Source organism: Mytilus trossulus, chromosome 9 (genome assembly GCF_036588685.1).
Source record: "Mytilus trossulus isolate FHL-02 chromosome 9, PNRI_Mtr1.1.1.hap1, whole genome shotgun sequence".
NCBI lineage: Eukaryota > Metazoa > Mollusca > Bivalvia > Mytilida > Mytilidae > Mytilus > Mytilus trossulus.
The window spans coordinates 55,150,686-55,222,774 of record NC_086381.1 but is presented as its reverse complement, the minus strand read 5'-3'; the positions used below and the strand labels follow the sequence as shown (position 1 = coordinate 55,222,774).

Below are 72,089 nucleotides of genomic sequence, written 5' to 3'. Positions count from 1 at the left end.
GCTTACCTGAACCATCGCCGTCAAACTTGTCGTCTTCAACCGAATTCAACCAAGCATATAACAAGTATTTAATCGTATGACATGTAAATCTACATCAAAATACTGTGGATATTTGTTTCATAAGTCATGACCCTGATGTGCACCTTTGAACTATAATCTATAACGAAAAAAAAACCTATTCGATGTCATAAGTCCAACAAAAAAATCACTGTTGATCCATTCAAATGCAACCACATAACAAAATTAAGATCATAATGGGGTTCTCTTCTCTTTGTTTATCCAGATTCGCGAGAAATGAATCAAGACAGCGCGACAATGTAGTGATTCTTGGACACCGATTGACCGGCAGTTTCGTTCAAGAGTACTCAATCTCTATTTAGGAAATTATCAACCTGCATTAGCAACACAAGACTTTATCACTGTGTCTAAACCACACCGGCAAAATTTGTTCGGACTCGATGGTATCTAACATCCGGCACAATGACGGAACATTAATAGACAGAAGAAAGCTAGGTTTCTCCTTATTTTCTTATTTTTTTATGATATCGAAGAATATAAATACACATACAACTATTTTCTATTGTGATATGCAATATTTTCTACAACCGTTCTATATTAATGGAGAAATAAGTAAAAATGCACGTCAAAATGACGAATTGAGTGAACCTTGCCTCGAAATTGTTTAATTTCTCGTTAAATTGTTCACATTGTACGGAAAGAAAGGTACGGGAAGATAGATATTGACACGGAGATTGCAAATTTAGTTATTATGAGCATCTCAATAATTGTAACTCTGTGTATGGAACGAAAGAAATGGGTCATGACAAAATGGAACTGGCCGGTTTCGTCAATGTATACAACCCGGTTTCGTCATAGATTTCAAAATGCATAACCCGGTTTGGTCAAATAAAAAAAATCCTAATCGCATTACATTATCATTGATTATTTAACTTCAGCGTTCAAAAGGAGTTTTGTGGGTCGTTCGAAAACAAGTTCGTTCACCGGACAGCGGCTTATTATTTATATGAGTCTCAGATTCAAATAAATAATAAGCAAATTCCTACTCTTATAAAACACAAATATTTTAATTTTACTTTTCATTCCGAACTTTTTTAACAGCATATTGATATTAAAGCTCTCTAAATATGCGTTTTCTATATGAGTTATGGGAAAATATGTTGAACATGTTTAAACTTGAAATTAAAGTTTACGGTCTTAAAAATCGAAACACACAGTTGATATGTGATTTTCTCGCACAAAAGAATGGACACCTTTATAAGTAATCTAATCATTCCATGTATGTAATCTTTTCTACCGTCGTTAAAAATAAATCTTCTTAAGGATAAACGTTGATAATAAGACAAATGTATATGCATGCATAATCGACATAGAAAATGAATGTAGGATTACAACTACCATGCATTAAAATAAAATTTATTTATCACTAATTGTAACTATACTGCTATGTACAAATTAGTATAATAGTCCATCAGCTAGTTCTCAAAAGCGCTCTAGTTAAGGAGTTTGTGTTACACCCCAGGGTACCGCGATTTTTTTTGATAGAATTCAACTTCATTATCTTATTGATAAAATACAAGGTGTTAGACTAAAAAAAAAGTGTCCAAAAGAGGTTTAAAAACGTCCCTTTTCAATAGTCCCCTCATTTAGCAATCACGACTAAGTAATTTTTAATTAAATTTTTTGATATAAAGCGACTAAAAAAAAATAAAGTATAGGTGTAAACAACTAAAACAGATACAAAACTATCATATTTAATGTAAGTCTGAAGTTTTTTTGTTTTAAAAAAAAAGTTTTTTTACATTACAAACAATCCGATTTTTTGGGTTAAAACTAAGGCATATTTTTTCCTTCCATAAAGAAATTCGTTATAAATTTACCCGTTTTAGTTTAATTAAACTTTAGAATTAATCATTATACAATGTTTCAACCATTTGCAGTATTTATATATCGTCTAAAATATGAAATATTTGATAAAATATATGTACGTGCAAATACTAGTTAAAGGGTGTTTTTTTTCTCGTTCAGAAAAGGTGCACTCTATCGAACTCAATAAAAGTGTGCTTGATTACATTTGTGTTTTGGCTATGTAGTGATTGACTTAAGATTATTAAGTCATTCAATCGACAAACATCGCTTTGAATGAACGTCAAAAAGTCAGTTATGAGAATTGGCCATACTTTTTACGTTCTTAGGTTTCTATGAGAAACAAAAAAAATTGGCTGTGTTGTTTTCAGTTTAAATAAAGATTCTGTTAAGCGTTGATTGTTAAATGTACATGAAATTGTAATCAAAGGTACCAACATTATAATTTAGTATGCCAGACGCGCGTTTAGTCTACATAAGACTCATCAGTGACGCTCATATAAAAATATTTGTAAAGCCAAACAAGTCCAAAGTTGAAGAGCATTGAGAATCCAAAATTCCAAAAAGTTGTGCCAAATACGGCTAAGGTAGTCTTTGTCTGAGATAAGAACATCCTTAGTTTTTCGAACAAATCAAAGTTTTATAAACAGGAAATTTATATAAATGACCACATTATTGAAACTCTTGTCAAAACAGATTGTTGACTACTGGGCTGGTGATACCCTCGGGGACGAAACGTCCACCAGCAGTGGAAAGAGCTTCAATATCCTTAAAATTCGAGATTTGTTAGGAATGGGTAAACCTGAAACATCCGCACAAAAAGAACTATAAAAAACTCGAATGAAGCGAGACAAAACTGATGTTATGAAATTGTTTCAGACACTGCAAAGCTGACCAAATCCATTTGAAACATCTGATCAGTTATATGGCTTGTTCTCGGGTTCTGTTGCTTCTTCGGAATTAATGTGCAACCTTCTAAACGCGTATGAAAAGGGAAAGTTTGCTTCAAAAATTTTCATTAATGAACGGCTTATACAAAAGTCAACCGATATCTTCAAAACAATTAAAAGATTATCATTGCTTACATTTTTAAAAAAGGAAATAAAAGACAAGCAGTTAATGGCTGATAAGAACAACAAAACATTGAGAGCAGATAAAAAAAAATGTCGCCTGCTTGTCATAGCCCAGACAAGATAGTTGGTTGTGCAAAAGGCTCTCCAGTTTGAATAAGGTCCTCTTCCAATGTATCTTGCAAACGTTGATGGTACACATGTAATGAAAATTAAAATCTGTCCTGGATGGTCTTTAATAAAATTGTCATTCTTAAGGAAAGCATGTGGATATTTGATGACATGGCAGTTATTCAACCCATTACTAGGATACCAAGCACTTTTTTTTATTTGGCAATTGTTATATTTAAAACCATCCTTTTAGTTTCGAAAAGAGGTCCCGCATTGATTTTGTCACTGATTAGTATCCCACAATATCCATAAAAAAATTAAAACAGCAGGTCCTTGGGAGGGCAAATCATTTCAATAAGTTTTAGAACATCACAATCGTGTTCTTAGGAAAGGAAGAAATGTTTGTTAGTTGGGGAAAGCAAAGTTGCTCTTGTTGAATTCTTTGTTTCGGAAAAGAGTAAATAATCCTATAGATTCACACTTAAGGTCAAGATACAGTAAATGGGCTATATCACAGATTTCAGTAAAATTTGGTATACAACTCTGGCTTGATGATTATTATGGTCATTTTTATAAATTTTCTGTTTACAAAACTTTGAATTTTCGAAAAACTTAAGGATTTTCTTACTCCAGGAGTAGATTACCTTAGACGTATTTGGCACAACTTTTTGGAATTTTGGGTCCTCAATGCTCTTCAACTTTGTATTTGTTTGGCTTTTTAACTATTTTGATCTGAGCGTCACTGATGAGTCTTATGTAGACGAAACGCGCGTCTGGCGTATAAAATTATAATCCTGGTTCTTTTGATAACTATTGATGAATTTCAACTGAAAATCGAAAAAATAATGCATTTATCTCAATTATCATTTGAAATATTACTGATTGAATTCTTACAAAATGGGTGAACATTTGTATAGAAAGCACATAAAATCGGCGAAAACCCTTCTAAAATTTGTCTTAAAATCGCCAAATTTCTAATTCTACTCCATAGACTTTTCTTAAAAAACTATATGTTTTTGATACATAAATTTCCGTTAAAAAGATGCAAAATAAAGATAGGGTCACCGACTTCGTTTTTATGGTATACATCATTCGAGGTTGCGTTCTTTGTTAAAAAATCCAACAAAACGTCGAAATAATCGTAGCGTTATCGCGTTGCAGGCCGTAAAACGTTGTTAGACAAAAAACGAAGTCGGTGACCCTATGATTATTTTATATCATTAAAACAGAAATTTATGTGTCAACAATATATAGTTTTTTAAGAAAAATCTATGGAGTAGAATTAGAGATTTGGCGATTATAAGACAAATTTTAGATGTTTTTTCTCCGATTTTATGTGCTTTCTATACAAATATTCCCCCATATTAAAAGAAATCAATCTGCAATTTTTCAGATAATAAAAGAGATAAATGTATTATTTTTTCGATTTTCAGTTGTAGTTCAACGAGCCAAGGTTGTATGGAAATTTTTAGCAAATCTACGACGTAGTCCATTTGCTGTTCCTTGACCATAAATGTATTGTTATATTTGTATCACATGGAAGTATGTGCCACAAAATAAATGTTGGAAATGAAATAGCGTAGAATGGTTTTATCTTATAATCAAACAGGAAGAAGCCGATTACAAAATGTTTCTTAATGCAAAAATATGCAGCTGACAAAAGTTACGACTCCATTGTTACAAAACCTTCTGACATTGATGTGGGAGTATTAGCTTACTATTTTCCCAGTTGCATGTCAATTCTAACATTGTTAGATTGGTGAAAATATTTGTAGAAAACTGCCAGGATTTCACAGCAGTACAGGTTGTGATTCAGTAAGTGTTTTGTCTGGTAAAGGAAAAAAAACAAAGTATTCGACTTTTTGACACGTTATGTGTTTTCGGAAGGTCTATTCCATCGTGGTGAAACCTTTGAAGAGGTTGACGAAGAGTTGGCAAAACACTCGAGAGGTTTTCGTGTTCTATATATGGCTACGAAATTAAAAATATCGATGAATAAAGATCAGAACGTTTTGAAATGCAACCAAAAAAGAAATCATTGTCATCTACTGTCCCCAACAAAAGATGCAATGTTAAAGCACATTAAACCATCCAACTTTCAGACGAAGATTTGGAAATCTGCTCTTAAACACAACACTGGTCTGTTGCTAAACAACTACATTTGGATTGTTTAGAACGATTTGATCAGTATCAATTGGCTAGACCAACCACCAGCGTTAGATGCTTTAATAATTCTGAAGTGCTGTTCATTTAAAGCTGGTTGTGCCAACAACAGATGTTAATGTGTTCAACAAGGTTTATCCTGAACAGATACCTGTATGTAAATGCTCGAAAGCTTGTAGATATAAGGATTATCAAAACGTTGATATTGCTAACGATGACGACGAATATGATGGAAATGATTATAATGATAATTCGGTAGATGCAGGTGACCAAACTGATGATGATTCTATGGATTGACCTTCTGCGTGACCTTAAAATGTAGTGATTCGGTTGTTAAAAAAAATAAAAATATAGAGATCTAGAAACCCTGACAGTTTTGTGTGTTTTAATATGTAAGTTAGTTCATGAATATGATGTAAAAATTTATGACAGAATCGTGCATTTCTAGTTGCCTATGTTTGTGTCTGTCGTTGATTCTATGTTTTTGTTTCTTACCTTTAAATGTTTTTTTCAACAGCCTTTACATTGTAGTTACATTATGCGCTATGTTTCAATATAAAAAATATACCATTTTATCAAGAAAATTAGTACTTTTGCTTCTTTTCATTCAAAATCATGAATTTTGGAAATTACCCTCCCCCTTTTCCTTGGTCCTCTACGATTTAAAAAATTAAATCGTAAAGGAATTGTAAATTAGCCTGCGTTTTAATAAGATATGATTTGTTCCATTTAATAAAAAGAATAGTACTTGATTATTGGTTATTTTTACATTTTTCTGTAAATATGTGCAAAACAAAATTTTTGATATACCCTTAAATAAGTCCCCTTTTAACCCCTTTTGGACACTTTTTCAAAAGTCTAACACCTCTTAAAGTATTCTTCATATAATACTCTTTAAATTTATACCAAAAAATTGCGGTACCCTGGGGTGTAACACAGAATTGAAATTTTGCCCTACCAGCTGATGGACTATAATAGTCTCAGGTCATCGATAAAATGCAATAACAATTATTTTGTTAACATTATTAAAAAACCTAGTCTGTACTGTCGCCATTGTGTTATGATGATCGTATACACTGACGTTGGTCAATATATTTTGACAATATATACGGACAGACGGATTCAGTTTATTTCAAAGTTGGCGTATTTCGAACAACTTTTACATACCGCCGAGAGTAGCGAGTCGAACAATATTTTGATTATTTTTTGCTTTACAAAATCGTTAAATACAGGAATCAATATAGTTTTGGCAACCGAAGGTGGGGTCCGGGCGGGGCGTGCAACCTATACGTCGTCTAGATTCGCCACTTATCTTATAAAGTGTATACCGAATTAAAATATTGTAAGAAATTAGAAAACAGGGACACCCGGGAAATCGGATAATGTAAGTTGGATTATGTTTTTTATAATAAATGCCGAATATCAAGTTCTTATTATCGATTTCTATACATTTTTCTCAAATATATATAAAAGTTATATAGGACAATGATAAGGCAGACAAATATACAAATAAATCGACTTGGTCGAAAGCCTAATAAAACTTATTGACCTTTAATTACGATTTTTTTTTCCATTTCTTTGCGTTTTTACACGCCTGTCCCAATTTTGACAGGACGTATTATTGTATACACCCGTCTGTCCGTCCGTCCTTCCATCCGTCCGTTCCTCCATCTATCAGTAATTCGGTCCGTCCGTCCGTCCGTCTAGCTATCCGTCTATCTTTCTGTCCAGCGTAAACATGTCGCACCGTAACTTGAGAACAGCTTATCTTGTTTTCATGAAACTTAACAAAGTTATTTCTTGAAATGGTCAAACGATTTGTAAAACTTTTAGTGAAAATCAAATTAAATCTTTTTGAGTTACAGAACTTTGTAGGTAAAACAGGAGTGTGTTTTTTTTTAACATGTCGCGCCATATCTCAAAATGATTTATCATTCTTGCATCAAACTTTACACACTTCTTAGTAATATAAATCTTAACTTCTGCATACTTTAAGGTGATGTTTTAAATTTTGTTTTTTAAGCGTTAATTAGGTTTTCTTTGTAAAAAAAAAGGGGGGGTCACATACTGCGATGTATCTCAAAACCTATATAAAAAAATATCATAATGTTAATGTTAAAAAAATAATTAGATATCAGTGTTTGCTATTGAGTATTTATATTCCATTTAAAATTAGTTTGAAGATCAGTGAAATAACGGATACGACTTTCATTAGGAAAATGTGTAGTACTATAATTACCTATGTAAATAAATGTAAACACGCAAAGTTTACTTTATAATACATATATATTTAAATTCTTTCGAAAGACAATGTTCAGATCCGTGTTAACGTTGCTTTTCATAAATTGTTGGTTTTAAAAAAAAAAAAAAAACCGGGTGATATATATATAGACGAAACCGGGTGTTGTGTAGTAAACAACAATGACGAAACCGGTGTATTTTTATTTGACATGACCCATTTCTTTCGTTCCATACACATAAATACAAGTATTGGGATGCTCATAATGACTAGTTTTGCAATCTCTGTGTCAGTATCTATCTTCCCGTACCTTTCTTTCCGTACAATGTGAACAATTTAAAGAGAAATTAAACAATTTCGAGGCAAGGTTCACTCAATTCGTCATTTTGACATGCATTTTGACTTATTTCTCCGTTAATATAGAACGGTTGTAGAAAATATTGCATCTCACAATAGAAAATAGTTGTATATGTATATATATTCTTCGATATCATTAAAAAAAATAAGAAAATAAGGAGAAATCTATCTTTCTTCTGTCTATTGATGTTCCGTCATTGTGCCGGATGTTAGATACCATCGAGTCCGATCAAATTCTGCCGGTGTGGTTTAGACACAGTGTTTATGTTCCCTTTGTATTCATTCATAAACATATTCATATTGGATATACAAATACAACAATTCTTCACGTACTATTTTTGTCTCCATATTTTAGCAATTCCTATACACAGTGTAGATACTATTCTGTACGCTATCCGGAAGTCGCGATTTTCGAAGCGAGGATTTCAAACTGGCTAACAGAACGGTTTTGTTTTGGTGCATTTTCTCATCATTTGTTTACTCCTATATCTATAAAGTGCTTTGCACATCTTAAATGTATGTATAGAATCATAACTATGAGTAACTGTAACAAAAACATGCAGTAGAATATGAAATATACGTGTGCATCACACCAACTTCATAGAAAAAAGTGAAATCGATGGACAATTTTGCTCCCGTAGTACAAAGCAAATGATCTTTTATTGCAAATATTTGCATCAGTTTACAGTTAAATATATACTGTTTCAATATTCTTACCGTATATAAGTAGAATGTTCGTATTTCAAATAAAAAATATGCTTTCCGTGAGGATCCCAAAATAAATTACTGTACGATCAGTCTAAAAGTGACTGTATTCTAGTAGCGATTTCAGATTTTTTGTCTGTATGACCAGTCGTGATTTTGAAGAGAAAAAACCAACGGCAATTTGAAGGTATATACGTGTCTATGTGATATTATGATTGTGTCCATGGAATTATAACGTGTAATTTCTTTCATCAGACAATACAAAAATATTTCTGATAATTTTTGTAGACGGCAAAATAATTATATTTTTTATTCCGTAAGTCTTATTCAAAATCAAATACCTAAAAGCAATACATGATTCGCTTGTGGACTTTGTATTGTTACGGGACTGGGGTGTCCCATAAGTAAAAGTTATTTATATCGGTTAACACTGATTACTATATTCTTGGTAAATTCTAATATAGAGCTGTCAACTGTGGTGCCGAGTTACAAATTAATTTCTACTGGTAGCGTAGCTGGCAAAACGGTTAAGGTACTGATCTAAACATGGTAGCACAGAAACTCATTTACATTGACTTACTATAATTACATGTACAACAGACAACAAGATTAATTAAGCTTCACAATTTATTATATACAAACAATCAATACTATTACAAGCATTACTCCTATGAAAAACAACCAGAGCACTTAATAAAATATACAGAGACCCTCCTTTTTGGTACGTTAATCGTTTGTCAACAACGTAGTAAGCGTAGTAAAACATCTAGGTCAATCATGGTTTGGTCCATTTATCCAACGGGGATGTAAAGGTACATGCATTGCATCGACTGCGGCACTTTTGGTTTGCTTTGCCTTTGGTAAGTTTCCTTGGTATCAGGAGTGACTGTCCTGGTAGCGGGACGCAGTCTATCTGAAGACTGTTGTGCACTTGCTTTTATATCTCTGTCCCACCAACGTCTCGTACCCCTATGGAGATGGTGGGCAAATTACGTTATGCTGATTGGATGCTGATCTCAGGTCATTCGGTCACCGACGTCAATAATCATAGTGATGCAAATGGCGGCGATCGGAATGTTGACATTCTGTCGAGTCGGGAAATGGACAAACGGGACTTATCTAAGCTTACTCTTAGCATGTATGGGCCCCGGTTACAATATTCATGCCTTACGCTAATAAAATAACAAGGTAATAAAGCGGGAACATGTGAAATAAGGATAAACAGAAGGTGGGAACCGTCGTTCAGTCAGGGGACCCCCATGGTCAAACATTGAAGACGAACTCTTTTATTATTCCCAGATACCTTACTAACAATTTTTACATACAATAACAATATATAAGTATACACAATGTTCATCAAATGTCTTTGCATACGCGTTAGCTAACAGTAAACGACGAACGCGAAAATAGAATAGAGTGTTTACTGAGTAGCCTGAAACAGTCGTATGTACAAACCCCTAACGTTACAGCTTATACCATAAACCGTAACAGTATTAGTGTGTCGTTGTAGTTATCTGTTTAACTATTACATTTTAAAGACTATTTACACCGTCTGCCGTTCACCAATTGGTGATAACATACATCAAGCTTTTCTCTTTTAAAATGACAAAAAATAGAAAGAGAACGCTTTGTTTAAAAACTTTAGGTATTGAGCAAAGAATTAACGAAATTATACCCCGCCACTTCTATAGACCATGTTTTGGAAAAAAAAATAGACCACCAAAAAAACTAAATTATAGGTGCACAGGGGCATCATTCAATAACGAATATGTGGAAGTTTTATTAATATATGGTAAGTTTTTGAAAGTTGCGTATAGTAAATTGGTATCACCCAATAAGGTAGTGGAAAAGTCCATATCATGGAACTAGAAAACTGCTGAATTTTTCGAAAAATAAAAAAGAGAGGTGCACAATTTAATTAAATGATAAGGACTCTGAAAAAGATTCATTAAGTTATGACAAGTGTCTGAAGGAAGTTGTGGATATAAAATAGGTACGCCCAATATAAGGTTATGACAAAGTCCGTATTTTAGATATAGAAACATCAAAAATATTTTAACCAAAAATTCGAAATAGAAGGTCCATAATACATTAATTGATTAAAAATGGAGCAATTTTAGAAAAGTTTAACAATTGGTTTTGGAGGTAACGGTTGGAAATACCTGATGGGTGCCCCCATATAATGCAAAGTTCAAGTCCGTATCTTATACAAAGAAACCCCATAAAAGATTTTTAATAAAATTCGAAATACATTCCTTTTTTTATATAAATAAGGCCGTTAATTTTCTCGTTTGAATTGTTTAACATTGTCATTTCGGGGTCTTTTATTGACAATTGGGATCCGGCGGTTGGAAACTCTTTTTTAACTTTCAATGCATTTGTATGGGAACATATATTTGTAATCCTCTTTTCTCCTGGATTGGACCCCCTCTCCATTTAAAATGTCTGGAAACCCCAATGTATATTAAGTGGTTTATGAGGAGATGCGCTTACAAAACCGCGAAACATGTTGTACTAAAGAATCTTGGTCCAACGGACGAACGGAAAGACGGACTTCATTATCACTTTAAACCACCGTTTTACAAAGTGGTGTACAATTGCGTGTAAAAGAGACAGATCTACACCCAAAACAAAGTGAAGGAACTGTGATCAATTATAGGCTACAGTACGGCCTCGAATGTCGGTTTGTATAACAATTAAATCTGTGTGTTTGTATAATTTTAAGTATAATGGAGGACATTTCTGAAACTTATATAAACAAACAAAACTTCCTCTTATTTCAGCAACATTCAAACATCCTTATACTTAATGAAGTAAGTCGAGTACACCCTATCAAGCTTAAACATGATTCATAAGTTTTCAGGATGTGAATTTATTGAAATATGTTTGTGTTATTTATAAAAATTGCCCCCTTCTAATGTATCGTAAATAATTTTGAAATCACTACTAGAATACAGTGAAATAAAGACTGATCATACAGTTTTAAAATATACAAGCGAGACTGATCGTACAGTGAGAAATTCAAACAAGTGTAATTTTCTTATTTCTGGCTTCAAAGATCTGGCTGAAACTTTTACCACAACTTAAAATATACTTTATTTAGTTTATTAAGTCTGGGTTTTACGTTAATTTGTACAGTAAGGGTGCAAAAAGATTGTTTTTATGTTCACCGACTGATTTTCCTTAGTGATGCACTTGAAAATCTCTTGATTAAGGCAAATATACGAATAATGAATGTGCTTAATTGAACTATAAACCATTTGTGAATATCGATGTCAGCTGAATTAATCATTAAGCAATGTACAGATGAACATCTTACCGTTTAATATAGTATATCCAACAAATTTAGAATGTGATCCAAAAAGTTCTCGCTTCGAAAATCTCGACTTCCGGATAGCGTACAGAATAGTATCTACACTGCTATACATGATTAACACTGAATCGAGAAAAAACAGGTATACACGTTTATTAAGTCTGAATTGTAAGACTTATCATTTGCATGGCTCGTAGATGGTTGTTCTTAGCTAAGGGAGCAACCATTTGATTTTTTTTAGCGGGAACTAGGTTTAAAATTTTGTCCTGCATTTTCTTTAGTTATAATATCTGTCCTGACTTTTTTATTTTTCACACTATACGCTCCTGCGGTTTTTTTGTTACTTTATCCTGACTTGTGTCTTTACATAAATTGCCATCCTGCCTTTTTTACTCAAAAGTTCTGTCCTGCCTTTTTTTAGGTTGCTCCCTAAACACGAAGCGGATATGCTTCTGATAATATCACTCCTACAATATGTAACATTGCAGACCAGTCATGCACCTGTAGTCGTTCGGATCTCAAACACAAACACGGGAAATTCCCATTTGTAATGTACTTTCTTCGTTTATTTCTATTTTTTGAAAATATGCTAGTAGTATTAATTTTATTCAACATAATTTGATGACTTTAATGGGTACATCTAATTTAAATGTTTATTAAACTTTGAATTTTGCGGAATATACTACAGATTTTTGTTCACCTCAAAAATACATGTAGATTACCTTTTGTATTTGGCAATGCTTACAATTTCTCCTTTTAAACTTTTTTAATTCGACGTTCGAATTCACGGATGAGCCTTTTATAGAAGAAAGGCGCGTCTGGTGTTTCAAAATTTAATGGTTGAATATGTATATATGATGAATTTAATATATATAATTATTTAATTGCTACATAATTGTACCAAGGAAGACAACCTCAGTTATGCCACGATTTATATGTAACTGTCATTTTACTGTTACAAAATGGAATTGGATACCCTGCATATTCACATGGTTCGTGCTTTTTATCACAGGCACTTAACTGAGAATTTGTTTTCCTATATACCTTATTATATATTAAGGTATATATGATTTCTTTCTGAGATAAGTACCTGTGCTTTTCATGCATAAAACTGTCCATATATTGAACCAGCTCTGATAGACTATTTGATAATTTTATATAATTTGTCCCCAAAGCAGTACACTTCAAGTGTGAACATTTGTTTGAGATAGAGAAATTGAGATTTTTTTTTAAAAGTGCGTTTATTGACCTTATTTTTTTTTATAAAAAATAACTGTGTTCTCTGGTCAATTATAATGGCCTGTTTGACGGATTTGATCAAAATAATAATGGTCTTCTTAAAATCTGTAAAAGTTTTTATTTAAATCGAAACTATCACCATAATCACTGGGAGCATGAATTCCAATGCTGGCGGACAGTAGTAGGTGCTTCACCACTGACATGGAGCTATTCTTTTAGTATGAAAAAAGCAAATGTTGTAAGATTGCACATGAGACAACGCTGCACCAAAGACCACACAACGTATAAGTGACTTGTGGTCCAATTTAGCTATTCAATGTTCTTACACATCCCTCGCGTTTAAAGTTTTGGATTTTGATATTCCTGAATAAGGGCAATTTAGAATAGCATTTCGCACGCACCTAGTTTAAAGTCATGCGGTATGTTTCAAGTTCTAGCACTGAGTCGATACCCTATTGGTTGAATGCTAGAAGTTCGATGATATATTTAACCTAAGGTTGTCTGGTTGCTTTGCCAAACTTCATTTATAAAGGTACATGTTTAAAAAATTTCCCGTTTAAAAAATTACACTATTCATTATGCCATGTTCTGAACAACAGTATTTGGCAGATGAGGTTTGAGTGATACATCCTTGCATGTACTGTGACTAATTAAAATAGGCTTCAAAATCCATCTCGCAAAATTGATCTTATATACCGATGATTCTTAATTTCCTTTCAGTCTTACAGCTCGTAAAAGTACTTATACATCTTAGACTTTCAAATTTTAAATTCGAGCGTTTCTTAAAAAGGTAGATCTAGAGAAGCGTTTCGAAAGCACAACATTTATATTGATATATTCATTTTATAGCACGTGGCCGACACCACTTTCGATGGCCTGACTGTTATTCCGTACCACCAGCCATGTTATGAGTATCAGTACAAACCGCTAAATACTTACACGGTGAAGCAATAGTTTCTCGAAAACACGATGAAGCAATAGTCGACGGTAGTACTCTTCGTCTGTGTATCTTGTTTCACGTGGAATAAAAAAACTGAGGAAACTATAATAATAAATACTCTCTCTCTCTCACGACGAAGCAATAGTTTTTCGAAAACACGTGCACGATGAAGCAATAGTCTATAATCTTCCGAAGACAAGTCCGTATACCTTATTTTTCGTGGAATAAAAAACTGAGGAAACTATAATGAAAATCACCACAAAATACGTAAATACCCTCTCTCTCAAACACGATAAAGCAATAGTCTCTCGAAAACACGAAGAAGCAATAGTCTACGGTAGTACTCTTCGTCCGTATACATTTAGTCACGTGGAATAAAAAAAAAATGAAGAAACTATAATGAAAGTCACCACAAAATGCTTAAATACTCTCTCTCTCACGATTAAGCAAAAGTCTCTCGAAAACACAATGAAGCAAAAGTCTTTACTCTTCGTCCGTATGCCTTGATTCACGTGGAATAAAAATTGAAAGAAAAAAAATGAAAATAAACATGATAATTTATCTAGCTGCAAACAATTATATCATACACAATTTAAGATAAGACAAGGTCATTTACGTCTCACCCAAACTTTAAAACATAATCATAGAATTTACAGATTCAATAATTTTTTATTTGAGTCTCACAACTTGTAAGACATATAATACAATCATCATAATATATACATTGAATAAAACAATAATTTTATAAATTAAAATACATGTGCCATTCTATAAAGAATTATGAGAGACTATAGACATCAATATAAATTATAGTAATATATTTATCATGTCTATAAAAAACATTTTTGTTATGTAAAACCATACAACTACAATTATCATGTCTATAAAATATTTCAAGTTTATAAAAACATAACCATCAATTAAGCATATAAAAAACTATTTCTTCTACTTAAAATGTTTAAGCAGGTCTTGGCAACCACATCAAAACAATCAGTATTTTTAAAAAGATATATAAACTTATCATTTATAGCGACCTGTTTCTATTCGCAAGGGGGCAACGCCACACCTAAATTTAGCAAATGCACTTCTGTATCGTATTGAAATGTTCTACCTCAAATACATCTCTGTTTCAAAAACATCTTTAAACAATTTATAAGTGCGTAATTTTTTCCAACATTTTGTGACAATATTCCATTATGCCAATTTATCTTATAATTTTCAAATAAAAAAATCTTCTAACTGTGTAATAACATTTTTATGCAACACATTATCTCAATAAGAGTATAAATCTACATTACATTCTCTAAATTTTGTCATACATGCAATTCTATAACACCAGTTTTTCTTTTTATTAATGGCATTTCTAAATGCCCATTGAAACACTTTATAATTCACCCTATCTGTTGACATAACATTAAATCTAGCCCAATGTCTAAAACCACAACTCCACTGCTTCACACATGGAGGTTTAGGGTTAGGGTTAGGGTTAGGGTTAATGGCATCACTAGGTGTATATTTACCAAGACCCATAAAAAACTGACTAGCTCTGTGCTGGACAGCATTAATACAAGAAAAATCTCTGGTGCCCCCATATGGCTGCACCATAACTTATGACTGAACAGACTAAGCTATCAAAAAGTTTGATATATGTATTAAAGTGGAAACCTCCATGTGCTTTACTCTTTACAATCAGTAAACTTAATGCTCTCCCTGCTGACCTGGCTCGGATTTTGCCATTTCATTATAATCAAGATATTCAGTCAATAATAAGCCAAGATATTGATATTTTGATACAATACACAATTGTTTTTCGCCAAGTAAAAATATTACGTTTTGTTGGTTGTACAGTTAACATTCAATAATTTATCTTTACACCATATATTAAGAATATCTAGCATTAATTGTACATCATTTTCATTTTCAGCAATTAATACAATGTCGTCGGCATATAATGAAAAACCAGTTTTTTCACCATCGATATCAATACCGATGCCAAGACCTTTTATATCTGTGACTAAACTGTTTATAAAGATATTGAACAATATAGGTGATAAAACACACCCTTGTTTTAAGCCTGAGTTAACACTGAACCACTCAGTTAAGATTCCATTCAATTTAATTGCACATTCAACCTGAGAGTAAATCGTTGTCATAATTTTGAACTAATTCCAAGATCATTTAAATCTTTAAACAATAAACTCCTGTTCACTGTAGCATAAGCTTACTTAAGTACAGCTATTTGTAAGATCCAGGCAGGGGGTGATTCATGTCATGTCTCAGAACTGCTTTATTCTTTTATATAATAGTCAGCTAAGATTGAAATAAAGTTTGCAAGCTTTTTTTTTAAATTTTGTTGAACGGTTGCTATGGAAACATGCAGCCATTTTTTTGAGGAATTTCTAATGAAATCAGACATGAAAATTGGAAAATGTCTAATTTTTGGTTGCAGCAATTTTTTGATAATGACAATTTCAAGAAGAAAAAAATTTCAACATATTATTAGGCATTATTTGAAGTTTATATTTTGATGTTGAAGTTGTGAAATTTTTTTTGGATATATGGCTAAAATGGTATTTAAAAAGGTGCAAAAATCCGTATTTTGACATTTTCTGAAAATAGCTTAAATATCATATATTAAATTAAGAAAAATTGACATTGAGCAGACAAGTTCATTATAAACTATGACTTCATCTTAAAGTTGATACATTGAATAATAAAAAACAGGAAAAAAACATCTGGGTTTTTTTTAATTTTTTTGTTACCATGGCAACAAAAATTGGTAAAATTCATAAAAATGACAAAACACAATACTGGTTCATTATCAAAATGTTTGCTATTTTTATTATATTAATGTAATCTAACAGACAATAAAACTTATGATTTGTTTGAAAATGATAAAAAATTATATAAGCTTTAATTTAAGTGGCTGAAAGACAATAGCAACAAAAAAAAGCCCTAGCAACCGGTCTGAAATTGCTGAATTAATTCAGAATCAGCATCAAATACATGGTTTTCTAGGTATTAGATACATATAAATAATGGAGTTTGAATTTTATACTCAACAGTTAAATAGTTAATTTACAATTGATCTGCTTTTGGTTACCATGGGAACAAAAAAGTTCAGATTTGATACAAACTATTTTGTACTTTATAATATCTGTTTTGCAGCCCTGTAAATGGACTTCTTTCAACAAGCAATCATATTTCTCTATATTTTCAACTCATATCTCTTGATTTCATGAAAGGGTCATTTGGTTATTGTAATAACTCAGTATGGCATAGACATTTTAGATGGAGAGACAGTTAATAATGTAGGACTGCTGAATTTGGTGCATGGTTTCCTTTAAAAATTTGTATTCCTGGATTTTTCTTAATATCTCAAAATTCAAATTTTATTTTGGTCTAGAATCGTAAAAGTAAATGGTACGTCTAAACACTGCTAAGGACTCATTAGTGCACTAAAGACCTATATAATGCCACTAAAGACTAGAAGGAGTGCTGCTATATATTTTATTTTTACATATTATGGTAAAGATAGATATTTAATGCAAAAAAATCGAATTTTATAGAAAAAAATAATCATAAATAAATAAGATATTCAACATTATTTAGACGGTTCATTCTTCCTATTCCCGCTTTTTTATAAATCTGGTAAGAAAATTTAAAATTTCATGTGGGAATAGGGGGAAAACATATGCAAACAAAGGATTATCCTTAATCAACTTTTAATTGGCCAATGTTTTTTGGGATAGGAAATAGGTCATTTTGTATATGTTTGAATTTTGTATTTTTAATTCAAATAAAAATGAAAGAAATGGAAGAAAATTGAGAATGGAAATTATGAATAAGTGAAAGAGATAGAAACGTGACCATATACATGTAGCATAAACAATCGAAATAAAGAAATGTAGCAAATTATCTTATATTTCTTTTATAACACAAATTCAAAAGTAAAGTCACACAAGCATTATAATATGAAACAAACAATACTAATATTGTAGCACACACATCAGAAGTTCACCGTATATTAGTCTATTAAAGTTTTTTAATCTATCGCTGGCTTATTGTTCGCTAGCTTGAGTAGTTCTATTCAACGTGAATAAGGTAAGTGGCTGCATCGCCAAACTCTACTGTTGTTACTTCTTGGTGGAGTATTAATGCTGCATAGTGAATAATGGTTGAGGCCTAGATTCCTCATGTTTCAGTAGTTTTATTTGTTTAAAATGTTTGGTCGCGGGTGCTGGAATGTTTCGTCGACTTGCTTTGCCATCCCTTTAGATGATGTGTAGTCTCAGTAAACCCAGTTTGTAAATGAACAGTGTATCAAACTTCGTTTAGGTGAATTTTAAATTAAACTTGATTGTTATAAAAACAATTTATAAATAATCAAAACATTTATTGAAGAAATCGTGATTTTTAAAAAGTGTGAATAGGAGGAAGACACCATTAAGACATGTGCCTGTTTTTCTTTGATATGCGGAAAAAAATCAATGAACTGATTGACAGATGCCAAATAACATAACAACAGTTACTGATTAAAAAATCATGATCTTTTATTTTAAGGAATTTGTTTTTCAACTAGTTTGATATCTGTTTACAAAGCCTTCATATGGTACTATGTGGTATGTGCTTTACTTACTGTTGAAGGTCGTAGGGTGACACATGGTTATTTATTTCTGTTTCAATTCGTTTCTTGTGAAGATTTGTCTCATATCATAAGTTTCACCCATGTCCGTCAGTACTTTAGTCGTCAGGAAGTTTGTTTCTATTTTCTTATTTTAGTTTGCCTCAACCAAATTTTATGAAACATTATATACACAATGCTTATTACCACAAAACAGAGATCAAGTTTGAATTTAGTTGATGTCAATTTAACTGTTCCCGAGTTATGCCCGTTTTGCGTGACTTTTCTTTGTATGATACTTTAAAAATTGTTAAAACCGAGAACCAGATCAGTTTCATAGACGGATCCTGGGGAGCCCCCCCCCCCCCCTTTTGTGGGAAAAATTTGGTTGATTATATAGGGAATCACTGAAGTGTGACTGGAGCAGCCCCCCTTTATGTCAGTGTCAGCCCTTACAAAAAGTTCTGGATCTGCCACTGAGTTTAGAACTGTATATATAGTTTACCTTAAATGACATGGTTAAGTGAAGAAAGGAGTAGGTTCAGTAAGACCCCTTTTTGGCCCAAAAATATAGCAGTTTTAGGAAATTGTGAAAATTTAATCCTTAAGCTATATTTTGGAAAGAAAAATGCCTTTTCTAAATAAATATGAGCTGTTTTTAAAAATACAATGCACAAATATCGCGATCTAGCATCATAACGTTATGCTAAATTACTGAAATCTTCAAAATTTTAGCATTTTGGTTAATCTATAGACGGTTTCCGTCTAAAATAAAAGTGGCCGTATTCGTGTTCATTCATAATATTGAAATGTAAGTTGTATTTGATGATAATACATAACATATATAAAGGTTGAGGATGAATACGTTTTTTGGTATATTTGATAGATTTTTCATATTTAAGCTTGAATCAGAGCGTTTTTAATGAATAAATCAGTTAAAATCTTTCACTTAAACTAATCGAATCAATTGAAATAGACTCTTGAGTGTTTAAAAAGTGTCCAAAAACTTTCGTTTGATGAACCTGAAATTTGAGGCCAAAATCGGCCCTTACCGCACCTACTCCTTTTTAAAAGGGACCATCTGACCTTTAAGGAAAACGTTTCTGGAGCCCTTTTTTTCTGTCATACATGCCATATAATATTTTTCGACTTTCATGTATTTATTTTTGATAATTTCTGTTAATATAAAAAAGAAGATGTGGTATAATTGCCAAATTGAAACAACTCTTCACATACAAGAGACCAAAATGAAACAATAACTATAGGTTATTATACAGCCTTCAATATTGAACAAAGCCCATGCCGCATAGTCAGCTATGAAAGGTCCCGAAATGACAATGTAAATCACTTCAAACAAGAAAACATATTTATTTACAAAAAGTGAACGAAAAACAAATATGTAACACATAAGCAGACGACAACCACTAAATTATATGCTCCTGACTTAGGACAGGCACATTCATAGAGAATGTGGCAGGGTTAATTTTAACCCCGCCACATTCTCTATGTATGTGCCTGGCCCAATTTAGCTTAAATATTTTAGCCTGTGCAATTTAACTTAAATATGTTAGCAGGATCCCAACTATATATTAATTAATCCTCAAGAAAATCTTTATATAGATAAATTAGTAATGATTTAGAATTTGACATATTGTGTAGACACCTATAACTACTAGTACTGTTGAAATCTAAATGTTGCCTAAATAACCAAAAACAGTAAAATTTCATTAAAATTACCAATTTAGGGTCAGCAACCCAACAACGGGTTGTCCGATTCATTTCAGGGCAGATAGATCTTGACCTGATAAACAATTTTACCCCAGTCAGATTTGATGTAAATGCTTTGGTTTTTGAGTTATAAGCCAAAAATTGCATTCTACCCCTATGTTCTATTTTTAGCCACGGCGGCTATCTTGGTTGGTTGGCCGGATCACCGGACAAATTATTCAATTTAGATACCCCAATAATGATTGTGGCCAAGTTTGGTTTAATTTGACCCGATAGTTTCAGAGGAGAAGATTTTTTCCGACCACGCCGGAGGCAAAGTGATGGGAAAAGCTCACTTGGCCCAGGTGAGCTAAAAAGGTGGAATATTCCAGTTTTCAGACAATGCGTTGAGCAGTTACGAACTTTGGTGACGGGTTTATATCTTTTAACTTATAAACCCCCCTTTAGTTTTTTTTTATGAATTTGTAATATGACATTGAGAAGTTATTAAAATTTAATTATTCTTTGCAAATCGACAAGCGTAACATGACGCATCTGTTTTTATTTTTATTTTATGGAATTGCACCCCTTTCAAAGTCTAGGATCAGTTAAGAGTACATTTGAACTTTGCAGTATATCTGAGGTAGTTAATGTACACCTTAGCTGTGCATGATCCTGATCTAGTTTAGAGCTTATATATGCTCCAATGCAGGTCTTTTTATAATGGTTTGGAACAATTGAGAACATTGAATTCCCAATACTGCAGAATTCAACAAATAATAACAAATAATAACTCCAAGGAGAAAATACGTTAACATGGTGATATAATTCAAGAGAGCCCCACGCAATGTTTTGTTTATTTTGGTCATGTAGTATTCAAACTTTGTTACTACAATGCTAGCTATGATTTACATATTTTCAATTTTCGGAAAAAACACACGAGGAAATTTGATAATTTAACAAAACTTTATGATTCCGGAAAAAATGAATGTGTTTTAGTATTTTTTAACAAAATCTAAAATTCTGGGTTGAACGGCAATACCAACTAAGCTCTGAAGCTAAAACCAAGTTATATCGATGTTATACACGTCTATGAAATTTCTGAAAATGAAATTGATTCTATTCATAATCAGGCTCTCTGACCAAACGTCATCTTTTCAAGAATCTACATGTATGATTTTTTTTGATTTTTTAAATAAATCTACCCCCCCTTTTTTTCCTAACCTTTGGTTCTTATCCCAATGTTTCATTATATATGACATTTGTTAAACCTTCTGAAAAGAACAGACAAGACCGTGAGTGAAGCAAAGCATGCAGTCATATTCGAATTTGAATATTAACACCATCTATATTTGTTATATATGTATTTTTACCTAAATTTCTAAATTTGATACATTTTAAATAGATGTTGCTATGGTTAATATGTATTTCCATGGTAACTATTGAAGTCAGCAACTATTAACGATGGTAATTAAGAGTAAGGTCAGGCTGAAATGTAATTTTGTTATCAGTTATGAAACAATTTTGTACATTTAAGCTCTAAAACTGCAATATTCTGCAAATAATAACTCCGTTTCTAAGGAAAAAATCGGTTGCTATGGTGATAAAACTAAAGAAAGTCCCAAGCTTTTTTCTATTTTATTTGGTAAAGTAGTATCCAAACTTCGTAACTTAAGTGCTAACTATGCTATACACAGTTGCTCTTTTCTGAAAAACACCATAGAAAATTTGATAATATCGCAAAAATCTCAAATTCAGAAAAGTTGAAAATATGCAGTTTTTGGCAAAAAAATTCAAAAAATCTACAAATTTGGTTTACATGCAATCTTAACTAAAATGATGCTAAAACCTAGTTGAATCAATGTTACATATGAAAATTAATGAAAAATGCTTGATTCTTTTCCTAATCAGGCTCCGAATTGTAGTGATTTAGCTGATTTTAGAAAGATTTTACTATGCTTCACAACCAAAAAATAGAGTGTCCGTTACCATGGCAACCACTCATATTTTCCCACTCATATTTATTTTTTGAGCAGTATTCAGTTAATGCTTCCTCTAGACCATTTATAGAAAAAATCTGAAACCCTCATAAATCACATGTATATGGTACCCTGCCTGGTTCTTACAAAGAGCTGTACTTAAAATCTACAAAGACAGCAAAAGTTGACACTATTTTACATTTCCTTCACGTAATTGTGCTTAAATGATCAATTATAGTACTTCTACTTTTACGGAACCAATTTTGTTCATCATGTAAACTATCTCTATGATCTAACCAATTTACCAATCTATTGTTTAAAATACTACAATATAATTTATAGGCACAAGGTGCCAAAGTTATTCCCCGATAAGAAAAAGGATCCCTGGGATCCGATGTAGAACACTTTTGGATAGGTATGATAATCCCTTTACACCATACAGACGGAATTTTACCAAATTTAAAACATATATAAAATAATTTATGCAAAACATGAGGCACTGTAAAAAGGGTTATGAGAGACTATATAAAATGCTTATACATACAATCCAATCCATTAAAAATCATCAACAAAAACCTGGGGTGGTGTTCTCGAAGGTATCCTAAGATTCGTCCTAAGTCATAGATAAGACCGATTTTAGGATGGACTTAGGATCGACTTAGGACACTCTTAAGTTGTGTCTCGAAGCTCTCTCAGACGAATCTTGTGTTAGGAAGTCCTAAAAATTTCCTAAGTCGAAATTTTAAATATTTAAAGTAATTTTGTGATAAAACATTTATTAATGACGAAATTATTTAACAAAATTGTTTACAAATTTTATAATAATGTGTACAGAATTAAATGCATAATTACCAATGTAATTATATCGAAAAGGATTGTTATTTAAACTTGAAAACAATTTGTTTTGAAATGAGAATTAAATTTGTAGTGTAATCGTATCGTGAAACACGAAGTTCAAAGTTTAAAATCATGCACAATTTCTTTATATACGAGTTCATAACCGATGGTGCGTTTCATTTTATGTTAATTTTTACGTAAAATAATGAGCAAAAAGCGAAATCCGAACATAAATACACTAGAATGAAGATAGGATGCTCTTAAGACACCTTATTGGGTGTCCTAAAGTTAGGACGAAAAATGAGATATATCATAAGTTAAGAGAGCTTCGAGAACACGACTTAGGACAAAGACTTGTCATAAGATAGACTTAGGACACGTCCTAATCCTAAGATAGCTTCGAGAACACCACCCCTGGTGTAAAGGGATTATCATACCTATCCAAAAGTGTTCTACATCGGATCCCAGGGATCCTTTTTCTTATCGGGGAATAACTTTGGCACCTTGTGCCTATAAATTATATTGTAGTATTTTAAACAATAGATTGGTAAATTGGTTAGATCATAGAGATATTTTACATGATGAACAAAATTGGTTCCGTAAAAGTAGCATCATCAATGATATTTATGTATGCGAAATCTAATTAAAAAATCAATTCAGTAACTACAGACTGAGCGGATTATTACTTATTGATTACTCCGAAAGTATACTTTGTAATTACTCATTAAGTATAGTTTTTTAATTACTCATGAAGTACTGCTAATTGTAATCCTCAAGAAGTGCTCTATGTACAAAGAAAACAAATTCGTTTGATATAAATGTTTCCAGAATGTCTGTAAAGTATCATACCAGGTTTAATCTAAACATTCCAACAATATTTATAACAAGAAACCAAGGCAGTTCAAGATTAATATAATAAATATTTATTTATTTTATTATACCTCCTGAAGGTAAGAAGGATTTTAAAATTAAAAAAAAGTATTTTATCAATTTTATTTTACAACAATATATTAAATGATAAATCTATATGTAAAAGATGTAAATATTTACTAGATAAACGTCAAAATGAATTTTTTTTTTTTACATATTTGAAAGAAGCTATCACTTAAGTACAGATATTTATTTTATGATATGTATCTATATTCAGTCTATTTAAAAATACCTTTCCAGATTTAAACGAATTTCATTAAATCAATGATTGAAATTTAATTTCCTTTTTGAAACTGGTAAACTTATTTAAAAATATTACCTGTATTACACGTACATATTATCCATGTGCATATTAAAACATTATTTATTGAAACTGATCGGCATGCATGATTTATGAAAATACTCCCTTTTTTAATTACAGCCCCAAATATTTCTCAGTCAAAATCATATTTGAGGAAATTTAAACTTGAATATTAGAAATAAACTGCAATTTAAATTATCCAAAATGTTCTATAATTATTGTTAACTTTTATGTCTTTTGAAATTTTAAAAGGGAGAATCGCCCCATGAGGCAATCATTATATTTTCTTATTTTTATATATTTTCCCATTTTAGTCACAGTTACAAGGATGTATCACTCAAACATAACCTCATCTGCCAAATACCAGACAACAGTTGGTCAGAAAATTGGTAAAATGAATATTGTGTCAAACCCATTGGCTATTCTACCAAAACCGAGATTGATGAAGTCTTACACTGTCGCTGTACCCGACTTGATAGCCGCCACACCACAAACTACCTCAAAATATATGAAGAAAACAGACACACGCATCAATCTATCTGTGAACCAAGGAACAGTTGGGAACGTTGGTGTTCCTTTCGTTGTACCAAGTTTTGAGCGAAGCAAAGTAAATTTACCAGTCGTCGATTTCAGATATTTCACCAATAAACCAGTTTACCAAGGAACTGTAAGTTGATTTTATATTTAGATGGAATCCATTAAATATACTTTATTTCTTTAGGATTTACACCTAATCGTTTATGTACATGCTATCATAGTTAAATTTGCAATAAACATAGAGAGCGTTTTTATATTTTTTAAATACTGTCCCTATCTTTAAAACTCAGGATAATAAATTGAAAAAATATATCAACTGTTTCACGTTTTTGAGAGTGCGTAACAATATCAGTTTGAATTCGATCGCTCTGTCTATACCATTACTTTTGTTTTATAAATGTTACCCGCAATTATCTATATGCCGAGCATACAAGAACGAACTGTTACTCGTTCACAATTATGCGGCCATCTTGTATTTTCACTATTTATATCAAAATTAGAAGAGGAAAAATACAGAAATATCAAAAGAAAAAATAACTTTGTTCGTGGACTGGTATCTGCACTTTAATGGCGCATCTCTTATAAAATAAAACAGAATGTAATGCAACCCTGGATTTGTTAGGCTTGTTCAACGAAAATCTGAATGTGGTGCATTTCGATACTATCCTGATTTTTTTCTTCAGTTTGATTTGTTGTTCTTTAGCATAATTCGTTGCCCTTGAACACCTTACTCTTAACGTATGACTAAATATCTTTAAAATGAATTTAATTTTAATTTCAGACTTTACCATTGTCAACGGTTACCAGGCAATACAAAGAACTTACATTATTCAACGGATTCATATTTTCATTGATAATCATCATTGGGACTATACTTGGAGCATTTGCTGGTTACGGAATGTACAAAATGTTTCAGTGAAAATTTCGTCTGCTGTTAGACGTCCGGAAGGAATCTCGCAAGATTCGGAGCGCACTCAACAGCCAACTGTACAGACGGTGAAATATTTATTTCAATCGTTGCGGCTTTAACAGGGATGCACAAAATCAAACAAAGAGTTTAATTACCAGAGCCTATTGCAAACAGACTCATCTTGTGTTACATACACTACAGAGCCTTTCGTAAAAATCGTAACCCGAAAAGGGCGCAACTCACGCGATGTATGTACAATGTACAGATTGAGACTATTTTGTGCAAGTTGTGAGCAATTGTAAAAACTATATTGCATTATAATACTATATTAATATTGTATATACTATAATATATTGTAAATATTGTTACATATTTATTTAATTATTTATTTTTATAATCTGTCAATACCAATAAACAATTTACACAGACACAACTTCTTGGTTTTTTAATTCTTTCAGTTCACATTGAAATATGAAGTTTGAAGAGGTTTTTGTCTTCATAAATTATTTTATTCCGAGTGACAGGAAAAAAGCCCGACTATTCTTTTAGTTTAAACAATATTTTATTCAAAAAGTGCATGAAATATAATTATACAATATAAATACAAGGATTCGGAAACAAGAAAAACTTATATAAATCCGTCTCCCTTTAAAAAAAATGACATTAAGAACATAGTATATAAGAAACTCGTATAATCTAATTTTCAATTCACATTTAACATGTTTATTCTGTGGTTTGCCTGTTACTCAGAAGTCAGTTTGATCGAAAAATGTGATCAACTCATTTTTTTATAATTATGGTTCATGTATCTGAAAAATATGTAAATGTTTTGAAAAAAAGGTAACATTAAATCAAAGTTTCAATATCTAAATCGACATCGACATAAAGAAAGTTGTTATGAACCAAATCTCCCTGTTTCTAAAATAAATCTTTGTACAACTTTAAATGGTTTGTGTCCTGATGAGTCTTTAATTATGACATTCTAGCAGATAGTGTTTGCTGCTCTCAACTTGCCCACATTTACAGAGGCTGGAAAGAACAATATTTTTCTGGAAAATGTATTCATTTAAGCCACTGAAGTTCAACCGGAGTCTGGCGTGAAGTATTTGGCCTTTTCTACAACCAGTATTATGATATGTAGGAACTATCTTAGTATCTCGATTTATGTAATTTTTCAGTGTAAATTTTGATGGATTACATCTAACATCTTGTAGAAACCTGTTCCATTCACGAATAACAGATGGTAGGAAAGAACTTTGATAAAAGGTAGTTCTACAGTTCATATTTTGAACATTAAATGCCCTTCTTGTATTATAGTTATAGACTTGTACAACTAAAGTTGTTGAGGTACGAGACTACAAAGATAATTAGGAGCTTGGTCATGAAACATTTCGTGAAATTTAATAACTTTATGTCTAGATCTTCTCTCACTCAGAGATACCAAACTATTCTTTTGTTGAATTGATTTCCATAAAAGATAATAAAACAAACATACAAGAGGTCACGTTTATCTAAACGAGGGACTTTTATGCACATGTTATTAAATACAAAGAGTAGCAAAATTCTAGATTTCGTTATCTTCTTGGGAGAAATCAATGGATCCGCATCCGCAATGCAAATCAACTCGCTAAATTGAACCCACCATCACCATCTCTCTAAATTCATGTGGATTATCTCCCTTTCAGCATATTTCTAACTACAACGAATAGTTGGATGCAAACATGCTTACATGACTTGTGAAACTGCATTGGTTTTTTTCCCATCAGAACAAACATTTTTTCGACTTTTCTTTAAACTGTTTCGACTTTATTTCTTTAAAACAGACTAATTTTCACTATAGCTTGTTGTTCGGTGTGAGCCAAGGCTCCGTGTTGAAGGCCGTACTTTAATCTATAATGGTTTAATTTTTAAATTGTTATTTGGATGGAGAGTTGTCTCATTGGCACTCACACCACATCTTCCTATATCTAGGAACGAATATTCATTTCTGAATCTCAATTATTAAGAATTATTCTTTTCTTTATTTTTCAATGAAAACAAACTATTTTTACCTTCTCTTTGAAAAAATCATTCTTCATGAAAAGATGAATGGTCGATGCATAAAAATCCGCGGAGTTGATATAGATAGCATTTGCATGTGCCCCATTACAGCGATGCATATAAAGAAACCAAATAAAAAAAATATTTTACCTGTAATTTTATAGATCTAGGATAAAATGACATTATAAAAATTTAATGTTTCTTTTTCGCAATTATTGGACTGTAAAAGCATTGATCATGTGCATATTTTTAGCACGAAGCGTTCCCATCATACAATAGGTTCTCTGATTTACACTTTTACAGCCCAAAAATTACAAAAAGCAACATTCAATTCTTAAAAAAGGAAATAAAGGAAAAAAAACAATGGGATACTTACCAAAGAAGAATATCAAAATGGCCTGTAAATAGTTTCATTACTTCGGATATTGGGTGATGATGTCAGATGTTCAAATTCTTCACAATTTTTATACATGTAGACTCTGGACACTATAGAGCTTGCCATATTCTGTTATGTTCCAGAAAATCCCTCCTTCAAAGGAGCACATGTTGTAAAACACCAAACTATATAATTGTTAAAGATTGTATTTTGCACTATAGATGTCTGTGGTTATAATTGTTGTTATTTTGATGTCTCATTGACGTTTACTTCACATCTATAATACGTCTATCGTCCTGAATTTGGATGAAATATTTGCCACTGGACGTTTAGCACACAAAAACATTCTGAGTTATTTTATTAACTGAGATTATTGCTTGTTTTCCGTCATTTGACATTATTGCCTTTTTTTTTTTTTTTCTTTCTTTTTGATTTTAATTCGCAAAGATTAGGTGTTTTGATGCTTCATTGCCTCTTGTACTTAGTTCTTTTCTCATAGATTTCAGTGATGAGCGTTATGAAGGATGATGAAGGAAATTTATCAGACAATACCTGTACTGACCAAGTTTTTTTGTTACTGCCTGTAGTATAGTTGTCGTCTCTGGCTGTAGTTTGTTGTTTGAGGCTACAAGCTTAAATTAAATCAAGTCGTTAGTTTTCTGTTGTACTGGAAAAAAAAAAACATTTCTTATCTGACATTATATAAATAACACATAGCTGAGAGGGTGATAGAGCAGATTGGTACCCCGAGAAAATATTGTCAACCGCGGCGAAGCCGTGCTTTTTTCTCATCTTACAATATTGCTGGTTTTGTTTGAAATTTTTGCTGGTGTTTCATCTGAAATTATTAGGGCTTTTTGTCATTTTACAGCACTGCTAGTTTTGGAATATAACATTATTGATGTGTGTTTCACGATATTGCTTTTTTTTTAACTGACATTATTGCTAGTCTTCTCGTCTACATGTAACAGCATTGTTTTTTTTCGTATCTGACGTTATCGCCGATTTTGGTTGACATTATTGCTAGATTTTTTCATCTGATTTTATAGCTTCTAGATTTATTATCGGACATTTTTGATAGTTTTGTCCATTTGACACTAGTGCTAGTTTTTTTTTCTCCATTTGACACTAGTGCTTGTTAAGTTGTTTTGGTTGACATTATTGCATGTATTGCCAATTTACATTACTGCTAACTTTCGTATTTGTCATAATTGATGTTTTTTCACCTGCAATTATTGATGGTTTTCTCACTTGAAATTATTGATGGTTTTCTCACTTGAAATTATTGCAAGATTTGATGATTAATTGATTGACATCAATATACTAAAAAGGAGACACCATGGGCAAATAAAAAAAAAAATGCCACAAGTCGCCGATCAATAGACAAAACTATGACAAAAAGGAACACGAGGAACAGACAAATGATAGTTCTCAAAATACCAAAAACGAAACCATACAGCATATACAACATGGTCCACCTCACCTGGGCACCAAATCCTATAGGTGATCTCAGGTGCTTCGGAAGGGTAATCCGTTCGTGTTGTCCTATTTGTAAGTTGTAAAAGCCGCACTGTTATGTTTTAAGATTCCATGTCCATCTGAAATTGTGTTCCTGTGTCCCAGGTAAGGAGAGGGTTTGGCGCCAGCAAACATGTTGAACACCACCTCATTCTGTATGTGACTATCCCAAGTCAGGAGCCTGTAATTCAGCTTTTGTGCTGTTTATCATATTTGTTCGTTGTTTCCTGTTATGTTCATAAATTAGGCCGTTAGTTTTCCTCGTTTGAATTGTTTTAAATTTGTCATTTCGGGGCTTTTATAGCTTACTTTGCAGTACAGGTTTTGCTCTTTGATGAAGAGCTTTCAGTGCCCCATATATATAGTTGTTAACTGTTGTGTCGGTTTGGTCTTTGATGGAGAGTTGTCTCATTGGCAATCATACCAAATCTTCCTATTTCTATATTCATGTTCTTAACGTGTCGAGGGATTGCAGAAGCATTATTTTGCACTGTAGTTTACTATAAATATACTTGCAATTATTTTTTTTCTTCCGTTCTGGTCAAGTCTTATGACATATTTCCAGTATACATATAACCGACCTATTACATATTTTGAAAGGTTATTATTATATCTGACATTGCATTGTTCATCAAAACGGTGACCCTAGACTTTTACACAATGTTAATAAATGTTGCTAATGAGTTTTGACGAAGTTTTACAATTTTTCATTCCTCCCCTTTCCTTTGAAAGTATGTTTTTACATATCAAACACCAGTTATTATCGTACATATGAGTGAACAAATCTTGTTTTACATATATCGGAGGATGAACCCTGATAAGTCTTTTTAAGTCACAAACACCTTCAGTTTATGGACAATGTCAATCGCCGTTTTACGAGTTCAGTGACCAGTTAAAAGTAAGGAAATGAACAAAATGTATACTCTGTAGTTTTCATGAGAAAAGATCCATACAATGACCAAACCCAAGCTGACAGCCACTTAAACAATGCCTGGTTTTAAATTTTTTGTGTAGATGTTCTCGCCATTAAACATGTTAAAATTGTTGATTATAAATTGTTTATTTGATTTAAAGGCTAAATAACAACAGAAATAACACATTCGTGGATGGGGCATTGAGGCGGTCCTTCCATCTTTCATATTTGCTGACAGTCCTGTTATCAATCAATCCCTACCCTTTTAGTGATATGTTTATTATGAGCGATGGTTATTTGTCATATAATATGGATAACACTTTGTTATACTTATATAATTTATACTAATTGTATTAAACGAGTCAATGACATGTTAGTGGAAAAGGTTATATGTTAACCATTAAGTTTGATACCCAAAGCTACTTTTACCAGTATCCGAAAATGGAGTAGTTCCGGTAATGGCCGATTGTGGCATCAAATTCCAGGTTCATCTTACGAAAGATTTTGGACACTTTTTAAACATTTAAGTGTCTATTTCAATTGATTTGATTAGTTTTTGTGAAAGATTTTAACTGATTTAGTCAATAAAATCGCTCCGATTCAAGCTTAAATATGAAAAACTATCAAATATGCCAAAAAACGTCACTTTTAAGGTGTTTTTTGTGAAAAATGAAAGTGGCCGCATCCGTGTTCATCCTCAACCTTTATATATGTAATGTATTATCATCAAATACAACTTACATTTCAATATTATGAATGAACACGAATGCAGCCACTTTCATTTGAGACGGAAACCATCTAAAATTTAACTAAAATGCTGAAATTGTGAAGATTTCAGTAATTTAGCATGACTTAATAATGCTAGTACTCGATATATTTGCATTGTATTGTCGAAAACAGCCCATATGTTTGTAGCAGAAGCATTATACTTTCCAATATAAAGCTAAAAAAATACATTTTCACAATTTTGTAAAACTGATATATTTTGGGGCCAAAAAGGGGTCTTACGGAACCTTCTCCTTTAATTGATTGCCTGATTGATTGGTGTTTAAGGTGGTAGTACCCAACACCTTGACTGAAATTAGTTTGGGTCGTTTAGTTTTCATAAAATTTTGACAAAATATTTACTTTGACCCTTTGAAAAAAATATGAAAATTCCAGAAAACTTGAACAAATCAGCGTTTAGCTGATTTTACAGAGTTATCTCCCTGTAGTTGTTTCTTACAAATAGTATACCATCCAACTATTTTACGACTTCTAAGTTTTAAAAAAAAGAAATCTTCCCTTCAAAATTGTAAGATATCAGTTATAATTTAAAAAGAGTAATGACAAGATCTCCATATAGAAATTAAACTGTAAAGAAAATTTTTGTACATATTATAGCTTAAATTTTGTCAAAACCCAAACCATTCTACATAAGTCTTACAAGGAAAATTTTCATTATTATTCCTGATATATTATAACACTCTCAGCTAATGATTATAAGTAATTTTAAACTTTTGACCATTTTAATTCTTGTAAATACATGTATATGCAGTTGTTGTTTTTTAACATTTTCCTACACCCTAGCACATATAATTAATTATTATATATTTTCAAAAACTTTATGATGACAATCCTATGAATTAATTATGATATCTATTATTTAGTGATCATTATAACCAAATTCAGTCATCTGTATATAATATAATTAATTGTTTCCCTATGTTTTAAGGTGTAAATAGTTGCTCAAACTATACCCTTTTGCGTAGTGCTCCACAAGAAACTGAACTGAGTGTTAAATACCACCTTAATGTCACTTTCAACACTATTGTGCTATTTCGTGGTGGTCAGTTTTAACTGGTTAAGTAAGGCGGAATGCCCGGAGAGAACCACCGACCTTCAGTATAGGAAAACCCAAAATTAGTCAATTAAGATTGGAGTTGAATGCACCTGCCCCAAGCGGGATTCGAACACGAAACCTCAGTGTTGACATGCTAGTGATATAGTAGTTCGACTACTTAGACCACTCGACCACCGAGGCCCCTCGAAAAACTTTAAATCGATAATTAAATATTAAGGAATAACAGAACTTTTACGAAATAGCTGCTACTGACAATTTGTGATTTGAAGGTCGCAAATGCAGTTCAAATACAGTACTGTCTTTCCCATTCCTATTCTAATGCAAACTCTTAAGGATGTACGTAGGCCAGGTTAAGGAATTTGTGTTAGATGATTCTAGATTTCTTTCTCTCGATTTGAGACCTAAATAATATCAATGCAAATATAAGGCAAAAGTCCGAGTCAGCCTTTCCCCGGCATTTAAAAAAGAAATAAATATCTCGAAAAGGAGCTCAATTACCTATCAATATTTTTAGCTTATTTTGTTCATTAACTAATCCATCTGTAAAAAGTTTGGAGAACATAAGGATTATTATACGGAAGCGTATTAGCGCCTCACATTTTTTTTTCTTCCTATGGAAACAGTAGTTATTAATGGAGGAGGCTGTATATATTAAAATGTATCACCTTTGTAGTCATTGCAAAGTAAAATGCTTGAATAATTAGATCAGATCAATGACTAATAATGAGCAGAATAATATAAGAAGATGTGGTATGAGTGCCAATAAGAAAACTCTCCATCTAAGTCACTATTCGAAAAAGTAAACCATCATAGGCCGAAGTACGGTCTTCAACACGGAGCATTGGCTCACACTGAACAACAAACTATAAAGGTCCCCAAAAACGATATCCATGTTACTACTAGTATATATATTACAAAGAAAATTGAGTAAATTGAGGTTAATTATACCTAAGAAAAAAATCAACCCTGCTAATATAACTATAACTGAATATAAATATACTTCCAAAGTAAGCTCTCGTTTGAGAAATGTGTAAAGTAGGTTAGATTCCAACAAGCTACCCTTTGGCAATAAATGTATAGAATGAAGATGTTTTATTAATAAAATCATGTTCTCTCTATTCAAATTGCTACCCAAGCATCTTAAAAATACTTCATTATATTGAAATGAAAATTCAATGAATTTCTATCAAAGAATCTTGATCATATTCTGAGATTTAAAAAAAATGTTTCCTTATTAAAAATTCATTTTAAAGCAGAAAGATCATTTTGTCTATTTGACTTGGAGGTTTCACAATTGTATGACATTATTTTTTATCTTTCAATTTAAATATGACTATATACTAAACTATATACTAAACTTTATATATTTTCTTGTTAAATTCTATACTTTTCTGATGCACAAATCAGTCTTAATTTATGTATAATTGCACTTCAAGTATTCCATTATTCCTATGCATATTTATTATAATGATTTGGCCTTGTATGTATGTTTCTTTATTTATCTACTAGTAAATCACATCCGAAATGAATGACAGACGGACATATATACAAACCTTACCTTAACCTTAATTCTCTCCGCGCCAGAAGTCGCATAAGGCCTCCACGCTGTTTTTCCACCCTTTTCTATCTTTTGCCGCTGTTCTGGCTACGTTCCAACTTGTCCATCCTTGTTGGTTCCTTTCTTTCTCTGTTGTTCTTCTCCATGTAGTTTTTGGCCTTCCTCTAGTTCTTTTCCCTTCAGGTGCCCATTGTAGAGCTACATAGCTGTTGTTGTCTCTTTCACGTCTTAATGTATGTCCTATCCATGTCCACCGTCTCCTTCTGATTTCGCAACTGATGTTTCTGGTGTTAGCTATTTCATTTACTGTTTTGTTCGATGTTTTACTTTGCCATCTTATTTTTAGGATCTTTCTTAGGCATTGGTGTTCTACAGTATTTAGTTTCTTTTCTTCAATGTTTGTTAATTTCCATGTTTCGCATCCATATATACAAAACTAAATGAATAATTGAAATCAAGATATTTGCGTTAAACGCAAAGGTTTGCGTTATATCGCAAAGGTTTGCGTTACAACGCAAAAGGTTTGCGTTATAACGCAAAGGTTTGCGTTACAACGCAAAGTAACGCAAAGGCTTGCGTTTAACGCAAAAGGTTTGCATTATAAGGCAAAGGTTTGCGTTGTAACGCAAACATATGGAAAAAAAAATGTGTGGCGCTAATACGCTTCCGTGTTATTATGCTTTGAATTTACACAACTTTAATGACGTTATATTTCAGTCTAAGAAATGTGTCCTAGGTTTTACACACATTTACACCTTTGTCTGTCAAACATACTTTTGTAGCGAAATATCTATGTGGTAAAGCTCTCGGAGAATGAATGACATTAATGTTAAAGAACATCCTCAAAATGTATGACATGAGAAGTTAGTTTGGTTGTTGTTTTTTTTGTTTTATTTTGTGTGTCCATCTTTCTTTTTGGCTTTTTGGTAGGTTTTTAAAATTTGATATGACTAATCACATTTAAAAAAAAAAGACCAAACACGACTATGATGCCTCGATCCTAAACTAAATAATTTTCTTTTTGCACACAAACTAAGTCAACGAATTTTATAGCATATCTGTAGCCGACGTCGTTCCGGGAAAACGTTTAAATTAATAGCTTGATAGACATTAGTGTGTGTTTTATGAAATAAAAGTGTCCGCGCGACAAGTTCATATGTCATACCTAAAAGCCAGAAAGTGTGAAAAAATATCTAAAAGTTTTTCTTGGACGGATGTCTTGTCAGTTTGTCACAAAACAACTTGCTAATTATTAATCTACTACAATCTTTAACAAATTCAAGCTGTAAGTCAACTTAAAGGATTCAGATGTTTTTAACTTAACCAAACGTACGCAGCGTTTAAGGTGGTACCATACATCTTGACTAAAATTAGTTTGGCTCGTTTTATTTTCATAAAATTTTTACAAAATATTTACTTTGACCTTTTGACAAAAATATATAATTTCAAAAAACTTGAAACACACACTTTCTCAGAAAAAAATTCATTGGATATATAGCAGTTTGACAAACACTAATTTTGACCATTGAGAATCTTAATAATTCCTTTATTATAGAACGTGATTAAAACGTTCAGCTGATTTTTACAGAGTTATCTCCCTGTAGTGTTATGTACATGTACCACCTATAGAATACTGTGATTTTGATGAATTGATTATCTGACTATTGGTAATAATCTCTAAATTCTAATTACAAAACAATATACGAAACATAATATTGAAGAAATTATACAAAGAACGATAACTCTATGAAAACTAACCGTTGCACTTCTAGAAAATAGTTCCAATGGTTAGATTAACGAGTTGCTAATATTCTTACATCTAATAGATTGACAGATGTTCAATAGTACAAATTAGGGAATCTTATATACCTTTTGGAGATCTAATTGCAGTTTTTCTAGATAAGTATAAAAAAGGGGGGACGAGTTCCGAATAGCGCCACACCTTACGGTACAAATACAATACCACCTTACTAGTATATAACAATTTATTCTTTATACTGCACTCGTTCTATTTGAGCAGTCAAAATGCGTTGACTGTATATTTCTTTATCCTGATTTAGAGTAATTTCTCGCAGTTTGTTTGGCTGATATTGTCCTAATAAATTTCAGTACAATTTTTTATTACGTCAATAGGAATTATCTCCCTTATTTATTACGTCAATTGGGATTATCTCCCTTATACCATTGACCTAATAAAAAAAATTAAAAAAATGAGTTGCTTCATAGTCCTAATATTTTAATTTTTCACAGTTTTAGATTAAATATCTAAAATATATTTGGTTGATATTGTCCTTATATTGAATTTAAATATAATAATATGTAATATAACGAAATCAGGATAAATTCGTTACACAGTGTGTAATTGTCCTAATATGGAATTTATCGGGTCAATAAAATTGTCGTATTAGGACAATAACACACTTATCGGGTCAATAAAATTCATATCGGGTTTGGCTTCGCCTCACCCGATATGAATTTTATTGACCCGATAAATTCTCGTATTAGGACAATTACACACTGTGTAACTAATAATGTCATATACTGTTTGACCCGATATCACTTTTCCTCATGAATATTTTTAAATAGAAAATGCCGAAACAATATTTAATTATTCATACGACCTCTTCAACCTGTTCTTGTTTCCAATGCATACAACGATGCGTGGATCGACTCAACCTTGTTTCTTTTGCAATTATTGGAAAAACATATTTCATTTGTTAATATTTTTTGTTTGCAACCTATAAATCATTATGTTTCATGCTTATGGTTGATATTGAAGTCTATACTCAAATGATTTTCGTTCACCATCGAGTTTGAGTTTCAACAGGTAAATATGTACATTGCATTGTGTTGTATATTTCTCCGCGAGCATGATATGAGGCCTTTTTAAAGGGGATTTTCCCCAATATTTAAATCAAATAAATAACCCTAACGCATTAATCAACCAGTGAAAATGTTGTTTTAGATTGCAGTATAAAGACAATAATAGTGCATTGACTTGACTTATCAACGATATAAGGATTCGGCCCGAAACGGGGAAATAGCTCGGCACAGCCTCGCATTTCCCCGTTTCTAAGCCCCATCCTCATATCGTTGATATGTCAAGTCAATGCACTATTATTGTCTATTTTTATATAGTGTCTCAGAAACCCAATTAAAATATTGTGGGTTTTAGGAACAAAGCAACGTAATTCGACGACAAAAAGATATAAAGTATAAAAAAAAAACATCTTAAAATTTGGATAAGCTGGTTTGACGCAGAATTCGTTTCATTCAAAGAAAAACCTAGTAGAATTTACTAGTTAAATAAGTATACTAACTGTCGATGGGATTACTAGTGGTTCTAGTAAAACTTATAAAGTAGAAAGTAAACTAACTGTCCACGGGATTACTAGTGGTTCTAGTAAAACTTATAAAGTAGAAAGTAAACAAACTGTCCACGGGATTACTAGTGGTTTTAGTAAAACTTATAAAATATAAAGGTAACTAACTGTCCATGGGATTACTAGTGGTTCTAGTAAAACTTATAAAGTAGAAAGTAAACTAACTGTCCATGGGATTACTAGTGGTTCTAGTAAAACTTATAAAATAGAAAGTAAACTAACTGTCCATGGGATTACTTGTGGTTCTAGTAAAACTTATAAAGTAGAAAGTAAACTAACTGTCCACGGGTTTACTAGTGGTTCTAGTAAAACGTATAAAGTAGAAAGTAAACTAACTGTCCATGGGATTACTAGTGGTTCTAGTAAAACTGATAAAGTAGAAAGTAAACTAACTGTCCATGGATTTACTAGTGGTTCTAGTAAAACTTATAAAGTAGAAAGTAAACTAACTGTCCATGGGATTACTAGTGGTTCTAGTAAAACTTATAAAATAGAAAGTAAACTAACTGTCCATGGGATTCCTAGTGGTTCTAGTAAAACTTATCAAGTAGAAAGTAAACAAACTGTCCACGGGATTACTAGTGGTTTTAGTAAAACTTATAAAATATAAAGTAAACTAACTGTCCATGGGATTACTAGTGGTTCTAGTAAAACTTATAAAGTAGAAAGTAAACTAACTGTCCATGGGATTCCTAGTGGTTCTAGTAAAACTTATAAAATAGAAAGTAAACTAACTGTCCATGGGATTACTAGTGGTTCTAGTAAAACTTATAAAGTAGAAAGTAAACTAACTGTCCACGGGTTTACTAGTGGTTCTAGTAAAACGTATAAAGTAGAAAGTAAACAAACTGTTCATGGGATTACTAGTGGTTCTAGTAAAACTTATAAAGTAGAAAGTAAACTAACTGTCCATGGGATTACTAGTGGTTCTAGTAAAACTTATAAAGTAGAAAGTAAACTAACTGTCCATGGGATTACTAGTGGTTCTAGTAAAACTTATAAAGTAGAAAGTAAACTAACTGTCCATGGGATTACTAGTGGTTCTAGTAAAACTGATACAGTAGAAAGTAAACTAACTGTCCATAGGATTCCTAAAGTAGAAAGTAAACTAACTGTCCACGGGATTACTAGTGGTTCTAGTAAAACTTATAAAGTAGAAAGTAAACAAACTGTCCACGGGATTACTAGTGGTTTTAGTAAAACTTATAAAATATAAAGTAAACTAACTGTCCATGGGATTACTAGTGGTTCTAGTAAAACTTATAAAATAGAAAGTAAACTAACTGTCCATGGGATTACTAGTGGTTCTAGTAAAACTTATAAAGTAGAAAGTAAACTAACTGTCCACGGATTTACTAGTGGTTCTTGTAAAACGTATAAAGTAGAAAGTAAACTAACTGTCCATGGGATTACTAGTGGTTCTAGTAAAACTTATAAAGTAGAAAGTAAACTAACTGTCCATGGGATTACTAGTGGTTCTAGTAAAACTTATAAAGTAGAAAGTAAACTAACTGTCCATGGGATTACTAGTGGTTCTAGTAAAACTTATAAAATATAAAGTAAACTAACTGTCCATGGGATTCCTAGTGGTTCTAGTAAAACTTATAAAGTAGAAAGTAAACAAACTGTCCACGGGATTACTAGTGGTTTTAGTAAAACTTATAAAATATAAAGTAAACTAACTGTCCATGGGATAACTAGTGGTTCTAGTAAAACTTCTAAAGTAGAAAGTAAACTAACTGTCCATGGGATTACTAGTGGTTCTAGTAAAACTTATAAAATAGAAAGTAAACTAACTGTCCATGGGATTACTAGTGGTTCTAGTAAAACTTATAAAGTAGAAAGTAAACTAACTGTCCACGGGTTTACTAGTGGTTCTAGTAAAACGTATAAAGTAGAAAGTAAACAAACTGTCCATGGGATTACTAGTGGTTCTAGTAAAACTTATAAAGTAGAAAGTAAACTAACTGTCCACGGGATTACTAGTGGTTCTAGTAAAACTTATAAAGTAGAAAGTAAACTAACTGTCCATGGGATTCCTAATGGTTCTAGTAAAACTGATACAGTAGAAAGTAAACTAACTGTCCATGGGATTCCTAAAGTAGAAAGTAAACTAACTGTCCATGGGTTTACTAGTGGTTCTAGTAAAACGTATAAAGTAGAAAGTAAACAAACTGTTCATGGGATTACTAGTGGTTCTAGTAAAACTTATAAAGTAGAAAGTAAACTAACTGTCCATGGGATTACTAGTGGTTCTAGTAAAACTTATAAAGTAGAAAGTAAACTAACTGTCCATGGGATTACTAGTGGTTCTAGTAAAACTTATAAAGTAGAAAGTAAACTAACTGTCCATGGGATTACTAGTGGTTCTAGTAAAACTGATACAGTAGAAAGTAAACTAACTGTCCATAGGATTCCTAAAGTAGAAAGTAAACTAACTGTCCACGGGATTACTAGTGGTTCTAGTAAAACTTATAAAGTAGAAAGTAAACAAACTGTCCACGGGATTACTAGTGGTTTTAGTAAAACTTATAAAATATAAAGTAAACTAACTGTCCATGGGATTACTAGTGGTTCTAGTAAAACTTATAAAATAGAAAGTAAACTAACTGTCCATGGGATTACTAGTGGTTCTAGTAAAACTTATAAAGTAGAAAGTAAACTAACTGTCCACGGATTTACTAGTGGTTCTTGTAAAACGTATAAAGTAGAAAGTAAACTAACTGTCCATGGGATTACTAGTGGTTCTAGTAAAACTTATAAAGTAGAAAGTAAACTAACTGTCCATGGGATTACTAGTGGTTCTAGTAAAACTTATAAAGTAGAAAGTAAAATAACTGTCCATGGGATTACTAGTGGTTCTAGTAAAACTTATAAAATATAAAGTAAACTAACTGTCCATGGGATTCCTAGTGGTTCTAGTAAAACTTATAAAGTAGAAAGTAAACAAACTGTCCACGGGATTACTAGTGGTTTTAGTAAAACTTATAAAATATAAAGTAAACTAACTGTCCATGGGATAACTAGTGGTTCTAGTAAAACTTCTAAAGTAGAAAGTAAACTAACTGTCCATGGGATTACTAGTGGTTCTAGTAAAACTTATAAAATAGAAAGTAAACTAACTGTCCATGGGATTACTAGTGGTTCTAGTAAAACTTATAAAGTAGAAAGTAAACTAACTGTCCACGGGTTTACTAGTGGTTCTAGTAAAACGTATAAAGTAGAAAGTAAACAAACTGTCCATGGGATTACTAGTGGTTCTAGTAAAACTTATAAAGTAGAAAGTAAACTAACTGTCCACGGGATTACTAGTGGTTCTAGTAAAACTTATAAAGTAGAAAGTAAACTAACTGTCCATGAGATTCCTAATGGTTCTAGTAAAACTGATACAGTAGAAAGTAAACTAACTGTCCATGGGATTCCTAAAGTAGAAAGTAAACTAACTGTCCATGGGATTACTAGTGGTTCTAGTAAAACTTATAAAGTAGAAAGTAAACTAACTGTCCATGGGATTACTAGTGGTTCTAGTAAAACTTATAAAGTAGAAAGTAAACTAACTGTCCACGGGATTACTAGTGGTTCTAGTAAAACTTATGAAGTAGAAAGTAAACTAACTGTCCATGGGATTCCTAGTGGTTCTAGTAAAACTTATACAGTAGAAAGTAAACTAACTGTCCATGGGATTCCTAGTGGTTCTAGTAAAACTTATAAAGTAGAAAGTAAACTAACTGTCCATGGGATTCCTAATGGTTCTAGTAAAACTGATACAGTAGAAAGTAAACTAACTGTCCATGGGATTCCTAAAGTAGAAAGTAAACTAACTGTCCATGGGATTACTAGTGGTTCTAGTAAAACTTATAAAGTAGAAAGTAAACTAACTGTCCATGGGATTACTAGTGGTTCTAGTAAAACTTATAAAGTAGAAAGTAAACTAACTGTCCATGGGATTACTAGTGGTTCTAGTAAAACTTATAAAGTAGAAAGTAAACTAACCAGAAGGACAAGTAAATCAACTAGAAAGACCAGTTATTTTAACTAAAAAGACTATACTAGTAAGTTGACAAATGTACAAGGTATTTCTTTCGTTCAATTGTCTTGTGTGTTATACATTCTAATTTCCTTTCCAAGCAAAATATTTGACTGGAATCCAGGACAAACAATGCGCTTATTTTTTTCTCATAAAAATATGTGTGTCAAATTTGGAATTATTATCATTAATGTAGACCTTTGAAATGATAATAGTACAATGGAATTTAATGAGTGGAAAATAAGGAGTTGATTCCGGAATAAAATTAATTTAAAACGATTTGCATGACTTCTTTTGTGAATTCATTTTCATTATTACAATTGTGTTTATTAAATCATAAAAGTTGTATCACTAACCTACTGATGAATTAGGTTACATAATACTATATAATACTATATAGTTATACCATTAATTTTTTGGTAAATTTATCCAAGGGATATTTCGTGGCGGTAAGTTTTTATGTGTGGAGGAAGCCGGAGTGCCCGGAGAAAACCACCGACCTTCGATAGGAAAACTGACAATCCTCGTCAATTAAGATTGGAGTCGAGTGCACCCAAACGAGCGGGGTCGAACTCACAACCTCAGTGTTGACTGGCTAGTGATTACAGTAGTAGAACTACTTAGACCACTTGACCACCGAGGCCCCTAATAAGTTAAAAGCTGTAAACTAAGTAAATTGTTAGAGCATACATGCAATACAAAATTTGTTACGTTAAAAAAATATAAGGCAGCACCTTGTAGAAATTGTCTTATAGTATGAGGGTCTGGGTGGGTTTTACAGAATAGAGAATAATGTGCAAAAGGTGCAGAATAAAGAATAGAGAAAAAAGGCCAGAAAAAAAGGCCAAAAAAAAAAGGAATAGAGAACAATGGGGTGCAACAACAAAAATAAAGAATAGCGAAAAACGACTGAAAATTAAAGAACAAAGTAATGAAGGAACCACCATCCCCCCTTTCCCTCAATCTAGACCCTCGGAGTATTGATGGCTTTGTTAAGGATATACACCTGACTATTACAAGAAGATTGTGAAGAAAGAAGCACTTTTAAACCTCTTCTTGTTCTATGTAAATATGAATGAATGGGTTTTTGCATTCCCTCGTCTTCTGTCTTTTGAACATTTTATTTTAATCCTTAGTATAATCCAAAAAGAAATTTAACGTATAATTTTTTTCCCAACACAATTAGATTGACGAATTCTTAACCTTAATTAACTTAAATTAAATACCGGACGAATTGTCAAGGGAAGTGGTCTACATAAAAACGTTCATTGACCTGGACGTAAATAAACTAAAGTTATCACTCCAACTGTCAACAGTGACAGCGTGTGTCGCCTTGAATATATACAAATTTATGCATTTTTGTATTTTTTTAAGCTGATAAAAGCTATATTTGACCGAAAAAAAAATATTTGTCTACAAATTTAATTGTCAAACCTTGGCCTTGGAGAGTATTGTCTACCTGTAAACATACCTTTAAGTTACTTGCGTAACAGATTTCGAGACGTATACTTACTAATACAAATAAAGAGATGTGGTATGATTGCCAATGAAACAGCTTTACACCAGAATCCAAAAAGTGTGGATATACGCACTTATAGTTCACCGTTCAACCTTTAACAATGAACAAAACTCATACCGTATAGTCAGCTATGACAGGCATCGACAAGAAAAAATGTGAATTGTTTAAATAATTCTAACGGGTACGAAAACGTATTTATAACAAAACATTTACTCAGTCAAAAATTACAAAATTAATTAGATTGTCTAAAATAAGATTTTGTTTTGTTTCCATTATCGTACATCCCTAATATACCTGATAGCTGGTACACATTCAACTTATTTTTACCCGATTCCGATAATATTTCAGAGATGCACAAGTAATCAGTACAACGATTAAAGTACCTTTACACCGATTGTTTGCAAAAAGTGTATACATTATGTGTATAATACGCACTAAATTCTATAAAAACTTCACATCACTTCGATTGAGTTTGGGATACGCTGCTGTTTGATGCTATCCCACAATTTAGTGTTGCGATACCCTTATCCAATCAGATATAAAAACTGCTTGTTTTACGCTTGTTAATACGGACAGCATTTAACGTAGCAAACAGTGAGCAAGGACCCACAGGTTATTGCAATAGTTCTCCCAAAATCACACTCTTTTACTTAATGCTCGATCACGTGGTTTATATCCATATGTGATTGTTTTGATGCCTTCGTTTTTAAGTGAGAGAGTCAGACTAATTGGTTGGTCAAGAAGTATTCAAATAGTCAAATGCACGTGGCTAAGTACTTACATAACCCAAAAAGGCAAAAACAGACGTGGATGTGTACCTATAGATCCAACACAGAGAATGCAAATAGATACCAAATTCGCAAAATGTGCTATAGAGTTGAAGATGTTAATTCAGATTCTACACTCTTTTAATGAGGATGGCTTTAATAGTGGCCCATGTGAAATAGATTTGGAACTGCTTGTTGTTAAACAGAGAATACAGAAAATATCAAAAAAAAATTTGGAATTTCATCACAGTATATTTTCACATCGACTTTAAGGTATCTCTTTTTTGTTTTGTTTGTATGTGTAACTATTGATTCCTCCTTTCTTTTATATATGCATGGACATTGATTGATTGATAGGTGTTGCTTTACGCCGCTTCAGAACATATGGTTATATCTAGGCGAATGTGAGTTTTGATTTCCGAGAACATATTAAAAACTGTAAATTTAAAGCAGGTTCAATTATATTGTCTTTACTGATTTTGTAACAAATAAACTATGAACATAGTGACTAAACAACATGGATTGAATTTGTACTAAAATGGAAAAGTACACGTTGTAATTAATTTTCCTTTCATTGTAATATTTCATTAAGAAATGACACCGCCATGTCAGTATGACATATTTTTTATTTTGTTGTTAGCTTGTAAACACTGTTAAAACAATACAGCTGCATGTCTGTAATGTTGTATTGCTAGTGTGTGCGCTCCATAGTTTGTGTGAACTGTCACATACAGTTTAGGAACCAGTTTGATACATATGTAACGACCAGCCGATTTATTAGATGTGCCATTTTTAATAATTTTTTTTATATCAAATGTCAAATGTCATGTGCTGGTTTAATTTGCAATATAAAGCAAATAAAAAATGTACTTGATTTTAAAGTACATTTTCAAAGTCGATCAGTGTCTATTTCACTGACGACCATGAGGGGGAAAACCAAAAACCATACACATTTGAGTGTAATTCTGTTTTTGTATATGCACCGAAATGATTTCAGAATAATACCATTATAAATGTTGGATATCCAAAGTCAACCATAAAGTGTTTGATGTGCGCTTTTAAAATCAGTATACCCAGTATGAACTAGGTTTTTGGTAGTGTATGTCAAAAGTTAGGATATTTAATATACATCCTTTACAATCAAACGAGCAACAATGAACAAAGGTCCTCATAAATATGGCAAGTGCAAGTCCACATACATAGTATTTTCAAAATTGTCGCCTGTTTAACAATTGATTATTGCATATTCCCATGCAAATGAACTCGTGTTAACTTATTGTTAATAGGAATACATATTCCTAAATGGACCCTTCTTTTTATCTCCGGAGATGATTTCATAGCCCAAAAGGAGTTAGTACACGTCTGCAATACACAGCACACGTGCAACACGCGTATTTAATCTTGCAGACAAAGACGTGACTTTTGTGCTATTCAATCCACCATTATTCATTAAATAGCGAATTTTACTGCTCATTTGAATTTAGTTATTACAAAAATACAGCTAACGAATTCAATCTCCTTTCCATCTTATATGGGTGGGTTTTTTTTCACGTGTAAGGTTCATTTCACCAGTCAAAGTGGCTGGCTGACCGGTCGTCTTATGGTAATTGAAAACTTCTAAGGTGTGTTATTTTTAATGAAGTTTTTTGGAGTGACATCTTAAAGGGTAATGACGAATTGCGCACTCAAATGAGTAAAGGGTGGATCCACAATAAACATATATGTAGCATCCTGAAATGCATGAACTGAGATGAATCGAACTATCATAGCTTATTATCACTAAATATTTGGTTTGATAGTTGTCTGAATGACAACCTTACCACATCTTCTCATTTTAAGATAACGCTTACCATGTCCTTGATACGTTAAATAAATCTTAAAATCAGTGATGTGCTTATTAAAGACAGTTTCGTCAATAACCTTTAAAAGCATTCATATGAAAAAGAAGTCGAATGATCCGTGTGACTTAGAAGCTAACAAAAATTTATAAAAATAGTCTTTCTCAAACTTTCCAGTGACTTTTTAGAGTAACGTCCCATTGTAACAAATATGTCTCCACTCTAACTTTTCCTAATTTATTAGGTCTCATTGCTTTGCCTGTTCTTTGTCAACAATGTAAAACAAATCAAATGATTCAAATAACTCGTTTTCTAAAAGTCATTTTTATTCGTACTGAAATTTATATTTACTATCTTTCATTTTTTCCTTGAACAGAGTTTCATATCGTTCATTTTGAGCAATGGTGTAATAATTCTTCCAATCACCTATCTCACCTACAAATAAAAAAACAAATAAAGGCAACAGTAGTATACCGCTGTTCAAAACAACATTCTATACTTTGTTGAGATTTTCATAAATAAGCAGAATTTTCGGTCTTCGAGGCTCTTCAACTTCGTATTTAATTTTATATGGATTTTAATTTATTTTTTAATTCCGAGTGATTGATGGGAATTCGTTTTTGGTTGAAAAACGCGCCTTTTATTGTAGTAATTATTCTATTCTATATAATTTTCTGTTTTTTGTTTGTTTTTAATCTATTCATTATATTGGCAATTATTCTCTCTTATATAAACCCACACCAGACCCCCATGAGACATTATATAAAGTAAATTTTACACCCGCAGTGTTTTCAAATTAAAATGCTTTTAAAAGATTTTATCCATATAGCATGTTACAAGGTAAATTTCATCGAAAAATGATCATGCCAATTCGACGATTTAAGCAATTTCAATATGAATGCTTAAGTTAGTCACAAATATGATAATAAACTCATCATAGATACCAGGATTAAATTTTTACATTTACGCCAGACCCGCGTTCATCCACAAAAGACTCATCTTTGACACTCGAATCCAAAAATGTTTGAAAGGCCAAATATAGTACGAAATTGAAGAGCATTGAGGACCAAAAATACTTAAAAGTTTTGAGAAACCCGTCATATTATTGAGTGATTGTATCATTTAAAGTTGCTAAATTCTTGTATTTCAGTGATTGTATTTGTTTTTTGTTGTATTAGTAAAGCACAAATCAGGTTAGTTCTTTCGTTTAGTGTAATAATAAATTATAGTAAAGTGTTTTGCAATTGTTGTAAGCCAATCAAAAGTACGGATTATAATGAAACATACTGTAAATGTAATTTAATTATGCATGATCTCTTGGTTTCAAAGGACGAAATATTCGGTTTTTTACGAATGTAAATGCTGAAATGTGCCTTTGGTGCTCGAAATTGTAAGAAATTATTTTCATTTAAAAAAACAAGTAAAAAAAAAATTAACTTGTACTGTATTTGTGTTCTTTTAAGAAATCCCATGGTTAACTAGAAACATGAGTAATACACTAACCTTTTCTATAAATAAAACCTTGCCCATCATTTGATACGAATTTTGTCCCATCCATTTTGTTCTTCTGCATGTTGTCAAAAGTTGTTGCATCGGCAATGCCCTCAACAGTTTCGTCCGATACCTTTATTTATAGAAAGTTTGCCAGCTTCTTAATTTCTTTAGTTGGATTCTAAAATTAAAGCTGATTGTTGAAGCCGTTGAAATAATGAAGTAATTTTCGCGTTTATTGCAAACTGAAGAAAGCGTTCATTTTCCGTTGAAGGTCCGTTCTATGCATAAATAAGAACTCATCTTTCTGATGAACTACGTTTCGTTCCAACTCTTAAGATCTCTTTACTTAATGGAAACGATATAAAAACTAAATCTGTATGTTTTAAGTTAAAAAAAGTCATTGTTTTCGAAAAAAGTGACGTTTTACATTTTTTTTTAAAGAATTGAATGCTTCTTTTTTGTAAATTTATTTGGTTGTAAAAACGTTATACGAAATACATTTTGTATGAAGCGCATATAGTCTAGCGACTCATTATTTTCTATTCTATATTCATTCATTTGATATTTGGCTAATCTCTGGTTTTGCCTATTTTTCAACTATCTTTGCATTTGTCTATCTTTCTTCAATTTGCCCTTATTTTCCATTCTGTTAATCCCATCTTGACCCTCATAACAGACTAGACTATACCTTTTTCATATCCTCGTAGTAACACGTGTAAATTAGCCCCGGATGATCTTTTTCTGCTTGTTCTATTCCAAGTTCATAATCAAACCATGACCCATACGGTACTTAAAAAAAAATTGAAATCTTTGTTTATGTTTCGAAATTGATAATTAATATGCAATATGTCGCGTTAAAAGAATGATTTTTCAAATATTTGTCCATAAAAAATATATCATATATATTGTATTACATTTTACGGATTAGTTATGAAAAAAATTTGCTGCACATGAAATTAGATATCAGTGATTGCATATTTGTTGATCAAAACGCTTCTTAAATATCATACGGTAGCGGACAAATCAGGAGAGAAACACAAATTAGTTCTATAATATTTTGGATCCGTTTATTATAAGGCAATTAAATCAATCACGAGTTATTACAAATGTATGATGCTGCTGAAAAAAAACCACATTTATTATTTATCAATATAGATAATTTTATATAATTGTCTAAGTTAACAAAAGAAAACTGATGACGTTAAAAAAGACAAAACATGCTAATTGTAAATGTCAATATATGTAGCTATAGGCCAAAAGCCAGACATACAAAAACAATATGGTTTTGCGAATTCCAAAAAAAACCAACCCACGAACTAGATGTCAAGTAGCATACAAAAATTAAGGTTTGTTCAAATGCCAGCTCATTTACATGTAGCTCTAAGTAAATTGGCATACCAAAAGCATATAAAAAACTACATTGGCAAGTTGAAGTTGAAATGACTTTGAACTCGAAATTGGTGTATATATGTGCAACTATATACGAACGAATCTTACATTTTCCCGTCATCCAGATTTCACAGTACTCATCCCATGGTATATCTAAATTTGTTACCATATCTTTCCTTACGTGGTTATAGTCTGAAACGCTGACATCTTTAGGATTCCTTATCATGTGAACTATTTTCCCGCCTATTGCAATATGACGTGTTGGTATATATTGGAACTGCACATGCGTGTCGAGAATTCTAGGAGATGGAAGTTCATCAAGCACGGTTAAGTCTGGTATTGCTTCCAGCATCTTTTCACCCTTTGTCTCTTTAACTAATTCTGTTGTATTACTTATAATCAATGCCAATATTTCATATAGCCAATGTGTGCCTGCAATATAGAGATGTACATATTATCTGAATTGCCTCTTTTTCATTTTCGACAGTTCGTTTCTCTTTGCTGTTATTGCATACTCTGCTTTAATTACATACTATTTATGCAATGAACGTTAAAAGTTATTAATATGCAAATATGGGATTTGTTCCTTGCCAAATTAAAATGATCTCAGTAAATTAAAAAAAGCCAACACTCCCTTTCAATCCTTATCCCGTCATATGTGATATACTTGTTTTAAGACAACGGACCATATTATATAAATAACACATATCTGAGAGGGTGATAAAGCAGAATGTTACCCCGAGAAAACATTGTCAACCGCGGCGAACCAAGGTTGACAATGCTTTTTTCTAGGGATACCAATCTGCTCTATCACCCTCTCAACTATGTGTTCTTTTATTTATCATACTGCATATCCTATCATTATTGTTTTTACGGATTAATTTCATTTCAAAAGAAATTTCTAAGACGGCACGTACATAACAACGTTACGAATATTAGAAAAAAACAACTAAAGTGAGCCATATTTGTTTTGTATTTTGGCAGTCAAATAAAAAAATTTGAGCCAAAACGTAGAACTTAAGCATTGTATCTAATTACTTGATGTTAATTCAATTCATTGTCCTTTGAATTATCGATTTTTGATTGGTCTTGACGAGAGAGTGACATCCAAAAAAAATATCACCCCCTCAGCCATGTGATAGAATAAATAAACAATCTCGTATTAGCCAATCAAAATATGGCATTTTAACGTGAAGTATAATAAAATCAATTTCTCATAATTTTTCAACTGATTATATTGCACTTGGTCGAAACCGCTACCAGTCGACTAATAATCTTTGATGGTATCATCGATACTGTAGTCAGTACTTAGTATGTATTTAGAAATTATAAAGAAACTATAAGGTTTCAACTTCCTCAGGCAAAGTTGGATATATTTGGCTATTTTAGGTCATTCTTTTTCATATAGTTCGTCAACTGTTAGGTTTGTATACAGTCTTGGTTTCCAAAATTTGGATTTGAGCCTTTCTGGTAAAGGTAAATCCAGAAAAGCGCATCGGACGCATGACACTTATAAAGTGTTATTTTCATTTCTTGGAAGCGTTTATGAATTGTTAATATTTTTCAAATCGTGAATAATATAGTTAAAATCTCAAACTACACACCTGGAGCTGATATACAGTGAATTTAAAATCATGATGAAAATGGCCCTGCTTTAAAATGAATTCGGGGGTTATTGATTCTACCTCTTTAGTTTGTTTACAGTGTGGTCATATCTATTATACATGTACCTGATTTTGAATGAGTGCATATTAATATATCTGTTTCTCATGACCGAAAGTTCTTTATTTCCTGTAAAGTCTGTTCCGCTCCTTTCATTCGAAAAGTTAGAAAGGATGGGTAAGATATCTTTTCATACTCTGGCCATGGAACAGGAGGCAATGACTTCATTTGCCCCAGAGCCTTCATCATTTCGGGTGGTATGTCCATTTTGTGTAATCAGTTTCGCTAAAACAAATTAATAATCAAACTTTACAAATACAATGTAAACGAAACCTCATTTAAGAAGTCAAATCTAATTACTTGGTAATAATCCTGAATATTATATTATAATAGACTTAATATCTGCATATGTTAATATTGAGTATAGCGTTAGTAATATGGAACGGTCCAGGTATGCTCTCTGCGCCGGAGATTGCTTTCGATGACACTTTAACTGTGTATCATGAATAATGGCATGCCACGGTGCTTTTTCTTTGTTCACCGTTTTGTATGAAATATATTACAGATCTCGATAAACCAACTAAGCTATGGGGACATATCTAGTTTCAAACGTTCTGATTGATGCAAGCGTTATGTACGACTAATTTATGTCTAATTTAAAACAGTTTAATACAGATACATTCTAAAATGGAACTATTTTCATAGTAAGTTTGATAAATAATGGGGGAAAGCATTTATGTTTGAGTACTTACATGTGTACACACAACAATACACTTAAGTTGTGTTATTTGACAGGTAGACAATTCAATCAATAATATATAACAGTGAAACAGTTACTGTAGCCTTAACAGAAATATGTGGTTATTAAAATAAAAATTCATTATTAACTACACTACCGATATTATCTTATGGTTGTGGATTGTTATCTATTTCTTGCATAAAGTGAAAATTCTCGTTTCACACTGCACGAAGTGTCGTACGAAATTCTGTGTTAGAGTGATACGCTTATCCAGCATCACAAGCTATTACAACATTTCCATTTGGCTATTCGTTAGGTCATGATAACTTTCAAAGGTTAAGACGATGTTTATTTCGTCGAGGGCAACAGATATATGTGATTTCCCCAATTATATACAAAAAACAATGTTCACCTGGTAATCTTCTTTTTGTCAAATTCAATTAAATTCTTAATCGTTCATATTTTGTTTTTAATTTCGGGTATATAAGTTGACAAAAAAGGGCACAATGACGGGGTTTCCAATGGAATGTTAGTCTTTTCAAAAAGTTTCAACATAGTACTTACATGAATATCAAAGTGCGCTGTATGTTATCTTGTTTTTCGTCTCCTGACGTCAAATCTGTTGATAAATGTTTCTGTAAAATATGGACCGTAGACCAACTTTACTTTATTCGCGGATACTTTATTTCGCGAAAGGACCTTTCCATCCCATTTCTCGGTGATTTATTTTCGAGATTCTCAAATTTTCTTGATGTTGTTTAATAAGGAAAAAGCAAATTCACAATTTATTTACATACAGTGGCGACGATTTATATTCGCTTCAATATTCTACTCGAGAAACTTTGCTAGTTAACAGTATATTTCACTTTATGTATATATAGCAATTCCACTTTATTACATAAATTAACGAGTTTTAAAAGAAACCGATAACTATAATACACATGAGTTTGCTAATTTTGACCGAACATACCTTGATTTCCTAACATCTCCGAAAAACAGAAATAACCAAAAAGACAGTATTTCATCATGTTGATGTTAAGAAAGAATACACATACCTTTGTGAAATAAGGTCAATCTTTTGAACCTCTAGCGTACAATATTCAGCACGTAATTTATTATTAAATTAAGGTATACATCTACACCAATTGTGACCTCGACGACAAGAAACGTGATTAGAATCCCACTAGTTATTAGACAGCATACTAAATCAGAATTATCTGCAACGCATTGAAGATCAAATTCTTTTAAAATTCATTTTTGCTTAAAATCAAACATCGAACAAGATGGTATAAATACATTTGTTTTAAGGTGGTACCCAACACTTTAGCTAAAATTAATTTGGCTCGTTTAATTTTCATAAAATTTTGTCGAAGTATTTACTTTGACCCTTTAACAAATATATAAAAAAATCAAAAACTTTGAACCAACTGTTTTGTCAGAAAAATTACACTGGTTATACAGCAGTTTGACAAACACCAATTTTGATCATTGAGAAGCTTAATGTTCCTTTTACAACACAACGTAATTAAAACGTTTAGCTGACTTTACAGAGTTATCTCCCTGTAGTGTTAGGTACCACCTTAAAAAAAGAAGGGGATCTAGACACGAATCTAGAGATTTCATGGTAGGAAGCATGTTTCGCTTACCTGGCACTTTTCTACATAAGAATTGAATGCTTCTTTTTGTAAATTCATTGCTGTGTAAAATCGTTGACCGAAGTTCATTTTGTATGGAGCGCGGAAGTGTTTTATACAAAACATGTGCGCACGTTAAACGCTTTAAGCCTCGGTCACACCTTACCGGATAGCACGAACGGACGCCTAACGGATGAAAATAAAAGTTGTCCGTTGACTAAATTGTTATCCGTTGGGAGTCCGTTGATGTACTGACCGAATAAAACGGACGTGTAACGGATGCATAACGGACACACACCGGATATGCAACGTACGAGAAACGGACACGTACCGGACAGAACGGATGTCGAACGTACATCCAACGGACGAGTAACGCATAAAACGAACTCCTAACGGAAGCGTACCGGATAAAACGGATAAACAAGATATACGGAAAAATCAAAGGCGACAATAATAATACATGTAAATCGCATAAATATTCAAAATGTTTATGTGTAACTGGTATTGGTTTGTTCTTCAAAATTCCGCCAAAGGGCATTGTCTGGCCTGAATAAGAACTGCTTGATTGTGGAGACGTGCTTATACTCTAAGATCGATTATGAATAATAAGAATTCATTAACTTAATGAAATCTGACATACAAATAATTGGTATTTCTGACGCGATCCGTTCATCATCCGTTTAATCCGTCATACGTCCGGTAGAAGTCCGTTACTCATCCGTTCAACATCCGTTTTATCCGTTAAACGTCCGGTAGAAGTCCGTTGGTGAATTTATCTTCCAGACCTCCAACGGATGTATAATGGACACGTAACGGATACAAACAGAAACGAAACGGACGAGTACCGTACAAAACGGACGCCTAACGGACGTTCAACGGACATTTTTTCCGTTGGAGGTCCGTTCAAAGTTTTGAACATGCTCAAAATTTTCCATCGGACAGAACGGACGTCGACGGATAAAACGTACGCTTAACGGACATGCAACGGATATGGACGGACGTCTAACGGATAAGAACGGTTGTCTAACGGACATGAACGGATTGAAAAAAAGTTATCCGTAAGGCGTCCGTTCGTGCTATCCGATAAGGTGTGACCGAGGCTTTAACAACCCTAATAAATTAAAAAAAAGAAGCATTCAATACTTACAATTACATGTTTTAGATAGGATCATGAAAACATGATTTCTATCATTTTTTTTATTTTAATTTACCTGACTGTGCACTTTATTGTGGTACCTCGTGATATCACGAAGGTTAAATTTCATTGTGTAATGAATATCAATTTCAGAGGGACGCAAGATTGCTGTTAGCCAATCAAAATTACGTAGCATAATGAAAGATACATCCAATGTTATTATAATGCAATAAGAGCATTTGCGACACTGTGTTGGGAAAATTTGTTTTGCTGATCAGAGTTTCTGTCTATCCTTTATAGTTTACAATTAAGATGACAGGCAATTGGGAAAAAAGGTAAACGTTGTGATTAAAAGCACACACTCCTGTTCGGTGTCAATTTACGATTCCAACCATATTAATACACAGAATATTGTGTTTTTGCCGTTCGAAGGTTATAATATATACTATTTTATATAATATATTTTTCAAACACATAACTTTGGCAAACAAAAAGTTCCTATAAGGGGTTGGCAGATTATTTGACCGTTTTGGGCTTATTTGTAGATCTTTTTAATCTTGTTTTATAAACACCAAAAGGGACAAAATCGCTATTAATGGGCAATTACTGTAAATAGTCCGGTGGTGTCGACCTTGTTGACTCTTGAAAATCTGCTCTAGTTAATGAATTAAATTTGGATATTTTATAAGATATTATAGTAAACGCACACAACTGTAATTTCAAGGCGGGCCCTAGCAATGGATTGCACGAAATCTGTTTGCTAGATGTCTACCATGCTATAAAGTTGCTCTAAACAAAACGCTTTGGGTAACAGTGTACCGGAAAAAAATCTAACAAATGCTGTTTATTTGTTCGTCTTTACCTATCGTACACGATTTACTTATTGGTTTCAGTCAGATTTAGAGTTCTGTATTTAATTACACTGTTTTACGATAGTTGGCCTAAGGCAGATTTGGCATCATTTTTTTATGGTATAATGTTAGCGTGCTGGTCTCGAGAGTGGGAGGGTCGTGAGTTCGATCTCCTACTGGATCAGACCAAGGCTTTTAAACTGGTATTTGCTGCTTCCCGTCTAATCACGCATGACTAAGAGCAAATACTTGTCGGCTCGGAGTCAGAAAGCGGCAGTACATGTCTGTCTAGTAAAACGAAGGTTTATATTCATATCATATCAATACGTTCTCGTTCTTAATATGCATTTAATTTGCATTTTGACGTTCAACAACCATCTGATTATATATCTCAACATTTTTTACTCAATACACTTCAATTTCTTAGCCTTCCAACTGCGTTGCTTCGCGGCCATTGATCAGTCTTATACCAAGCGTATAAAAGTAACAAATCTGGTATCCTTGATGAATTTTTACAATTGGGTCCATGCCATGGTGTCAAAATCAAAGTAGACAGTGATCATGTGCTGATCCGAAATATCATTGAAACGGTCTTTTCGACAGTCATTTACTTACTTGTTTATCCTCTTCATCCCAGGTGGTACATAAGGCCACAACCAACTGCCTCCACTTCTCACTCTCCTTAGCCATGTACTAGGCTTGGCCCCAAGGTTTAGCCCATTGCTTCTAATTATGCTGTTACAGTTCTTCGCCAGGTGATTCCAGGTCTCCCTGGTTTTCTTTTTCTTGGTGGTGTTCAATATAGAACTGTTTTAGGTGTGCGATGTTGTGGCATTCTCAGTACATGGCCTAAACATCTAAATCTTCGTTATTTGATTCCTGCTGTTATACTCTTAGCAGTACATTTCTCCAAAAGGCTCTTGTTGTTGATCTTTTTTGGCCAGAATATTCTGTTGATCTTTCTTAGGCAGCTAGTATGGAAAGCATCTACTTTTTGAAGGTCACTCACTAAAACACGCCAAGTTTGTGAGCCATACAGTAGGACAGATTTAACATTGCTGTTGTAAATTTTTTGTAGATATGTTTTTGCCTAACTGCTCGCCTACGGTTTTGTTGCGTTGCTGTCAAACTTGAAAAACATATGTCATGTGGATATCAGTTTGGTCCTTAAATTGTTTTGGTTGGACTTCCAGATTGTAAGAAGTCTTGCAAATGTTGCACGTGCCTTAGATAGTCTTGCCTTTATATCTTTCCCTGTCCCATTATCGTTGCTTATGATGCTTCCAAGGTAAGTGAAATTTCGACTGTCATACAAGTTATAAATTAAGCTAGCGATAAAACCAGTTTTCATCCACCGCTTTCTATATTAGAAAATGCATGTACCAGTTAGAAATATGTCACTTGATTTCTATTCTTTTTGCCGGGAGTTGGATACTTTTAATTCGCTTCAATGAAATGTTAAAATCATTCATCATAATAAGAATGTTCTATTAAGACAAATGCGGGACTTGTTTTAGAATTTTGGGTTATCAATTCACTTCTTGATTTTGACTTCAAAAAGCGCGTTTATTATATTAAATTATTATATAATGAACATAAAGGGTAAACTTTTGTAAGTAAGTGTACTTAGTTAGCTCTTGTCATTATGTTAATCTCGTGCTTGTCGAGATCTTAGAACATTTCCCCATGCTTGACGAAGTGCGTGTTGTTATGTGTTTTTTTTTAGTAATGGCGTATTTATTCAGTGAAGTGAGATTGTTTTTGCTTTGAATTGAAGGCTTCAATTTGACTTTTGGATGATAATTAGCAGTAACAGCGCTGTTTCTCTGCTTTGTAGAGTTTTTGGTTGTGCATGTACTGAATTTGTGTCATAAATGGATATCCCTTATACTATTTTTTCTATTAAGACATTTGACTAAAGTTTTTATTTTGTATTTGTACCTCTAGATCTTTATTGGTGTCTTTTGGTTGCTATTTCATTGACGTTTATCCTATCGTCCTAAATTAACAATTTATATTTCATGATATAAAAATGGAGAGACAGCAGAGAACATAAGAAAACACTTAACAAATGAAAAGTTATGAACCTATATTATATGAGATTTAATAGCCCATGTAGTTTTTATCTAACTGCAACATTTCTTTTTTTTTATCTTACGTGTATGAACATTGAATGACTTGTGTTTGCTTTACGCCACCTCCGCACAAAAAAGGCTATCCCAAGTCGGATATGAAATTGATGATATGTTTACAGTTTGAACACTATGAATTTTAAGCTGTTCGTTTAAACATCGACAGTGTGACAAGGTGTCCAGGGCAGAACTGGTCTTCATAGTTTATGTAAAGAACCTGGGTTTATTTGGTTATTTCGTGGCTGCGCTAGCATTAAGTAAAAAGGTATCCGGAAAACGTTACTTTTACTTGAATGTTAGATCAGTCCGTTCACATTATCTTTACTGGCTATGTACCATGAACATACTGCATAACATGAATATTTGTACTAATATAAAACGGAAAAGTACACATTGCTTAGACGAAATGCATCAATTTCTCGCTCCTATCATTGTTACATTGTATCAAGAATTGACACCACAATGTCAGTATGACATATTTTCTATTTCATTGTTAGCTTGTAAACACTGATTAACCATAAATTCTGTTTGTATGAAATGTGGTCAAGTCAGTTTGTGCTCACCATAGTAATAACTAACACATAGAGTTACGAACCAGTTTGATACATATACAACGACTGGTCGATACATGTGCAATTTTTTTTATAGGTTTTAATGTCAATTGCCGTTTGCTGGTTTAATTTTCAGTATAATGTTATTAAGGAATTTTAGTTGTAAATAATATTTTCATACATAATTGTAAATCTAATTGCCACAATTGTGCTGTGTATATTCTGTTTTTTTATTAATATCATTTTATATTTTAAAGACTTAAAACTTTTTCTGAACACACGTAAACAAATTTCATATTTGAATTATATTTGTAATGGAAATATAAAGCTATCCTCTTCGTCGATAAGTAGATATTACAATTGCTCATCCGATAAGTGGAAAGCTCCGAAGTAAACAGAGGTACATACTTGTGCAGAAACAAACAGGAGTGCACATATACAAAGTACCAAATGTCAATTTAATTGACTAACATTAGGTAAAACCCCATCAAACCATTCACAGCTGAGCGTAATTCAGATATTTTACGTGCACCGAAATGTATACAGAATAGCGTCATTATACATTTTGGATATCCGTTTTCAATCAATTACAGTATTTGCTTTAAACTTTTTGAAAATATTACCGAGATTTCATTAGTTTATAGAGCGTCACTATTTTAACACAACGACTGGTGGATAGGTATAATAAGGCTATCGATGCGCCAATTTGAAACCTCTCCTTTGAAGAAAAGTAATTTCAGTTTCAATAACCTGTGAGTCAATTACACGTTTTGATATTTATACATTCCGTACAACTAAACAAACACAAAACAACAAATATCCGCATAATGGCTCTTATATATCCAAGGACATTGCATATTCGAAAATAGTCTCCTGTTTTTTTCAGAGAGGATTGTATACTAATATTCCCAAATGGGCTCTTGTATCTCAAAATAGGAATACATACTTCTAAATTGGAACATGCTTGTATATCATTAAATTTGATCTTGTACGTCTACAACACCTAGCTACTTAAGTACAAGTAATCTTGGTGTACAGTTCTAAAGATGCATATCAAATGTACATATGTAAAGCTGTATATGAACTGTACATCCGTAATGTTGTATATAAACTGTACAACTGTAAAGCTGCATATAAACTGTACATCTGTAAAACTGTATATAAACTGTACATTTTTTAAGCTGTACATAAACTGCAACTCTGTAAAACTGTACATATAGTGCAATTTTATTGAACGCCTTTTTGAAAGGGTAATGTGAAACTGCACTTTCAAGTGAGTAAAGGATGGATCCACAACGAACATATCTAGCGGTAATTAACTATAATGAACCTTCTTATAATTAATTTTTTCAACTTCATTTTAATTTTGATGGATACTTGTTGTATTTGCAATCTTACCTCTCATTTCCTCCTTTTTACGATAAGGCGTGGCATCTCCCTTAAAACGCTTAACATATCAATGAAACGCTATTAATACCATGAAATCCTCTATACATTTACGTTCACAGATAAACGCTGGTATGTGAACAGTTCGACGCTTCGAGTATTTTGGTTGGAATAAAATAAAATTCAAGACATTGATGGATGATAAATATTTATGACGAGGAACATGGAAGATGTCGAAAGACAAGTGAACAACTCAAACACAACACTGTCAAAACATGATATCTGAATAAAATATTGACAGTATTATCCATAATAAAAATTAAAAATAAAATAAAATGAATAAGACAGACCTTGGTAAATGGAGATAAATCTTGAAAATCAGAAATGTATTTATTACAGGCAGTTTCATAGTAACCCCCTTAAAAGCATTCATGTGAAACATAAATTGAATATTCTGTGTGACTAAGAAGCTAATGGTATATATATCTATAAAATTCATTGACACAAACGTTCCAGTGACTTTTAAGAGTAACGTCCCTTATAATATGTCAACTTCTTAAAATTTCTGTTGATGAGCTCTCATTTCTTTATACTTTATCTGTAAACTACGAACTCAAATGGCTGAAGTAACTCGTTTCGCACAGTCATTTTTATTCGTACTGAAATTTGTATTTACTGTCCTTCATTTTCTCCTTGTACAGAGCTTCGTATCGTTCATTTTGAGCAACAGTATAATAATTCTTCCAATCGCCTATCTCACCTACAAATAAAATAAAAATATTTGTGAACAGCATATTTAAACAATAACTGTATTGTACAGCCTACATACATTAATTCATCACTCTTTTGATAAATTATCAAAATGTTGCTTTTTTTTTCTAATGCCAAAAGAAATTCGAAACTATGCGATGATAAATCAATTCAACTTTTCCTGTTGATTAATCTAAACATTCTGACAAGTAGATATCTACTTTTAATGTATATCATATGTATGAGTTGCACAGAAGAATATAAAATATAAACGGCAGCACTCCTTTTGCGCCAATTACTGTTTTTCAGGGGTATCATTTGCGCCAATATTTTTTCTCTCAAATGTATCAATTGCGCCAGTTTTCGGAACTCATTTGCGCCAATTTACCTAAACACATATTGATCGTATTTATATATATTTAGTATAATTTTTGTCTTATAAATTTTTATTCATTAAATATTTTTTTCTGTTGTTGGTGGAAGGTGACTTTCAGCAATTGTATACAATACATGGATTCAGGAATGGACATTAAATTCCACTTTAATATTGCCTTTTGTCTTCCAAATCAGGAGACTGTTATAGAAAAGTGTTTCTTTGCCTAAGGAATGTTGTGAAAGATTTAATCGTCAAATGAATTTTACATCTATGCATGTAAATTTTGAGGAGAGAATGCACGTTGTCGTTTAAGAGTTTTCCCCAGGAATTATTATCAGTTGAGGCATGTCGTTTTCACCGTGGCCCGACATGGGGTCGGAAAATACAAAATCTTGGGCTAGCAAAAGAGTATAAAAAAAGTTGGCAGTGATGTTAGCAAGTGGTTACACCATATTTTTTATTAGCTTTTCTGAACCCAGATGAAGTAGGTGATTGCTTTGCTGAAGATTTAATACGGGATATGTCAAAAGACAAGAAAATAGAAGTCATTTTTCTTCAAATTGGCGCAATCGTATATTTTATTTTTGGCGCAAATGATACCATGTAATTTTTAAAACAGGTGGCGCAGACGTAGCCTTGGAGAAAAAAAGTTGTGGCGCAAAAGGACGCATTTTTGGCGCAAACGGATCTTTCCCATATAAACAGGATGAACGAAATAATCAGTTGTATGATTACCAAACAGACACATATCCACACAAAACCAAAGGACATAGATGTAAAAGTCAACACTTCTGCGCTTAATATACAAAATATGCGCACGTTCAACGCTTTTACTATACATGTTACCATATAAAATTGCATTTTTTTTTTACATACAACCATGAACATGATAAACTTAAAAGCTGTAGTTATATGAAGCTTTTTGTTTGTTTTTTCAATGTATCACCTCAACATTAATTGCCACGGATACACGTGTACACGCAATAGCTTTTATATTTTATACGGAAATAAAATGCGATACTGGAGCATGTGGAGTGTCTTGCGATTGTGGTTAGCAAATCAAAAGGAATGCTTATAATTATACAAACATGTACAAATGTTTAGATTTAACGTTCTTTATAAAGGTAGGTACAACATAGTGCTCCTGGAGTTCGAAATTGTAAAGATTTGTTTTCATTCAAAGAAATCAAGTATATATAAACTTGTACTGTAATTGTGTTCTTTTTAAAGATAACATTATCAACTAGGAACATACGTTATATACTTACCTTTTCTATAAATAAAACCTTGTCCATCACTTGATATGAATTTTGTCCCATCCATTTTGTTCTTCTGCATATTGTCAAACATTGTTGCCTTGGCAATGCCCTCAACAGTTTCTTCTGTTATGTTTATTTCAAGAAAGTCTGCCAGCTTCTTAATTTCTTTAGTTGGATTCTAAAAGATAATATGATAGTTTGAATAGTGAAATAATAAAGTAATAAATCCACATACTACATGTACTACATGTACTAAGCATCACACCTAAAAGTTATAAAACCTATTATCATACGGCAGCTGAGGATAATTATAGCAAGTTTCTAATTCAACAAAAAATTAAAAGTCCGAATGATGGTGTCTGAAATTCTGTTCTGTTTAGTTTTTAATCCATTTTCACTTTTCATAAATGTTGGCTTTTTTTTTAGGTTCAGCCCCCCATTGTTCTTATTTTTTGTAGTTTATCGACTAATCATTTTGTATTATATATTCATTTATTCATATGTTGATAATCTCTATTCGTTTTTGCCTATTTGTCACTTATCTCTGCATTTGTCTATCTATCTTCAATTTGCCCTTTTTGACCATCATGTAAACCCCGTCTATATACCCTTATTATAGACTATACCTTTTTCATATCCTCGTAGTAACACGTGTAAATTAGCCCCGGATGATCTTTTTCTGCTTGTTCCATTCCACGTTCATAATCAAACCATGAACCATACGGTACTTCAAAAAATGTTTAAATCATTGTTTATGTTTTGAAATTGATAATTGATATGCAGTAAGTCGCGTTAAAAAAACCCAGATATTTAATTTTAATGTACATCAAATATATATCATATTGTCTTGCATTTTACGAACTAGTTATAAAAAAAATCATAAGAGTTCTGCAGAACCCAGTGTCTTGTCTACTTTTGCTGTCACAGACTAAACAAAAACATATGAAAAATGAGGAAAAAATCAATAAAAATATTCCTCTTGATACTATCTTTTGATTGTAAGAAGCTTCTGTCCAAGTTTGGTAAAAATCCAGGATAGTTTACGAATCTAACAAATGACACATTCCCCATTTCCATTCTCAATTTTATTTAAAAACTTTAACTGCAGACTGTATGTAATATTAACTGGAAGAAAAACTAAGTCCATTTATAAGTAAAATACATATACATATGTACAAAATTTTAACAAAACTGCCTTGTAGATACTAGCTTTTGGTCATAAACAAGCTTCTGTTCAAGTTTGGTACAAATCCAAAATAGTATAAGAAAGTTATTACAAATTCTAAAAACTTTAAACACAGAGTAAATGTGTTGTTTCCTAACAGAAAATCTAAGTCCATTTAAAAGGAAAATACGGAAAAATGGATTTATCTTGTTAACAAATAAACTTCTGGATACTATCTTATGATCATAAACTAGCTTCTGTCAAAATTTGGTACAAACCCAGGATAGTTTTACTTTAAGAAAGTTATTAAAATTAAAAAAAAAAACTTTAATCACAGAGTGAATGTAATGTTTCCCGGCAGAAAATCTAAGACAATTTATAAGTAAAATACGGAAAAATTACAAAATTTACTTCTGGATACTTAGTCTAGCTTATGATCATAAACCAGCTTATGTCCAAGTTTGTTAGAAATCCAGTATAGTTTAAGAAAGTTATTAAAATTAAAAAAACTGTAACCACTGAGTGAATATTTGTTGACACCGACGACGACGACGGAATGTAGGATCGCTATGTCTCGACAAAAATGGCCGTACATACATCAGATATGCTTGATTGCATTTTTGTTTTATCAAAACGCTTTTTAAAATCATACCGGTAGCGGTCAATCAAGAGAGAAACAAATTGGTTCCATCATAATTTAGATCCGTTTACTATAAGGCACTTAAATCAACCACGACTTTCTAAAACGCTGTTGCAAAAACACAAGTATAACATATAACATACATGAAAATAAGGTTTGTGCAAATGCCAGTTCATTTAAATGCAGCTCTAAGTAAACTGGCATACAAAAATAGATGAAAAACAACAAGTTGAAGTTTGAATTACTTTTAACTCGATATTGGTGTATATACCAGTTTGTGCAACTATATTCGAACGAATCTTACCTTTTCCCGTCATCCAAATTTCAAAGTACTCATTCCATGGTATATCTAAATTTAGAGAAATATCTTTCCTGGCGTGGTTATAGAGTGAAACGCTGACATCTTTAGGATTCCTTATCATGTGAATAATTTTCCCGCCTTTTTTAACATGACGTGTGGGTATATACTGGAACTGCACATGCGTGTCGAGAATTCTGGGAGATGTAAGCGCATCAAGCACGGATAAATCTGGTATTGCTTCCAGCATCTTTTCCCCCTTTGTCTCTTTGGCTAATTCTGTTGTATTACTTATAATCAATGCCAAAATTTCATATGTCCAATGAGTGCCTGCAATAAGGATATGTACATAATGACTAAATTGCCTTTTTATTCCTTAGGTAATTCGGCTGTCATTAAATGTTCTGCTTCAGTTACATACAATGCATGTAATAAATGCTAAATAGTGTTGACAAAATCCTCATTTCCATTCTTAATTTTATTGATATATTATTAAAATTTGCCTTGTTCAGTGCCAAAATTGCTTTGTTCAGTGCCAAAATTACCCCCCCCCCTTTTTTTCTCCCTAAAAAAAACTGAAAAAACCCACAATCAAACGCTTCTTTTCAATCGATTTCCCGTAATAGACTTTTTTTCAAGACAGCAAAACACACATCAACTTCAAATAACTCTTTCTCAAAACATTTACAGTTATTTGCTAGCAGAACATATGCTCTTCCTTTGGTCTCTGGTGGACAGTTTCATCATTGGAAATTATCAAATTGAGAATGGAAATGGGAATTGTGTCAAAGAGACAACAATCCGACCATAGAAAAAACAACAGCAAAAGGTCACCAACAGGTCTTCAATGTAGCGAGAAATTCCCGCACCCGAAGGCGTCCTTCAACTGGCCCCTAAACAAATATATACTAGTTCAGTGATAACTACGGTTTTATTTACCACATTTCATCATATTGAAATAATAAAATAATGTGACTTTTAAAGCCAATAGTATATTATACCGCTGTACAAAAAACATAAATGGATTGAGATATAACAAATGAGGGGTACAAACTAAAACCGAGGGAAACACATCATCTGTTAGAGGAAAACAACGATGCAACAGCAACACCAAAAACAAACGCAAACATACATAGTTACGAAATTTGATAACTCTCATAACTCTGACTTGGTACACTCAGCACATTTAAGAAAACATGATGGGTTGAACTTTGTTTTACGGCTAGCCAAACCTCCCACTTATACATGTATATGGCAAATTTTAATGTTAAATGAAAAAAACCATGTTAAACGAAGCGGCACAATACAGTTAAAATACATTATGTGCTACTACTAGGGCTGCAGCACAATAAAAATGTATTGAATGATCCATATGTATAAATTGGTGTCTTCATTTCTTTATATGACAGTCTTCTTTTAATTTTTAGTTGTTTTGTTGGTTGATAGCGATTTGTTTGTTGTTAGTTATTATGGACTTCTCCTTTTTAGTTTGCCTTAAAGTTCGATATTTTGTTATACTTCTTTTGTCGAACTGAAATAAGGTTGATCCAATAAAACATTTTCCCGCCATATTGTTTATAATAGCTGATTTGGTCAAAATTGCATTAGTACGCATGGCGGCTATACGCGGACAATTTCTTAGGTCTATTTTTGGCTAAATTTAAATTTAAATTTTGCTAATAAGCGAAATATGTCTTTCAATATGTATACGAGTCTTTGAATCTTTTTTTTCCTATTATTTACTAATAAGATGTTGGCATTTGTCACTAATATAAATTGTTTAAGTCATACTGAATATTCTCCATACTTATAACATACTTTAAACAATTATCAAAAGTTTTACGTATTTCCGAAAAAGAGTAGAAAAAACATTCCGCGTAACATTTTAATGTTGATAGAATTTGATAAAAAATAACCAACTTTATACATTTATTTTTTTTGTAAAATTTGCATTCAAGGACAAGCCTTTTTAAACTTCATCAATTTGCATCCGAACAAAATTCGTAAGAGTTCTGCGGAAGCTAGTGTATCGCCTTCTCTTGCTGTTAGACGCGGGGTTCAACAAAACTGAGGGAAAATTATGAAAACTCTCCTCTAGATACTATTGTTTGGTTGTAAGAAGCTTCTGTCCAAGTTTGGCATAAGTCAAGGATGGTTTATCAATCTAACAAATGTTTTAAAAACCTTAACTGCGGACGGTAAGTTATGTGAACTGGATAAAAAACTAATTATAAATTAAAGATGTGGTATGATTGCTTATGAGACAACTTTTCATAAGAAAACAACTGATACAGAAATTAACAACTATTTAGGTAACCTTACAGCCTTCAATATACTTCTGTCCACGTTTGGTAAAAATCCAGGATTGTATAAAAAAATGTTGTTAAAATTTCAGAGTGAAAGAAATGATAACTGGCAAAAAAGTTCATTTATGAGTAAAATACAAATAAACAAGATTTTGTTTACAAAATATACTCCAAATTTTCTAGAAATCAAAGATATTTTAAGAAAGTAATCAAATTTGAAAAACTTAAATCACATCTAGTGAACATTTGTGAACGCCGCGAGCGGCGGCGCTGAGAGAATAAAAGATCGCTTTGTCACGCCTTATTGACAAAAGTTGAGTTGGCTCGACAAAAAATGACCCTGGCCTGGTTTGTAATACATACCAAATATTTTCAAAAAAAATCTATCAAAATTGCGCTGTTGAGCCGATTAGAGTGATTTTGTAGTCCTAGGTCAATAACGCTGCTAATGGACAACCAGTCGCTGATAGAAATTTTATCAGATCAACAGTCCACACTTCGACTAATTTTAGAAATTATTAAAAAAGACAGGCCTTAACATCAAGACAATTTTAAAAGTTGACCTTAGATGTTATTAGTTTGGGGATTTTTATGCCCCTAGGGGCATAACGTTTTCGGTCTGTGCATTCGTCCGTCCTTTCGTCTGTCCCACTTCAGGTTAAAATTGATGGTTAAATTATTTGGTCAAGGTAGTGTTTGATGAAGAAGTCCAATCAACTTGAAACTGATCACATATGTTTCCTATGATAGTATCGTTCTAGTTTTAATGCCAAGTTTGACCCTAATTTTACGGTCCATTTAACATAGAAAATAAAAGTGCGTTTGATGGATCGATGTTCTATGGACACATTCTTGTTGTTCATATATCTCATAAACTGTTTCTGTTTCTAAACACCCAATTCTTCACAACTCGGCCGATTCCACAGCCTCGTCTAACGAGTAGCGGATTCTACCGAGCATTGCCGACTGCTAAACATCCCTGGTTTTCAAATATTGGGCTTTGAGCGTTCCTGGTGAAGATAAAACCAGGAAAACGCTTCGGACGCATAAAATTTATAAAGGATTGTTAATCAATTGGTGATTGGTTTATTTACTAACATGGGGCTGCAATAACATAAATTTAAGTAAAGATAAAAAAAACATTTTGAAAATGTTTCAGGTATGAAATAAATTCGAAGGTTATCAGTTCTTTAAAATAGGAAGAATGGAAATTTGGAATGTGTTAGATAAACAACAACCCGATCAAAGAGCAGGAAACATACCAAGGACCATCAGTGGGTCCTCAACACAGCGAGAAAATCCCGCAAACTAATGAATATAGATATACATTGTAGGAAGATATGGTGTGAGTGCCAATGAGACAACTGTCCATCCAAATAACAATTTAAAAAAATTAAACCATTATAGGTCAATGTACGGTCTTCAATTAACACGGAGCCCTGGCTCATACCGAACAACAAGCTATCAAGGGCCCCAAAATTACTAGTGTAAAACCATTCAAACGGGAAAACCAACGGTCTTCAATTTACGAAATTAAATAATTATTACATACAATGTATACATGTACCTGACTTTGAATGAGTGCATATCATTATATCTGTTTCCCGTGACTGGAACTCCTTTATTCCCTGTATGGTTTGTTCTGCTCCTTTGTTTCGAAAAGTTAGAAAGGTTGGGTAAGGTATTCCTTCATACTCTGGACATGGTACGGGAGGCATGGACCTCATTTCCTTTATAGCCTTCATCATTTCGGCAGACATTTCCATTCTGTGTAATAATAAATATAATAAATTCTTTATTTAAAAAGGGTAACACAATTAGATCTAGAGCTAAGCCTATTATAGTATAATTTTCATTTAGGTCCTCAAACAAAAAACATGTACATGTATATAGTTTACAGCCATACATTAAAATACAATATACTAGTATATACCCAATTCAATCATTCAAACATATAAATAACAATAATGAATAAAGTTTTGATTAAGTTTCCATATATTCTGACCATAAACAGGTAAAAAAAATAGTCAATTACCAAAATTTACTATGAATATCATTTCAACAAAAATTCGCGCGATGGGGCATATTTTGTAATCACCCTGCATAAATCTGCACGAAACATTTGCCGCTGAACGTTCAATATATATCTTTTCAAGAAAAGTTTGTTCATAAAGTTAAGAATTGAAATGGGGAATGTGACAAAGAGACAACAACTCTACCAAAGAGTATAAAACAACCATCTAATCTCAACCAAATGATGAGACGGAAAAAAGTATTCTGGCACTTCCTGTTGAGGTTTTCTGGTTCAAAATATTTAAAATAAGCACAGGGTAAGTCGACTTTTCGTCAATTTACTGAAAATTAATGATATTTTTCGTAAAATAGGAGAATGTCATGCCATAGAAAATAAGAATTGTAACTAATATGTCTCATCTTGGTTCGATATATCTGATATTGAAGTCACAATCAATTTTCTCCTACGGTTTATCATGTTTACTATCTTTGAATCCGATAGTGAACTGCTATGAAATTAACGATTTAGCAAGAAACTTTGTCAATAATTTGTGTTTATTTTTATGCTTAACGATAATTTATTCTGTTAATTGCAAAAATATGTGTTTGTCAAGCCTATTCTTAGCAGAAAAATGAAAAATTTAAATGGTTGAGATATAAACAATAATAAAGGCATTGGTTGAGTCTTTCTGTCACAATGTTGAGACTTTCTGGTTACTGTGTGTCATACAATATATTATTGTTAAAACATGGGCGCTGAGGTTTCAAAGTTTAAATTAACTACGACCAACACGCGTGTATTATTACTATATATAGGAAGATGTGGTATGATTGTCAATGATACAACTCTCCATCTACATTGATCTAAGTAACAATTTATAAAAGTAAATAGTAAAATCACAAAAATACTGAACTTAGCGGAAAATTTAACCGGAAAGTCCTTAATCACATGGCAAAATCAAATAACAAAACACATCAAAAACCATTATATGTCAAGTAAACCAGTAAAGGTCAAAGTGCCCATTAACATGAATAACAGAATTTATTTCAAAAACAATAAAATATAATCTCGAATGATTTTTAAACATGTTATAAACTGAGAAGAAATGTAAATACATGTTTTCTATCTTTTTAAATCCTCTGTCCACGGATAACCAGTAAATATAAATACGGATGGTAAAGAATAATTTTGCTACGACATTTCACGCTGAAAAAAATACTGATCAAGTCGTTTCCAAAATCTGTAATGACCCCACTATTTTCCTCAACCAAGGATGTATGCCTTTTTGTGATTCTTCGTTACATTTGTTGTTTTTATAATGATTTTAAGATGATAACGCAATATTGACTGCTGTACCCCTATTTTTGATATTTTTACTCTTTGAGTATGTTTGTTTTGTTCATAAATCGTTGCAAATGTAATGGAATTTGATGAGACTGTCATACAAGTGAGAGATTTAGCTAGCTATAAAACCAGGTTCAATCCACCAATTTCTACATTAGAAAATGCCTGTACCAAGTCAGGAATATGACAGTTGTTATCCATTCGTTTGATGTGTTTGGACTTTTGATTTTGCCTTTTGATTTTTGATTTTCCTTTTTGAATTTTCCTCGGAGTTCAGTATTTTTGTGTTTTTACTTTTAACTATACAAATCCTTGCCTCAACTAAGTATCCCTCCGAAACGATTGGAAACCCCAAATCGGTAATCAATAATACGTCCCTAAATATATAAACAAATGTAATTTGAGCAAATGATACTAATTGCTGACCCTTTTGAATACTTATCTAAATAAAACCAGTCATGCTACATTTAAGAATAAAGGGCTACGCTTTAGCGCATGATACGCCCGTTGCTCTAAAAGACGGGCGTATAAGTTATTGTCCCGAAATTGGAAAATCTCCCCTTTTTTAAGCATAAAAATTCATAACACGGAAATGTAAAATCTGAAATTTATAAAAATTGAAAGGGAATTTACATCAATAGATATAAACAATTCACCAAAGTTTCATGGACATTGGGGAAAGCCTTTTTGAGTTATTGTCCGAAGTGTTAAAAATCCCCCTTTTTTATGAATAAAGCCCCATAAATCCAAAACTTAAAATCTGAAATTTATGAAAATTGAAAGGGAGCTTACATCAATAGATATAAAGAATTCACCAAAGTTTCATGGACATTGGTGAAAGCCTTTTTGAGTTATTGCCCGAAGTGTTGAAACCCCCCCCCTTTTTTTTTTATGAATAAAGCCCAATAAACCGAAAGCGAGCTTACGTCAATAGATGTAAACAATTCACCAAAGTTTTATGGAAATTGGTGAAAGCGTTTTTGAGTTATTGTCCGAAGTGTGGACAACGGACGGACGGACAATGGTATACCATAATACGTCCCGTCTAAAAGATGGGCGTATAAAAATGACTGAAACGTTTTATCCATATCTGCCGTCGCCATATTGGGATCGTCGTAACTCGTGTGTATACGGTTATCAGTTTAACACTATTGCTATTGACATATATTGATATATATATATAGAAAAATTGACAATTTTAAAACAAAGAAGATTTTGGGATGATGGGATGTTGAGATTTAAAAAAAAAAAAAATTGTTATAGTCTTTTCGATTTTTTCAACATAGTATTGGTATTGGGTCGTGGTTGATTTGGAAAAATCTAGAATGCCTGTTAGTTAGTTTTTATCTCGTGACGTATGCATGGTATGTCAATTTTTTGTGTAAAATGTATAGTTTAAGTACAAACTACACATCATCTAAAAAGAACCATTCTAAACCGCTAGTTCAAAAAAACACCAATAATTATAATAAAGCATTATACACAATTGTACAGATTTTGAATGTACATACCTTGATTTTCTTGTTAAATGATTGTTTGCGCTAAATTAACCAGGTCAGTATTTATATGCAATATAAAGAAAGGTTAATATTTAGTTCGTAGTGTGTCAAAAATCTGGTACGTATTTGTTATATTGTCAATTGATAATATTGACTTTTCTGTTTGCAGCTGATGCAAGATACGAACAATATCAATCATGCATTTCTTTGGGCTTATTCGTAGCTTCTAAAAAAGGAATACAAAAGAAAGGCAATATTTTATCACGATTATGTTAATAAGGAATGCATACGTATACCCCATTGAAATATACGGTCAACCTTTTGAACCTCTATTATGAAGTTTAATATCTAGCACGTACTACATTGTCGGTATTATTAAATTAGAAAGAAACCATTTAACTTCAAAAGAGGGAGGGGATGGGGTTATGGTGGGATTTTTTTTTCAAGTAAAAATTTAACACTATAAGGTTTTGGGGATGATCACATTCAAGTGGAGTTACACATTCACTTTATTTAAATATGAATTCTTTTCAGATAAATTCGCCCTAAGATGAATTAGACAAAATCTATAATTAACTTATATCAGACAGCATTCTAATAAATGATCAATATGAACATGATGAGTTATCTGCCATCTAATGACAGATGCAGAGCCGGGATTATGAAGAAAGAGAAGACCAAACTATACTAAGTAAAATTGAGAATGGAAATGGGGAATGTATCAAAGAGACAACAACCCGACCATAGAAAAAACAACAGCAGAAGGTCACCAACAGGTCTTCAATGTAACGAAAATTCCCGCACCCGGAGGCGTCCTTCAGATGGCGTCTAAGTACATATGTACGTTATATGAACAGAACACGTAAAACGTCTGTTATATTTTAACCAAGTCTCTGAAAGGGGAAACAAAATCTAACACAAGGTGCTCATTTGTTCATGTGCATACATGTACTTATCGTTGATTATGCATGACTTCTTTATTGGTTGCAGTCAGAATTTTACTTTTATCATTTGAATGAACTATATTACGCTCGGCATAAGACTCATCAGTGGCTGCGAACCAATAAATTCAAACAAGGTATTGAAGACAAAACAATCTAGGAACATTGTAGTAAAAGATAGATGCATGAATGACTGTTTAACGTCCAGTGGCAAATTAAGTATATATTCTGGACGAGAATAGGTTGATATGATATGATTATTAACCCTGTTTTGTACTAGACCGATATCACGCGAAACACTGACTGGTGATTTTCCTATCCTGCTAGTTTCACAAGCTAAAAGTTCACATGAAGACATACATGCCATCCTATTCGGACACATTATTCTGACTTTGTGACGAGCATTCTTTGCTCTTCCTAAAACACACAGCATGATAAGCGGTGAAGCAGTACCAGTTTTAATGTTTTAATTTGATCTGGTCGGGGATCGAGCCCACAAACAACTGGACTGTAGGCCAGGAGGTAACCACGAAACCACCGAATATCGGCGTTCCATAATTGGCTAAGGCCATCTATCCAAATTTCGGACCTTTTTTTATGAGTATACGATTTGTTTGCTAATGTTTAAGGTCACATAATGACCTAACGTTATTGTAATCCATGTCGCTTTGACTCTCGTGACCAATGAATTATACTACTAAAATAATATAGCGTTTAATATAATAGTCCGTCTGGAGATGCCTTTCATCTTCAGCTATGTGGTATTTAATCTATTATAATACTGAATGTCCTATTATCAGATTATAACATGGCATTTTTCATATTGCATGTATAATCAGCCCTAGGCTCAATATCAGCCCAAAAGCTGCATGGCTCGAGGGCTGATTCTGACCGAG

At 32.3% G+C, this 72,089-nt stretch overlaps 2 protein-coding genes across 2 annotated transcripts; both read right to left on the bottom strand.

Annotated features, from left to right (window-relative positions):
• Positions 1–45,953: 45,953 nt before the first annotated feature.
• LOC134684762 (sulfotransferase 1B1-like) lies at positions 45,954–50,548 on the bottom strand. Its single transcript, XM_063544067.1, is given in 5 exon segments — positions 45,954–46,063; positions 47,132–47,300; positions 47,811–47,911; positions 48,620–48,943; positions 50,242–50,548. Coding segments are annotated over 4 exon segments (624 nt in total). The 5' UTR covers positions 48,864–48,943; positions 50,242–50,548.
• An 8,248-nt stretch (positions 50,549–58,796) lies between these two features.
• LOC134683134 (sulfotransferase 1B1-like) lies at positions 58,797–70,358 on the bottom strand. The gene is made up of 6 exons (XM_063542250.1): positions 70,265–70,358; positions 66,963–67,162; positions 63,096–63,419; positions 61,613–61,713; positions 60,996–61,164; positions 58,797–59,361 (listed from the first exon to the last, which is right to left on the bottom strand). The coding sequence occupies exons 2-6, from the start codon at positions 67,159–67,161 to the stop codon at positions 59,252–59,254; spliced, it is 903 nt and encodes a 300-aa protein (XP_063398320.1). The 5' UTR covers position 67,162; positions 70,265–70,358; the 3' UTR covers positions 58,797–59,251.
• Positions 70,359–72,089: the final 1,731 nt, after the last annotated feature.

Coding starts and splice junctions, on each gene's coding strand:
- LOC134683134 (XM_063542250.1), bottom strand. CDS start 67,161: ATGGAAATGTCTGCCGAAATGATGAAGGCTATAAAGGAAATGAGGTCC. Junction 61,165..61,612: donor ACTACGAGGATATGAAAAAG/GTATAGTCTATA, acceptor ATTATCTTTTAG/AATCCAACTAAAGAAATTAA. Junction 59,362..60,995: donor AGGTTTTATTTATAGAAAAG/GTAAGTATATAA, acceptor TTTTATTTGTAG/GTGAGATAGGCGATTGGAAG.